A 72,089-nucleotide genomic window follows, 5' to 3' on the forward strand; every position below is an offset into this window, starting at 1 on the left:
CCTTAGGAAGCTTCTAATCACGGTAGAAGGCAAAGGGAAAGCAGGCACATCACATGGTAAAAGCAGGAGCAAGGATGGGCAGGGAAGGTGCTGCACACTTATACACAAACAGATCCTGTGTGAACTCAGAACTAGAGTTCACTTATCACCAAGGGGATGGCCTAAGCCATTCATGAGGAATCAGCCCTCACGATCAAAACACCTCCCACCAGGCACCACCTCCCATATTGGGGATTACATTTAAACATAAGATTTGGGTGGGGACAAACATACAAACTATATCATTCTGCCTCTGGTCCCCAAAATCTTATGTCCATCTCAATTGCAAAATACAATCATGCCTTCTCAACAGTCCCCCAAAGTCTTAACTCATTCCAGCATCAACTCAATCAAAATTCCCAAGTCCAAGTTCCCAAGTAATATATGGAGATGAGTTTCTTCCACAAATGAATCTGTAAAATCAAGACAAATTATTTACTTTCAAGATACTGGGTAAACATTCCCATTTCAAAAGGGAGAATTTGGCCAAAAGAAAGGGTTTACAGGCCCTATGCAAATCCAAAACCCAGAAAGGCAGTCATTAAATTTTAAAGCTCCAAAATCATCTCCTTTGACTCCACGTCCCATGTCCAGGGCACACTGGTGCACAGGGAAGAATGCCAAGGCCTTGAGATAGACTCCATGCAAGGGGTAGACTCCATGTCCCATGTGCAGGGCACACTGGTGCAAGGGGTAGAATCCCAAGGCCTTGGTAGATTCCCAAGAATCCACCCTTGTGGCTTTTCCAAGCTGAAGTTGCAAACTACCGGTTATTCTACCATTCTAGCGTCTGGAGGATAGTGGTCCCCACCCCAAAACTCCACTAGGCAATGCACCAGTGGGATCTCTGTGTGGGGCCTCCAACCACACAGTTCCCTTCCACACTGCCCTAGTACAGGTTCTCTGTAACAGTGCTACTCCTGCAGCAGGCTTCTGTCTGGACACCAAGGCTTTCTTATACATCCTCTGAAATCTAGGCAGTGGCTGCCAAGCCTCATTTACTCTTGCACTTAGCATGTCCACAGGATTAACACCACATGGAAGTCACCAAGGCTTATGGATCACACCCTCTGGAGTTGCAGCCTGAGCTGTACCTGGAGTCCTTGGAGCCAAGGCTGTAGCCAGAGCAGCCAGGATATGAGGAGCAGCCTCCTGGGTGATACAGAACAGTGCTGCCATGGGCCTGGCCTCTGAAGCCATTCTTTCATCCTAGGCTTCTGGACCTGTAAAGAGAAGGGCTGCCTCAAAGATCTCTGAAATGCCTTTGAGGCCTTTTTCCCATTGTCTTCGCGATTTGCACTTGGCTCTTTTTTAGTTATGCAAATTTCTCTGTCAAGTAGTTTCTCTACAGCTCTCTTGTGTTCTTGCCCTGAAAACATGCTTTTCATTTCTACCACATAGCCAGGCTGCAAAGTTTCCAAACATTTATGTTCTGCTTCCCCTTTAATTATGAATTCCAACTTAAAATCATTTCTTTGCTCCTATGTCTGAACGTAGGCGCTTAGAAGCAGCCACGTTATTTTTAAATGCTTTGATGCTTAGAAATTTCTTCCACCGGATACCCTAAATCTTCACTCTTTAGTTCAAACTTCCATAGATCCCTAGGGCATAGGCACAATGTAGCCAAGTTCTTTGTTAAGGCATAACATGGGTGACCTTTGCTCCAGTTCCCAGTAAGTTCCTCATTTCCATCTGACACCTCATCAACATGGACCTTACTGTCCACATATTATTTTGAATGACAAAAACCTTTGCACCAACCTAATACTATCAGCATTTTGGTCACAACCATTTAACCAATTTCTAAGAAGTTCCAAACTTTCACTCATCTTCCTATCTTCTTATGAACCTTCCAGACTCTTTTAACCTCTGCATGTTACCCAGTTCCAAAGTCATTTCCACATTATGAGCTATCTTTATAGCAATGCCCCACTCCTCAGTACAAATTTTCTGTGTTAGTCAATTATTGCACCACTGTAAAGACATACCTGAGAATGGGTAATTTATAAGAAAAGATATTTAACTGGCTTACAGTTCTGAGGGCTGTATTGGAAGCATAGCAGCATGTGCTTCTGGCGAGGTCTCAGGAAGCTACGAATCATGGCAGCAGGCAAAACGGGAACAGGCACATCACATGGCAAAAGTAGGAGCAGAAGCTGTTCATTATTGCTGTTAACACTGAGTTACATGACTTTGTGACCACAGTAAAACTCCAGAAATGTTAGCTATCCATTCAGTAAAAGAGCCAAAATTTAATAAGCATTTATTACGTGTCCAATATGACTCTAAACATATTACAGACATACTCATTTAATTCTCATGACACCCTATAGGGTAAGTAAAATTATTATCTCCATTTTATATGTGAGAAAACTAAGGCACAAAAAGGTAAGTTATAAAAGTCATATAACTAATAAGTGGAAGAGCCAGCAATAGACCCAGTACAGTCTGGCTTCAGATGCAATAGTCTCTATACTACCCTTCTTCCATTTTAACAGATAAGGAGTATTGAGTATATCTAACCTCATGAAGCTGTTGTCAGAATTAAGTCAATACCTGTAGTTACATTGCATTATTCACTCTAATTCTTCAGCCTTCCCTGTCTTCTTTACCACATGACTTCAGTTTCTTTCTCTACAGGAGTAAATTTTTTCCCTACCCCTTGACTTAAATGGGCCATATGATCTGCTTTGGCTAATAGAATTGGGAAAAAGTAATGGTGCCTGTTGGTGTGCTTACTCTCTGCCATCACCCTGGGAGAAACATGCCCAGTGAAGAGCAGCCCCCTGCTCCCAGGAGGAGGATGACGGAAACATGAAACAGAGCTGCCCAGGTGAACGCAGCCTGGATTAGCTAATTCCAGCCAATGCTCAGATAAATGAGGTGAATAAATGCCTATTTTTTTATGTCTCTGAGAGTCTGTCATTGTATATTGCACAGCAGTATTAGAATACAATACCTATAAAATTATGTAGACCCATGGCTGGAGTATGGACACTTTCTATAGGCATTAGATATAATTATACTCTGCAGTCTCTTTGTCTTCATAGTTCTGTTTTATACAAATGATTCCAAAAGGACACATAGTTCATAATTTTGCTTTTTAATTTTGAGAAAAGAGCACATAGGTACTGTGTAGCATTTTTTACTAGACTATAAACTCCTTGAGGGCAGGAAATCTGAATTTTTAATCTTTTTATTCTCAGTTCCTCACACAATGCCCAAGTTAAGGGCTCAATAAATGTCTGAAGAAAAGACTTTTTTTTTTTCTCAAGTCAATCTTTTCCAGAGTCAAGCTACTATTTCGTGGAAAGATAGGACAGCACTTTGGAACCTCTCTAGCCACATACTGCATCATATCCATAGTCTCTACAGGATAATCTTTCATGCTAAGCCTATTACAATTAATGTATTTTATTTCTTTAATAATAAATTTCCAAATAAAATCAGCTTTGGGGTTCTAATCTGTTACTAAAATAGTAACTTGTTGCAAAGAACTAAAAAGCATCACTGGATGAGTCCATCATGCTGCCACCAGTTACAAGGAAACAGACATGCCTCCTAGTCTGCTCACCAAGTTAAGTACCTCAAAATACACCACCCTGCCAATCTTTACTCTTTTCAAACACTAATAAAATTATACACTATATCTACTAGCTCTATCTACTATGACTGTATCAAGTACAAATTTACAAATAATTGCTGGAAGCAGCATACCCCCTGCTTCACCACCTGTATTTAGAGCTACCAGAGGAATTACTCTGCCCAGGCCCTTTGAGGTTCCTGGAGGCCCCATCCTGTCTAGACCCTGACTATCCTAGCACTTCCAAGGATCTTTGTTTGCATGTCAAGCTTCCAGTTCCCAAAGCCACACTAATTTCTACCAGTTTGGGTCTGCTCTGGGTCTCTGATTCTCTATAACTAGTGAATACCACTAAATACCTGCAATTTAGTAGGGAAAAAGAGCAAAACTTCCTATTTCCTTTCCTTTAGCATGTCTTTTTCTTCTTTTCTCTATTTTTATTTTCCTCCAGGAAACTAAATTTTAAAAATTGCCTTCCACTGTTCATGGAAGCCACTAGCAAACACTGCAGTACTCTTTCTGGTGATGATTCTCAGTTCAAATATTTAATTATCCCCTTTCACCCCATACACACACACTACAGGCCAATGAATCTCTACAACTATGTGGTGTTACAGAAGTGATGTGAGCTGCCCTGGCAGAGGGACAAGAAGGAAAGTGAATACTGTTTCAGGTACCTTTATTTCCTTCCCTAAACATGTTAAAAGTGTTATATATAAGACTTTAAAAACTATATGAGTTACTTATTTCACATGTTCATTGCTGATTTTTGTTGCCTTCTCTTAAGTTAAAGTTTTGTCTTATGAGATGAATCATACAAAGAATGAAGTTTTAAGAGTTTCTTCTATGAATAAACCCTGTAAAACCACCAAGAAATTAGTGTTACTCAAAACTCTTCCAAATATCAGTATTTTCATCACCCTACTCGATTGTTTAATAAAAAGGTCATATTCAAGAGAGATATAATTGGCATAATATATTTAAAATAAGAACAAAATATAAAAGGTCTGGTTTCTTTCTGCATCACTGATTTTTACTGTTTACCCTCAACTTTATGGTATGTTCAGTTCTATATAATTACTTACATAATATGCATTTGTAAAGTGCTTGAACATTTTGAAAGTAAATATCAATAAACTGTCAATGGGAATGTTTTAAAGATGCTAAAAAATTATTTTCACCTAGGCAAACCATATAAACATCCAGTTTTCTTTAAAAATTTCAATAGGCATCCATAATTAGGCATATTTCCTGATTTCCATCCTAAAGGAGACTATTTTTTTTTTTTTTTTTTTTTTTTTTTTTTTTGAGCTGGAATCTCACTCTGTCACCAGACTGGAGTGCAGTGGTGCAATCCCAGCTCACTGCAACCTCCGCTTCCCAGGTTCAAGTGATTCTCCTGCCTCAGCCTCACGAGTAGCTAGGACTACAGGCACATGCCACCACGCCCAGCTAATTTGTGGATTTTTAGTAGAGACCGGGTTTCACCATGTTGGCCAGGATGGCCTCGATCTCTTGATTTCATGATCTGCTCACCTCAGCCTCCCAAAGTGCTGGGATTACGGGAGTGAGCCACTGCACCTGGCCCAGACTGCCTTTTCAGTGAGAAGAATTTGTAGGGTTGAACTACCTGATGTCAAATAAGAATTACAGCAGGAGTTAGTTATATAAAAATAGTTTCCTGCAAATACTAACATAAGAAATATCAAATACCTTGTATATTTATAGTATTAAATTTATTTTGCTTTTACAGTAAATTATTCTTAGGGTATAAAGTTTACTTCTAAGGAGATAAAAAGCAATTGATGCTTCTTCAAAATAAAAAAGTTGACTCCAGCCATGTTTTTATTTGTTGAGAAATATGCTATATCTACACAATAGGATACAGACTAACAGTTATTTACCTGTCCATTGCGTACTTGTCACCTAGGAGTCATCAGCAAGTTGCATCCATTAAACAAAGAAAAGTCATTCAACCAGCCATTGGGAGACAGCATGGTAAGCAGAATTCTAAGAAGGCTCCTAGGATTCCTGCATCATGGTATAACATACTCTATACAATGCCCTCCTCTTGAGGGTGTGTGGCACTATTTCCCTATTGATTTTCTGTATAGATGATCTCTCCATTGTTAAAAGTGGAGTATTGAAGTCTCCAATATTATTGTATTATAGTCTATCTTATCCTTCAGATCGATTCATATTTGTTTTATATATTTAAGAGCTCCAATATTGGATGCATATATATTTTAAATTGTTATATCCTCTTGATAAATTGACCCCTTTATCATAACATAATGTACTTCTTTGTCTCTTTTTACACTTTTTGACTTACAGTCTATTTCGTTTTATATAACCATAGCCATGCTTGCTCTCTTTTGGTTACCAATTTCCTGGAATATTTTTTTCCAAACTTTCATTCTCAATCGATATGTGCTCTTAAGGCTAAAATGAGTCTCTTTGTCCATTTAATCACTCTTTCTTTTGGAGAATTTCATTTATTTACGTCAAATGTAAGTACTGATAGGTAAGGACTTGCTACTGGCATTTTGTTAATTTTCTACTGACTGTTTTGTAGTTCTTTTGTTCTTCTCTTCCAATTTTGCTGCCTTTATAATTTGTTATATTTTTGTAATACTGTGCTTTGATTCTTCTTTATCTTTTTTGTGTCTGCTAGACTTTTTTGCAGTTTTCATGAGGCACACATAAAACATCTTATAATGTCCTAATTTAAGCTGATAATACCTTAACTTCAATTGTGTACTTCTCCTCACCACCATATTTTATGCTATTGATGGAATACTTTATATTTATTTACATTGTATATCTTTTTACCAATTATTTATAGCTATAGTTGTTTTTAATACATTTGTTTTTGAACTTTTATACCAAAGAGTGATTTACAGAGCACCTTTACAGTATTAGAGTATTTTGAATTTGACTACGCATTTGCTTTTATCAGTGAGTTTTATATTTTAATATGCCTTCATATTGATACTTGTCATCCTTTTGTTTCAATTGTAAGAGCTCCTTTCACATTTCTTGTAAAGCCAGTCTCATGATGACCAGCTGCCTCATCCTTTTCCTGTTTTCAAATTTCTTTATCTCTCCTTCATTTCTTAAAGACAGCTCTTCAGTGTGTAGTATTCTTGATTGACAATTTTTTCCTTTAGCATTTTGAATGTGTCATTCCATTCCCTCCTGGCTTGCAAGGTTTCTGTTAAGAAGTCTACTGAGAAGTAGTCCTTTATATTTGACCATTTCTTCTCTCTTGCTGCTTTGAAGATTCGCTCTTTGTCTTTGATTTTTGATAATTTGATTATAATGTGTCTCAGAGTTTCCTTTTTAAATTGATATTGCTTAAGGCCTTTTGAGCTTCCTGAATCCATTTGCCCATATTTCTCCCAAGAATATGTCCATATTCCTTCCAAGGTGCGTTGATGGGTGCGGCTTCCTTCAGGTTTCTAGGGGGGCTCCTGACGGGTCACTGGATGGATCCCTGGGCTGTCTATACTGCTCCAGTTTGTGCCTGAGACAGGCTGTAACTGAATTCCTAGACTCACACAAAGAGACTTTTGTTGTGAGTGGGTGCAGAATTCTTGATTTTGCTGGAGGGAAGATGAGCAGGTGACCTCCTATTCCACCATCTGCCCAAAGTCATCTCTTGTTGATTCTTAAATTTGTGCTTTCTCCAAACTCTTTTTCTAAAATTCAGTTCATGTTTCTATCTGTCTAACACCCCCATACCTTAATACTCTATCATTTCCCTTTTTCTCCTCTTGTATTATCTCTGTGAACTGCCTCCTTCACCACAACCAAACCCCATATCAAGATAGGAATGTAGGAGCCATCCTAGACTCATTAGTCATCAGAGAAGTGCAAACTAAAACTATCAAGATGTAAAAACATTCACTCCAATGTTTAATCATACCACTGTTAAGAGAACGTCGGGCAACTGGGACCACTATACACTGCCAGAAAGGAAATAAAATGGTGAAACCAATTTGGAAAATTATTTGGCAGTTTCTTACAAAGCTAAACACACACTTATTGTATTGCCTAATAGTTCTGCTTCTGGATATTTATACAGATAAAATGAAAACATAGATACACAAAAAGACTTGTACTAGAATACTCAAGCAGCTTTATTCATAATAAAGTCTGAGTTAGAAATAATTCTAACCCACATCTCCATCAACAAAATAGACTTTAAAAAATAGACCTGTTCTATTCCCACAATAAAATACTTCTCAGCAATAAAAATGAAAAAAGTATGGATACACAAAACAACATGGATGAATCTCAAAAACATGCTGAACAAAGAAAGCCAGATACGAAACACTGTAGATGATAATGATTCCACTTATATAAAGTTCAAGAATAGACAAAAATTATTTATCATAATAAAAATCTGAAAAGCATTTGCCTCTTGAGACTGGGAAATGTATTGAACAGAGGGACACTTTCTGAGTTGATGGAAATATTCTACCTCTTGATAAGGGAGTGGGTTAGATGAGTGTATGCATTTATCAAAACTCACAGAATTATTCACTTGAGATATACACATTTCACTGTAAATGTATTTTACCTCCAAAAAGTAGTATTTAAAATTGCTGACAGAAGTTATTTTCTTTGTTCTTACAAAATATACAACATTAGGGAAAAAGAAATAAACTACTCTTGATACTTTACTCAGGTGATATTTCCCATCTAGGAGATCATCACACTGAGAACTCACAAATTCTATTTAAATGTTTTGAATCAAGCACTTTACTCTCACTTCTTTAGGACAGTAATATTTACCAACCCAGAGTCATTTTTCTTCATGTCACTGAAAGCTTCTATTTTTAACTTTGAGTTTCTAAGTTCACCAGGGTCCATTAGGGACAGATTGAAGAAGCAAAAAAGGAATAAAGAACCAGATATAGGAAAGAAAATAAAAAGCACTGACAGTCTATTTTTTTTTTCCTTGGAACTAATACTGCTTTCAATAGCACCAGATGTCAAACAATCTACCAGCCATCAAACATGTAGTCCTGAACCCTTAGAAGTAAAAAATACCAAACATAGGATTGACTAATTGCAGTGGCAGCACCTCAAGACATAAATACCCCTCAGTAGAACCTGAAACAAGGCTGGTTCCTCATGTATCCCCTCTAGATAGACAAGGATTCAGCTGCAATGAAATGATGGTCAGAGTTAATGGACAGTTGTCAGTGCTGGAAATTGTTGAGTTTGAGTTTGCAGTTGACTGAATCTGGGCATAACTGCAAGCCAATTTGTATGAAAGCCAAGCACAAACAAAAAATACCTGGTAATTAGTGATGGCCAATTCAACTTGGATCATACCCCAAACCTTGTCACCACTTGTTATTCATTTAAAAAAAACCATTAAGACTGTAAGGTATGTTTTATTACTGCCTATATTTTTTCATTCCATGCACCACCACTTCACTCTATTCATTACACTCTCCTCTAAAGCACTGCATATCATTACTAAAAAGAAACTTATTTTCTTGCTCCATATAACTGCTACCAGAAGCTTCTATGTTTTTAATTCCTGGGCAAAAACATTTGCCCCTCACCTTAACAAGTGCTTACTTATATAATAAATGATGAAAGGAAGTAGCACATATTTTGAATCCAATGATACAATCTAATTCTGGGACACCACAGAAGAAACAATCTTGAGTTTAGCCCAGAATGCGTGACACCATTATTTGGAAGGCCCTCAAAGCACCGTGGAAATGTGGATCTTCATATTTATAACTTATGTTATAAATATCATATTGACTAAAATCATTAACATTTATCCAGGAAAACATGAATTTGGAGATAAATAAGGACTTGAAATTGTCTCTTGTAAGTTCAGGTCAGGATTTTTTTACAAAGAGTTTGCCACAAACATTTAAAAAATCTTTTCACTTTTCAGAGCTTTTTGAACTTTGGTTACAAAAACCCTATGCTAGGTATTTGTTTTTGGCTTTTATTCAGATTGGCTTGCACTATTAACTCCTCATTAACTCTGATCATTATTTTCTTGCAGTAGAATCCTGATATAACTGGAGGCAGCAAATAAAACTAGCCTTGTTTCAGATTCTTCTAAAAGCTGTGATTTTCATTTTTGTAATCTGATGAAATAACAGGAAACACACTAAAACCCATCATAGAGGTGAACAAGAGACTCCTTACCCAGAGATTTCCAAATATATTTAGGCTACAATATACTTTAGCATGACAAAGAGCTCCAGGGACTCTTACCCTTGTCTATTTGCTAATACTCTCTCAGCAATTCTTCCTTCTACCAAAAAAAAGGAAAGAAGAAAGAAAGGAAAGTGTTACCTAAATGAAAAAAATAAAAGACTGTTATCCTGAGAAGCCAGAGTGGCTATACTTAACTTCTCATGCATTCATTCATCAACATTTTGTTGAGTATCTTATAGATGCAAGAAACTTCTATCCCTAGGAATATTACTATAAGCAAAACAGACAAATACCCTCTGCTCACAATGCTTACCTTATGGGGAGACAGAACAGTGGAGATGAATGAATGGAAAATAAACAGCAAGTAGATAATTACAGAGAGTGATAAGCATGAAGACCATTAAAAAGTTAGTGATAGAATAGAGATTAACAAAGTGGAGGTACACTTTGGATAAGCTGCACAAAGAAAAACAACAGTGTATTAAGACAGACAACAGTGTGCCAAGGATGAAAAATAAACAACAGTGATGAAAGAAGATGGATGAAAGAGAAACGGCAGTGTACTAAGCCAAGAGCCAAGCTTTCCAAAGAGGGAATTGTAAGTGCAAAGACAAGTATGAAAGAGTTTGATAAATGTAAAGGCCAGAAAGGATGGTCATGCACCTAAACAGTAGTGAGTTAGGGGGACAGCACTATAAGATATAACCAACAAAGGTAGGTAGGAGTCAGATCATGGCCTTGTAGACAATGTATTTTACTCTAGGTAAAATAGGAACTCAGTAAAATGTTTTAAATAGGAGAGTTCCATGAATCTACATACATTTTTAATCACTGATTTTTGTATGGCTATTGGAGGTTATAAAGAATAAAAGGAAGAAAACATGTTAGAAGACTGTTACAGCAGCTTTAGTGAAAGATGATGGTGTTTTAGAGGTGAGTGGGATGGTCTGGGACTGATGCAGGGTGAAGTGGACAGAGAAGTAGCAGGACTTGCTCATAGATAGATGTAGGTGGTAACGAAAAGAGAAGAATTGATAGGATTCAGGTTTTAGGATGAGCCATTCAGTGGGACAATCTTGTCTGGAGACAAATTTCTGTGAGCCATGGGCATAGATAGCTTGCAGAGCCCTAGGATAGAATGAGATGAGATAGGAAGAGATAATAAAAAGAAAAGAACCTAGGACAATGCCTACAGGCTCTACAATGTTAAGTGTTCTAGTTGACAAAAAGAAGCTGGCAAAAAGGCTAAGAAAAAAAGTACAAGTGAGATAGGAGAAAATATGGAAGTGTTGTCACAAAAGTCAAGAGAAAAAAAACACCACCCCAAGAATGGAATGGGAAGTTAAGAAATGGTCCAGTGTCCACTAGATCTGACAAAGTAGTAAGTTATTACTTCAGTTAATAATTTAATTATACTCTAACATCACATAAATACTAGCACTAGACCCAGAATTTCCATATTTCCATATCTCTCTGTGTGTGTATGTGTGTGTGTCAGTCAGAATCTAAGTCTTCAGAGCCAGAGCACTGGCAATGTAAATGTACTCAATGCCAATTTCTATGTGAACAGGAGGAAAAAGGACATCTGACCCAATTTACCAGCCAACATCACACATCCTTACTAGGGAAAGACACAGTGACTCAACCAGGCTCTGACCTAGGACTTAAAGCAGATCAAGGTTGGAATCTACAGAATGGAAAGCAAGAGAAGGAAACCTTCAGACTATAGAGACAAACCAAGCATGAAACAAGCCACGCATGACAACTGGCTGGGAGAAGAGAAAGAAAGGGGCACCAAATCAGGACAAGAGAAGGCAGTGATCAAGTCAAATAGCTGAACCAGAAAGACTGGATGGAGTGAAGACATAAGAAATGTCTTAGGTTCAGATCAGTCACCTTTTAAAACAGCAAAATCTTTGCCTACCCTCAGGGTTGAGTGTATGTCCATAGAAACACCACTGCTAAGGTGCTGCCATTCTGATGTCCCCTATCCCCTTGCTGGGTCCAAACTCACCAAAACTCTAGCCTTTCCTCCTTTTTCTCCTTCCCTGGTGCTCAATTCAAGGAAGTTGAAAAGCCTAGGCGAGACAGCTGGACATTTGTCCACCAAGGTGCTCCCTGCATGTACAGTGCCTGGTGCTGTCCTCAGATCACTCTCTAGGTGGAAGCATTTTCAGCATGAAAACCTTAACCAAAATCATGGCCTGAGACAGCCAACCATACTTCTATCAGAAAATGATGGAAAGCCACTCAGTAGATTTTTCTTTTTTTTTTTTTTGGTCTAAACCAACTCTGGGACTGACAGAAAAGTTTGACATTATAAATACAACTTAATCAAAAAGATTATTTCAAGTTCCCAAGTTTTCACATACACAAATCATATATTGGTTCCTCTAGGAGAATTTATTGCCCTAGACTAGAAGAAATTTCAATACAGCAGAACCCAGCTCTTCAGCATAATTTGGTATTATCTACGCATCAGCCCACTCACAGGCAGTCTCACCTTGGGTCTCCAGAGCACACAGCCAGCATAAGGTGGTGCCAATAAGTTAGAACCTTGTTTATACTCAGCAAATATAAGTTTTCAAAGATGTGTAGTTGATTATGTAAGTTCTGTAGTATAGTAGTCTGCCCTTATCTGCTGGGGGTATGTCTCAGTACCCTTAGTGGATGCCTGAAACCATGGACATTACCAAACCCTATATATACTATGGTTTTTTTTAACCTGTACATACATGCTTATAATAAAGAACTTATAAATTAGGCACAGTAAGAGATTATCAATAACTAATAATAAAATGGAACAATTATAACTATATACTATTCATACATAGATTTATTTTTACCAAAGATCTTAGCAACCTCAGCAATTGATTTCTTTTTCTTTCCTTATTAAGTTGAGAACATTCATCTTTTCATTTAAAGGAAGCACTTCACAGCTTTTCACTAGCAGCTGTGAATTACCAGCATCACTCTCTGGGCTTTGAGGCCATTATTAAGTAAAATCAGGGTAACTTAAACACAAGCACTGTGATATTGTGACAGCTAATATGATCGATCACCTAGAAGGCTACTAAGTGACTATTGGCTGGAAGCATAGACAGCATTGATCTGCTAGACAAAGCTAATTCACGTCCCAGGCAGGACAGAGCAGGGTGGCACATGATTTCATCATGCTCCTCAGAATGGCATATAATTCCATTCACAATACAGTTACATATTCTGAATTTCTGGTATTCTTCATTTGATATTTTTGACTATAGTTGACCATGGGTAATTGAAACCACAGATAAGGTTTAGTTCAGATACATGCAAATCATAGTGAAACAAATGTTTAATAGAAAATTTATTGGGATAGAGAGTTGTTTGTATATTAACATCCTGCTGTGGTCACACACATGTTTCACATATACAAGTATATTTCTTTCCAAAATGTTTTTTTTTCTGTCTTTTCTTTTACATTATGTGCATAGAGTCCTGGTTTCCCCAAAAGACAATCAAGACAAAAAGAAAAGAAAGACCAAGCAAATTAAATGACATTTCTTCTCAGAACCTCCTTCTTTCTGCTTGTCAGTATCTCCTGATTTCCAGGTGGACTCTCTCATGCTCATTTCCCATGAGCACCTAAGTCTCTGAAGATTAGTTTTTATCCCAGATCACCTCATGGGGGAAGAAGAAAAAAAAAAAACAGAGGATGATTCTGGAAAGTTTTATAAGCTGTGTAACTGGCTCAATTTAAATAAAATGTGTATACATATTCCCATTCAAGTTTTCTTGGTGAACGCTCTGTTACATTAGGAGTTATTAAAACTTCCATGGCTTCAAAGCTGATTTTGCTCTAAGGTGCAGTAACCCTGTTCAAAGTGAGGACAAAACCATTAAGAACAGGCAACCCAGGATGGGCTTCAGAAAGCTTATTTCAATTCGGCTGAACACTGCAAGGACTCTGTGCAGTATGAGAAGATAATTTATGATAAAATGTAGACTAAAAGGCATGCTGTTATGAGGTACCAGATGGACTCTGTGTTAACTCTTCAGAGAGCAGTACACACAGCTTGGCAAAGTGAAAATGCTACAGAAGAAGTAAAAGAGCTACAGAAAATTGTAAGTGCTGTGTTCCTGGAAGACAGAGACAAAGTGAATCTGGACGTCTTAGTAAGAAAGAGAGAGATGAATAAGGAGAGTCAAGAGAGCTGACCTTTTTGGGGCAGTCTGTCAGGAAAGTAAAAAGGCCATCATGAGAAGTGAAGTTACAGAATAAAACTAGACACCATGTTTGGGAAAATAAGCCCCAAACAACCTACATTTTTTTCTCTAGAAAGGCTTTTGAAAAAATTACATGTCATGACTTGAAAGAGAATCAGCTGTATTTTTAGGAACCTACAATGTGAATCTTTAAAATTTGTAAGTATCTGCTATAAACAAAAGCCATAAAGGACACTCACAAATGTCTGCAGCATAGAAGAGCCAACAGATAGTGTCAAATTTTAACATTTGGCTTATATTTTATGTGTTAATTGGATATAGTATTTGTACATACTCAAAAGGATGCATAAATAATATATTTAATAGAGAAGTAATACTTTTAATTATAATTCAGAATTAAATTATGTTAAAGCAGTAGAAACAATAACATTAGCTACCATTTACCAAGTGCCTTTTTCAGATATAGCCCTGTATCAGGCATTATGCCAAATGATTTCTACATTATATCATTTCACCTTAAAACTTCCCTGAGAAATGGATATTGTTAGTCCTATTTTAAGTATTAGGGAAATCAGACACAGAAATTTAAAGAACTTTCTCAAACTCACACAGCTGTCTAAATCTAAAGACTACATTTAACCATTACTTTATACTACTTCCCAACTGTCAAATATTTTAGGCACAATCAAGTTGCTTAAAATGTCAAATTGACGTATTCTTTTAATGCAGGATTTTCTATTATATGGGGCTAGTGTGATATTCTAACATAAAGATATATACTCATGCATGCACTGTATTCTTTCACATTTAGTTCAACTGACTTAGTTTATTGGACACATACCATTTTGAAGGAACTGTGCTGGCATCTGCAGTGTATATAATGAAAATTAGCAAAAAGCCTCAGTTCTAAAAGAAGAAGAAGAAGAACAATAGTATCAGGATGCTGTGTTGGAATTCTATCTCCATTAACTTAGGATAAGACACCAAAGATTAAGAATGAGAAATAGGTGCCAAAGTGCCCACAGCTCAAATGCTAGGTTACTGATGACAGTAATGGACTGTCCATTCTCAGTAAAGAGAATGGAGCCCTGTTTGTAGCCATCACTTAATAACTGACTCAGGCAAGCAGTTGATGCTAAGACAGTTAGATGAATGGTGGTTGGGAAACAGGATTTTCACACCATCTAAAGTATAACCACCAGATTGCCTATTAATTACAAAAGGAACGATAACTACACTGTAGAGAGGTCTAGTAGATGCCACCTTACCAAGTGATGTTGTAGAGCTTCCCCAATATTGAAGAAAATTGACATTATATACCCTCTAGTGTGATGCCACAGAAGGGAAACACAGTTATCTATGTAGGACTCTTGACAAAAAAGTTTACTTGGAACTTAACATAAGAAAATAATAAGTCAGATCCAGATAATTGGACTTCAAAACTATTAATGTCTTAGAGGAAAAAAGAAGAGCAGGAAGCGGGCAAGAAGGGAAACTGTCCTAGAAAGAGAGTAAAGAAGAACAAAGTGATCAGACAACTAAATCTGATGAGTGATTATTTTTATTACTTTCTGAATTTTATTTTAAAAGTATAGCAATGAAGAATATTATCGAATGTTTAGAAATATAAATGTAGGCTGTGTATTATGTAATTGTATTATATCCCTGTTAAATTTCTTGAGTGAAAACAATCAAGGGCATCCTATGAGAAGAGCATCCTCATAGATAGAAGATATATGTGAGGTATTTAGGACAAAGTGTCATGATGCCTGCAGACTATTCTCAAGCAGTGCAACAAGATAAAAATGGAGATAGATGATGTATTATGTAATAAAGATTATATAATATATAGCAATAGATATTTATATGTATAATATGTCACAAATTATTAATGATACTTTGTATATATAAGTGAATAACTATTGAAAATATATTAGTATACATGTAAATTGTATAATATATACTACATAATATATACAAAATAGTTCACTAAAACTATAGAGTATATAGTATATACTATATAGTATACTACACAGAGTAAGATTATCAATTATACAAATTAACCTATAACTAATATAATAGAGCTTATATGTAAGTTAAATATATCATATCTAATTATATATAGCTTAACAGAATATATAGTTAAATATATTCTATATTATATACAATATGAGATTTTGAGATATTTTTATATAGATTATATAAAGACTCCATAGAGATATTATATTAAGATACATATTAAAAGATTTCTACAAGTAGAAATATATAGAGTTTTTAAGTATATATAAGGGTGTGTGTGTGTGTGTGTGTGTGTGTGTGTGTGTATTTTAAAGAAATACAGTGATATACCATTGGGCTGTTCTTTCTACTTCAAAAGGAGATTCTCTCCTACTCACCTTCATCCAAATGAAGGAGTTTAAAGAGTTCCACTGAGATAGGTTGACACATGTTCCTAGGTGTGTAATTCTCCTCTGGGAGACTTTAAAGGGGGTTGTAGATGGAGCAGCATTGAGAACGTACTGACCTAACCACCAATGGCGCAAACATTCGTAGTTCTCTTGGAACAAATTTAGACCTCATGAAGGACCTTAAAGAGGATCAAAAAAGCCCTAACAGAGAGGGTGGACCTACCAGGATCTCAAAATCTCAGATGGATGATTGTTCTAATGTGGGACTAGAGAAGACATTGCTTGAATCAAAATAAACATACAATGTCTCTGTCCTCATAAGGCTTACAGTCTAGATGGGGAGATGGGCGTTGCCGTGTTCGTTTTCTGCTACTTTAACAGAATACTATAAATTGGGACATTTATAAAGAAATGTGAAAGAAGTTTATAAAGAAGCTTCTTTATAAATTGTAAATGAAATAAACTATAAATAAAATGTCATTTATAAAGAAAAAACCTTTACTTGGCTTATAGTTTTGGAGGTCGAGAAGCCCAAAAAGTAGCACTGGTGTCTGGTAAGGATCATTTCATGGCAGAAGGTAGAAGTGGGCACACAAGACAGAGAGGCACCAGAGACTGAACTCACTTTTTAACAATCCACTCTCATGATAACTATTCCACACGTGAGGTAACATTAATCCATTCTTGAAGGCCCCACCCTCATGATTCAATCATCTCTTATTAGGCCCCACCTCCCAACACTGGTGCATTGGGGATTAAATTTCAACTAATGAACTTTGGAGGGGACACATTTAAAAGGGTATGTTAATTACCAACCTATACCTTTTATAAGCTCAAAAGCATGTACCAGTCTTGGAAGATATATAGAGTGGTCTTCTGGAAGTGGGATGTTCTTGTAGAGACCAGGTTTGATGTTACTGAAGAGCAAAGGATGATAAACTGAAAAAAAATAACACATTGAAATAACATTTTATTCCTGCAACCCTGACTTCTGATGAAAACAGGATGGTAAGTAGCGTAAACAAGGGATAGAAAGCAGGTTCTAAGCGGCCAGCAAATGCAACTTAGATACCCTTTAATCTACAAGGCTCTGCTGTGACCCACAATTGGAAATTAAACTGGTCTTTGATTATTGTGTTAACATATTGTTTCAGAGAGTAATTGAAGCTTTAGACTTAGTAATTTCTGGTGCAATGATTCCAGATCTGATAAATATATACTATATGGCATGTCAAAGAGAAATAGTACCAGGCAGAGTTAAAACAGGCAAGGAAAATTGTATTCAAGATTATTACAATAGGGGAGAGAGATTGAACTCAACTCCACGGAAATAGGAAAGAGAAGTTTTAAGCTATACGGTGAGTTCGTGGAAAAGCACTGAAGGATGTTAAAGGCAGGGTGACTCAGCATGATTAGGTCATCTGTGTTTGTCTGTTGGAGCTCCTTGAATTTAGTCTCCTACCTTCCCACAGAGACTGAGAAATGGGAACATCATCTTTCCTGATGGTCACATTTCAAAGGAATGGGTCCCAGGTTCATGAGAAAGACGTTCCTGGGTTGTAGAAGATTTACATCTCAAATTGGGCAGGGACAAATTTTACAACAGCAGATTTTTTAAAGTAAACACTGTAAGGAAAGAGAGGCCAGAGACCTAGAGTCAGAAAGAAACCTGTGTAAAGTTCAGTGAAGGTGAGGGGAATGGTGAGGCTGTCTTGGTCACTCATGTGGTGCAGAAGCTCACTGGTGATGGCTGTAGAAGACTCCTGAACAAGTCTGTCCCTGAAGAGTTTGAAAAGCAAATTTAAGAAAAAAATGGTTTTTTCAGATTTATTTCTCCAGGCACATTCATGACATGGCTAGTAGCCAGGGACTAAAAGCCCCCATTCAGCACTTCCACTGACTGAGGCAAAGCTTTTAAACTCTCACTTGGCTCAGTTAAAATGGAGATTGAGCACTGTTGGTTCATACTTTACAAAAAATGTCATCAAGATTAATAGGTAATATTTATAAAACCTTCCCAGATATTTTTGATGTGGAAGAAATAGCATTTAAGAACAAATATGTTTCCTATAAATTCCAGATGAAAATATTATCAGCATGCTTGCAAAGAGTCAAAGTAAATTAAATCTGAATTAAAAAAAGAACCTCAACTAGTATTTTATGAAGACAATATTTGTACAAGAGCTTCATTATATAGAATTTCTTTGTGGTTGTAAATGAAGGATTGTCATAAGCTAAGTAGTGTATAAATAACAACAGAAGAGCAGCATTGAATCTAGAGTATTCACATCAGTTCTGTGAAATGGAATTGGCTTTATTTCTGAGGTCTGGTTACAAATTTCCTATAATTTTAATTTTAATGAAGTATACTAGGTTATTTTTCTGGTTTTAAAAAATAATATGTGGTGAATTATAGACAATTTAAAGTTACAGAAATATAGGAGAAAATAAAATATCCAATTGTCTTGCCACCCTGGAAAATAACCACCCATGGAAGTATTTACTTATAAGCTTTTTGTTCTGAAAATATTTCTCCCAGAGTTCTAATCACATGGCATGATTTTATACTGGTATACTATAAAATGGTATACATTCACTTTTATATAAAATTTGAAAATAGGAATTTTCAGGGACCTCACTTGACAAATAAGGACTGGTTATATTTTTATTAGTTCCATGTAGCTGTTTTTCTCTGGGTGAGCATTCCATTTTTGCTACCATGTATAATATTCCTTCCCATCCCTACCTTCCATCTACCTCCTCTACCTTTCTCATCCTTCATCTTTCATTTCTTTAAATTTCCCTTCTTTCTGTCACTTGTGTCAAGTGAGACTAGAGGGTTTAAATTTAATAAAGTCCCTTTGTTAAGGGACAGCCTATTTTTAGTCCATGTGCTACTGCATGTAGCACATTTTACTGACTCTTTTAAAGTATTGTTATCTCAAGGACACTTACTGGGCTTAGATGAACTGTGATATGATGAGGAGTTTGGTCATAAGATAAAAATCTGTCACAGGCTTATTTACCACTTTTTACTAATTAAATAGCACGACCCAGGTCATTCAGTCTGTATTTGAAGATGGAGAAAGTCATTATTCAAGGTCTTTGACAATCAAAATGGCCTTTCTGTTGTTCTGAACAACTTTTGTGGGAAGAAGAAACACAGTAGTTTGTTTAGTAATTCTGTCTACACTGTATCATACTGATAGCCCTTATGGTGCCTCCAGGAGAGCTAGCAAACCGCATCTTTCCTAGGTAAATGAATTACAATGAGACACAGCCTTGGGGCCACAAGGCATGGAATTCTGATGAAGAAAAGTCACCTCTTTGTCTTTCTCCAGGCAGAAACAGCTCTCTGCTAGGGTGTGCCTTGTGAGAGAACCAAGGACCAAATTTCAGTCCCCTCTTAATATTTTAGTCACATTTGTGGTGGCATAACCACTCAACTCTAGACAGCAACCCTAGTGTTCATGATGCCTATAAAAATATGCAGACACTTCTTTATATATTTGTATTTATATAAACTTATCTATGCATATATTTATGTATATATACTGCTGATAGTTACAACCAAATTATTTTAGGTGATCTTCAAAGAAAGCAAGAGATTACACCTTAACTGTGAAATCAGTCACATGATTTAACACTTAAAGTGTAAAAACATGTTCAGAATCCAAAGAGGAATGACTTAGTAAAATTATAGGCCTCAGATTTGAATCCAGATTACAGGGTGATCTGATAACTCCTAATCTGATCATATATCTTAATTTTGTATCAAATAAGTAAGAACTCAAGTGAGCTTGATATTCTTATATTTAAGTTATTTAATTTTTGAGTAAGCATTATGTTCAGTGGTCTTTAAGAAGATTATGTGGATAACATATCTTCCCTCCTCTATCTTTGCATACCTATTGACACTTCCTTTTGCCTTTACATATAAAAGACAATCACTATAAGTTAAATCATCCCCTTCTCTCCCCCAAATTTAACTTTTTTCCAAATATTCCATTTTATTCGTTATTATGCATGTCACATTGCAGAAGAGCAGTCTAAGGTCCACCAGATTTTTTGTTACTTTGTAGAAAATAATAATCTAACTCAATAAAAGTTTAATTTTTTTCTTAATCTTTCCTAAAAACTTTTAGTAGTATAGGTTTAGAGATGTATCTCTTTCCTTAGATTTTTTATATCAATTATGGGAAGTCTTTTAAGTTTGCATCCTCAGATATTTTATTTGGTTCAGTAAAGTTTTTTTATTATGTTCTTAAATATTGCTTTATTCTAATTCAGAAACACGTTTACTTTTTAGAATACATCTTTGTGCTCTGTTATTCTGCTATCATGATCTCTATCATCATTATCTCTTTATACTTTTCCTTTATGTGCTCGGATAACTTCACTTTTGTTTCATACTGATTGTATTTCCGACAATGCCATTCTACTATGCGTAGGTTTTAATTCTGCTGTTGCATTATTTCTTTGTAACACTTCTTCCTTTGCTAACCATCTCATTTTTTACCTCACTTTGTTCCATTTTTACAAACATTTCTCCTTTCCTTCAAATATACTATTGAAGCAGAACATTTTTATTGTTGTTTTTCTAGTTCCATTGTGAATTCTGAAAATCAGTCCTTTTTGGTGGCATGTTACTCTTTGAAATAATTAAAATGATATTCCCATTCTCTTATTCTGCAGATCTGTTGTTGTGGTTGCTGTCACTTGTTGTTGCTCTTTTCATAGACTCAAGTTGTTTATTTGTTTGGAATTTTATCACTATGTAATTACCTGTATACTTTTTAAAAACTCTACACAAACTTCACATTTGCCAGCAGACAGGATAGACAATGCCTGTGCTCAATATCCATTTAGGTGCTTGTGGAACATCCTTTCTCTGATTTAAAGTCAGAAGACAAATTTATAAGCCCAGGCTGTTTTCGATTTTCTGTGTTTAGCACGCATTCATCTATATATTCTAACATGCTAAGTATAATTTTCTCCATGCCAATTTTTTCGATCTCTAAAACCTTGAAATTATGAAGTATATGAAAACTCAAATCCTCAGCGTACAGTGTTACCAAGATTTTTATTATTTCAGCCCCTACCTACAGCACCACATCTGAGGTGGTTACAGCTGCCATGATGCTTAAGGAGTTACCAGTCTCCCCTACTTCCCACCCTGTTTATTTGCTGAAATTAATTTCCAAATGGATGTCAGAAGTTTGGAGTCATGGAACGGAGAAGAATGCCCTGGCTGCCTTAAAAAGCAGCATCTCCTCCATTGCCAGCCATTTGCTCACCTTTTTGCTTGATCCGAGCCTGGTCTAAGGATCTAGAAACTAATATTGAGAAAGAGAAAGGACATTTCTGGCTTCAATTAGGTAAGTGGGTTGTTCGCTTTATTAGGCAAAGCCCAGGCATCCATCAGTTGTTTTTCTCTATCCAGTTTTATTGCCCTTATAGTTAGTGGAAATGGAGTGAAGCAATCAATTGCCTGTCAGCTTTCATTTTTTGGATGGTTGTGAGTGTTGATCTTTTCTAAAAATTGGCATTTTATTCCTCTGCTTGTTCGTAATCACCAGTCTTATCATTGCTATAGCTAAGCCTGCATCAAAAGCCTCAGTTAAGTGTCCTTGCTGTTTCCAAGCCTTGCTGATGTTGTCTGAGATTTTTCTAAGGTCAAATGATAATCTACTAACCAGAATCTCCCACAACAGAAAGCTAGGATTGTCAGCAGTTTCATAAATAAATGAATCACCAGAGCTTATTTCTAACCCTTTTTAAACCTGGATTTCACTTAAATATTACCATACAAAGCTACAAGAAATGTAGACAATTAGTGTGGAAGGATACTGTGTACAGGCATATGGCCTCATGAACACACATACACACTCTCATGCATGAACGCGCACATCTTGTCATGTATGAACACAAGCCAGTCCTTACACATGAGTTTGTGCGTGGTCTCACAAATGAGCAGATCGATAGCCTCATGCACAAACACACAGGAATAAAAATGGCTCAGTACAATTCTACCACAACTGAGAAAACAACATAAATCACATCAAAGGTAAGTACAAGGTCTAAAATATAACTGAGGAAAAACAAAGAAATGACAAGAAATGGATATGTGTGGTGCGGAAAGTGATGAACCCATCACTTTTACACATATTGCTTGTTACCCTCATAATAATCTGACAAGGAAGGTACCAGGAATCAAATGAATTCAATTATCTATTCATGAAATGTATCAGTAACCTACTATGTGCTAGGCACTGACACTGAGGCTCAGAAACGCAATTACTAGTAAACTATTTGGTGATCTTGGTGAGTGCCAAATTCAAGTCTAACAACACTGCCCGTGTGTTCTCCACTACCCCCACACTAAAGTGCAGGATAGATTTATTGTTATTTTTTCCTAGAACACTATCTTTGCAGAAACTTTTGTATAGCTAATTCAAATAGAAATATAATATTACTTTATATAGTAAAACTCTGAGTTAGTTCATGAAGCAAATTTTCCATATAGTTTTTCTATGTCAGAAATTTTGAGTAAAATGTATGTTTAAAACACTAGCTTGATAAAATGGTAATAGTGGCAAAGTTTCTGAATGTATCTGAATCCCACCACTAGGCATAATAACGGACAGAACAGCTAGAATAATAAGACCAAAAGCCCAAAAACTACTTCCAGATAAAATGTAACTGCAAGGCATCCTCCAAACCTAAAAACACAAACTGGGAGCTACAAGCTACCAAAACAACAAAGTCCATGTGGCCTCAGCAACTGTAAAAGAAGAAACAGAGAAAAACAAGAGGATTTCAGATGGCCATGAGGCCCAGAAAACCAACAGTGCTAACCAGAATGCTCAAGAGGCCATGCTGAGTACAGCAGCCAAAAATGGGTGGGAAGTTTATGGGCTCCAATTTGCAGGGTAATGAAATAGAACCACAATAAGGTCAAATTGTGGTGGAGCAGTGTGGGCCTTTCAGACTCTGGAAACTAATCAACTAAAACTTCCTTTCGGGGCAAAGGTTCGCACTGAGGAGAAACTGCTGGAAGTGGAATCCAAGTTAAGTAAGAGAGGGAAACAGAGACCAGATCCAGGTGAAAGTGGGCCTCCACATTTTGGAAAGTACAGGGGATATATGTATTTATTTTATTTATTTATTTTTTTTTAAGTCTCACTCTGTCACCCAGGCTGGAGTGCAGTGGCATGATCTCTGCTCACTGCAACCTCTGCCTCCCAGGTTCAAGTGATTCTCCCACCTCAGCCTCCTGAGTAGCTGGGATTACAGGTGCATGCAACCACACTCAGCTAATTTTCGTATTTTTAGTAGAGACACGGTTTCACCATGTTGGTCAGGCTGATCTCGATCTCCTGACCTTGTTATCTGCCCACCTCGGCCTCCCAAAGTGCTGGGATTATAGGCATGAGCCACTGCACCCAGCCCAGGGCCATATTTTTAACACTGAAAATAACAGAAGAAGGAATCCCAAAGCTGTCAGGTGAGGAAAGTGATTCTGACCCATCTCTCCTTATAAGAATAGAGAAAAAATAATCATGCTGAAACATGGATAACAGAAAAGGATTATAATAAAACAGTATTCAAAATCTATGTTTCAGAAAAATAGAATAAGATACACAAAAAGATCCTATAAACAAATAAATAAACCTCAGAAAATTTGACTGAAAATATGAAAATTATAATCTAATACTTAAAAATAAACTATAATAAATTAGGAAAACAATGAAATAATGACACAAATATGATGCAGAAAAACTTAGAATTTATGTTATTAGAGAAAAGAAAGACTTGAAAAGATAGCTGGGAAAATGCAGAAAAGATACAGAAATAAAGGGAAAATATTTCCAGATATAAAGAATGAACTAGAAGAAACACAAGAATGAACTTGAGATTTCATTTTATATATATGAAGGAAAACAGCAAAATGCAGTAAACAAATACTAAAAATTTTAATTCTACAAACTTGGAAGTAAACAAAAACCTAACTTGAACAAAAATTATTGCTTGAAACTGCAACCAGAACAAACAACACAGAGACATGTAATATGAAACTTAAAGAAAAATAAAACAAAATACACTGGGCAGCCAGGCAAAAAGACCTAGTCACTAATAAGGGCGACAGCTATTTTTTCCCAGCAACATTTCATGATGGAAGACAATATAGCAAAGTATTTGAGAAACATCAGGAAGAAAATGAGAGCTAATGATTTTATATGTAGCACAAATGACATCAAGTATAAAAGCCATAATAAAACATTACGAAAATTTCAGAATTCAGAGAATATTGTGCCTGTAAACCCTTCTTCAGGCATTTAACAAGAATGGAATTCTGACAACCAAAATGACTAGAATGACAATGATGTTAGGACCAGTGGTGAACATTGGATAAATATTTACCTGAAAAACTAAAGCAAAATGGCAATTATAACAGAGAAATTATAATATGTCATGGCTATATGTTCTTACAGTTATCATCAAAGGTGGGCCAGGCACATTGGCTTAAGCCTGTAATCCCAACATTTTGGAAGGCCAAGGTGGGAGGACTGCATGAGGCCAGGAGTTTGAAACCAGGGCAACATAAGCAAAACCCTGTCTCTTCTAAAAATAAAAATAGGGCCTGGCGCAGTGGCTCACGCCTATAATCCCAGAACTTTGGGAGGCCGAGGTGGGCAGATCACAAGGTCAGAAAATCAAGACCATCCTGGCTAACATGGTGAAACCCCTTCTCTACTAAAAATCAAAAAATTAGCCAGGCGTGGTGGTGGGCACCTGTAGTCCCAGCTACTCAGGAGGCTGAAGCAGGAGAATGGCGTGAACCCGGGAGGCAGAGCTTGCAGTGAGCCAAGATCGCGCCACTGCACTCCAACCTGGGCGACAGAGCGAGACTCCATCTCAAAAAGAAAATAAATAAAATAAAAATAAAAATAATTTACCTGGGCATGGTGGCACACACTTGTGGTCCCAGCTACCTGGGATGCCAAGGTGAGAGAATTACTTGAGCCCAGGAGTTTGAGTTTACAGTGAGCTATGATCACGCCACTGAACTCCAGTCTGGATGATAGACAGAGGCCCTGTCTCTAAAAAAATAATCAAAGTGAAGAATGAAGTATATGAAATTAATGATTAATCAAAATTAATTATCAAAATTAATGATTGTCTTATGTTTATTAACCAAAAAATTAATGCTTTACATTAAATGTTAGGAAAGAACGGGGAAGGAGGAAATAAGCTATTTGCTACTTTTAATGTTGCTTGCGATAGGACACTAAAAGACAACGTTCAGAAAGAAAGGGATTACGGTTATTGTATAAGAATATTAGTATAAAGTAAAAATTAGAACTTTCCTAAATACCAAATAAAATACTTATGGAGAGATCAATTAAAAACTTTTTAAAGTGGTTATCTGTATAGTAGATAAGGCATGGGGCCAAGAGGACAAGACTTTTCTGAATATACCTTGTTTATTATATTTGACATTGGAACAATTAAAATATTGTAAATAACTTTAATATTTTTAAAAGTTATAAAAGGTTAAAGCAACACAAAACAAATGAATCCTATGTATTGAGTTTGTAGCATAACTTACCCTATGTATTGAGTTTGTAGCATAACTTACCCTATGTATTATTTGTTTTCATATTGCTATGAAGAAATATCTGAGAATGGGTAATTTATAAAGGAAAAGTTTTAATTGACTCACAGTTCTGCATGGCTGATGAAGCTACAAGAAACTTACAATCATGGTGGAAGAGGAAGCAAACACCTCCTTCTTCAAATGGCAGCAGGAGAGAGACGTGCAGAGCGAAGGGGGCAAAAACCCTTTATAAAACCATGAGATCTCATGAGAACTCACTAGCACAACAACAGCATGGGGGAACTGCCCCCATAAATCGAATCATCTCCCACGAGGTCCCTCCCCCAACACTTTGGGATTACAATTCAGATTAAACTTCAAGATGAGATTTGGGTGGGGACACAGAGCCGGATCATATCACCCTGTGAAAACTATTTTAATTGACTTTGAAACACCACAGCTCTACTATATATGCTAGGTGAGATGTAAACTAAGTACACACATAACTGCAAATTTTTTTAAACTTTAGTCATCATATTTTTGATGGCAGTGTTTATGTTTTATTCTGTGTCCATTGTGTGTATATCATGAAACAAAGCAAATGAATCATTATACTGGTTTCCTTGTGAACTGAGATTTTCAGCATAAGACAAAGGAAACACATGTCAGATCAATGGAGTTAAGTAAAAAAATCTTATAGTATTAAAAGTGAGTAGAATATGTCAATATGAACTTATGATATAATTTACTAACCAATAAAAGCTCGGTTCACTGAAAAACCCTGATACAATGACCAACCTAATAGCAATAAGTGGCCTTTCACAATAAGCAAATAACTCCTACCACCTAGATTGTTACTTTTAATACTATTTCCAAGAATTCTAGAGCAATGACTGATTCCAGATCTTTGACATAAAATGAGCCTGGCACTTCTTGCCGTATAGAAAATTAGAAAGCTACTGAATAATATTTCGGATGGGTTAAAGGGTCATAAAAGCCAACTTAAAGAGGCTCCCGCTGGCCAAAGATGGGACTCTTGAATATCAATAAGTTTAATTGTATCTATGGATGAACACATTAAATATATTTAAAATGTGATAGATAACAACTAAAAAATTCACTTATCATATTTAAAGTATACTGGGAACCTGTTATTTTGAAAATTGCAAATAAAGAGAAAAATAAGGCAAACTGTATCTGTATACAAACTGTATATACCTCAGGATATCTAAATAGTTGATGAAGAGAGGTATTTCTTTATAGAAGTATCTCAGCTAATAAATTAAGTAGGAGTGATAGAATTTTAATGTTTCAACATCATAATTATGTAATATAGTCAATAATAAAAAAAAAGTCATCCAGGTATTTCACATTTCTTGACAGATAAACAACATATTACTTGAAATATTCTTGTCAAAAAATTAAATCTGATCAATTCTCTAGATCTTACTGTCAATTTATAGGCAATAGGACAATGGAACGTGTTAACTGATATAAGATGCTATTAGCAAAATCCAGACTATGGAAAACTGTGCAAGATAAATGAGCCAATTGGTTCAGCAAAGAGACTATTAAAAAAAAATTAAAGATGGAGAGGATACCTATATGGCAAAAGAGACATCAAAGTTTTATCAACCAACTATAATGTATAAGCCTTATATGAATACTGATTTAAACTAATAATCTTTTTTAAAATACTGACATAGAGAGTTTGAACACTTATTGGGTATCCAATGCTCTTGGAAAATTATTGTTAACTTTTAGGTATAATAAGAAGCCTCTGGTACTATGTCTTAAATAATCCTTATAAAGGTACCTATTAAAGTATATATAGATAAAATCATAAAATATTAAAAAAATCTAAGTAGGGACAAAGGAGAGTGAGTAGGGTAGACATAAAACAAACAGGATTCAGCATGACTTGATAAATGATGAAATTGAGTGATGGATACATAGAGATTTATCATCTTATCCTTTATAGTTTTTACATACATATATATATACACACACACACACACATCTCTCTCTCTGAGATTTTGCATAAGTTTTTTTCAGTTAGAAAAGAAAATAATCAAAAATACCTAGTTTTGGAGGGGAGTATGAATCTCCATACTAAACTAAAATGAATGTTTTTTCAAGTGGTATTTCAGTATTTGAGTAAAAATATTATGAAGCTTTAAAATGTTTGAAAAGAACAGCCTTAGGTTTAATTATAGAAAATTTAAAATGGAAATTCTTAGATCTGTCACTGGTCATTAACCTATTTTGTTTTGTTTGGGGATTTTTTTTCTGGTCATTTAAAATGAAACACTTTCTTTAAAACATGCATAGAAAAATATAGCTAAATAGAAAGCTCATGGCTTATAATGTTAACAAACATCTTTTATCTAGAGAAGCAAATTTCTTAAGTATTACATATTTTCTCTTCAAAAGCATGAACAGCCTCAAATAAGACACATCATTGGGATGAAAATTGATTTTTTTACATATAATTTGCTTTTGCCCCCACCCCCATGTTACATTATAGGGTTTCTTTTTTTATTTCAAAAAATAAACATAAAACCATTAAAGAATGAATTTTTAAACAAGACACGATATCAACATCTCTGAATTGGAATTGAAATACATCAGATATATGGTAACAAATTAAATTAATTTAAAAGCAAGAAAAATAATCATAAACTCAGAAGGCTCTGTATTTTATACATTCCTGGAAGACTTAACCCACAATTACTAAAAATTGAATAAATGCTCATTTATGAGCTTATTACACTGTCTTGAGGAGTCATTAACTTAGCTCGGTACAGCAATGTGTTATGATATGACTGAAGCTGTGATCACAGTGCTTGATGGAAATAAAAGTATCATTATGCTCTCCAGGAGTTATTTATTGCTAATGTAAACAAGATTAAGAATACACACGCAATAGAGAAGACAGTAAATGATAAGCAACTATCTAATTTAACTATAACATTTTCCTGAGAGAATGCTGACTCAGAATTCAAGAAACAGCTCATTAAAAAAAAGCAAAAGTTTTCAGCCATTTCACATATAACCAAATATGAGGGGGAAAGATTAGTCGTAAATATGGACTGATTATATGGATACTCTCCAGTCTCCTCTCTAACCCAGTGACTACATAGCTCAGAGAATCCAAGTCATACTGTCTTGTCAAGTTTCTCTTGTGACGGAAGCTTTTAGAAGACCTAAAATTGTTGAATGTTGATTCTATAATCATTTAATACAGCATGGGTGCTCCCTTGGTAGAATATAAAAACTAGAAACATATCACTTTAGACCCAATCTCAAATTTACCTTTTAGGGAAGACTGTCTGTGTAGTAGGTATTGTGACGTGCCACCCAGATCCCACTTCAGGAATAGGGTCTTGTTCTCTCAGCTTCTGTGATTGCTCCTTTGACAGCCAGCTCTCTTAGGGAGTTGCCTTGGCTGGAGACAGCCACCTCACCCGAGCCCATGCCCAATTCCTGGGACAGACCTCATCCAATGATTGATCAACATGGAGACATAACAGCCTGGGGCTACATTGCCCTAACTCAGGACAACTCTGAAAGACCCATCCCACTTCAGACCTCCCTTTGGGCTGGCTGAGACCTCCGATGAGGCCTCATGATAGCCCAACTTCTCCCTCTGACCAATCTTGCTTTCTTTCCATCCCTCCCCATATCAAATATGGCCCCAAGAGAATTTCCTAATAAACTTCCTGTACCCCAATCTCTGAATCACAGTCTGCTTCTCAGGAATCTGTGATGGTTGGCATCAAAAACTTGAGGGGGGAGAGGACAAAATGTAGATAAGACAACAACATTCTATAAGACGAAGTGATTACTGAGTTGAGATACGTCCAAGGTATCATTTACACAGCATTGCAGCTTTGAAGGCCAAGGATGTGGGTGACTAGATAAATTTTATTCAGAATGGAAGTCGAGAAAGTAAATCAGTTTCATAGTTGAGTAGCCCCACCATGCTATACAGTTTATTTGTCACTGGTCATACAAAGGTAAAGACAGAACTACTGTTCTCAAAGAGGTATAGTTCAACCTGATGTATAACTATGTATTAAGATCAATATACTATGATACTCTTTAGATTGGGAAACTTTCAAGGAAGTTTGGTTACTCAACACAAAATATTGAATTTGCAAAATACCACTGGCTAATCCAATTGTGCTGGCAGAAGATTAAAGGTATTTTTTTTTTCTATTTTGTAGGTCCCCACTTGGATTACTGTAATTATTGAAAATAGCAGCTGATATGTACCAATATACAACTGAAGACTTGCTATGACCCAGGAACTCTGGGAAGCATGTTATGTAATTGCATCTGCCTTCCTTGCTGGACTCTAAGCTCCTTGAGGATAAAGATGTATCCATTGTGTCCACTTCTACATTCCCAAAGCCTAGCAGAGGACCAAGAACTAAGTGCTCAAAAACATGTGTTGAATAAATTAAGAATATCACAAGGAATCCTCCGAAAAATCCAGAGATAAGTGCCATCATCATCCTTATTTTATAGATGACAAACTTGAAATTTGAATCAAGAACACACAGCCTGCAAGTGACAAACAACAATCCAAACCAACAATCAGATTCCCAAACTTGAAAACTCATCTACTCTGCCTCACTGATTGGTTTGTTTGCCCAGTTTCACCATGAAAGAGTAGGGAAGATGGGGAGTGAGGAGAGAGACACAAGGAAAAATATCCCTTGCTTGAGACACCCTGTTCTTTCTTACTAACTTGCCACACATTCTTTAAGGCTTATTTCCAGCCCCACATTCTCCAAAAAAAATTTTTTTGGACCATACAGATCTTTTTGTTTCATCTGAATACCAGCAGTTCTTAATATGCACTGAAAAGAATTTAAAAGGCACCCCAGCTCTCCTGCATAGTTCATTCTTGTTAGGTGTATGGAGTCTCTGAACTTCCCAAAAGCATGATAAGGTCCTAGGGGCAAGTTACCCAATTATTTTCCCCATTTGCAGAACAGCACACAGCACAAAACTGAACACATGGTTTAGGTTCTCTGTAACTATGCAGAAGCTGATCTAGGTCAGATCAGCTAGAGTGACTAGTCAATGATATATATAATACCAGTATCAAACCAGGAATATCCTTCCTCTTCTCATTTGTAAAATTCTTTCAAATATCACCCATTAAAACTATGGACTTCTTCACCCTTTTTGTGTTCATTTATCTGAAGTGCTAGACAAGGCAGGAGAATGCCCTGGCCAAAGAAAATTAGAGGAAGAAAAGGTTATGAGATTTTTGCTTCCTCCCATGCACACTTTGCTTAATTCAGGGAGCATTTGGTTTTTATTCCATGAGAGACCAAGGACGCCCACTTCAAAAACGACACAATGATTATGGCCAGCAAAATTCCTACAAAAGAGAACATAAAGAAGCTTCAGAGACATTTAATTGATCTACAGTAAGAATGGGCCAGGATTTTTACACTCTGGAAGTAGTAGGTAGAACTGTAGTTAAAATTATTTATTTCATTACAAGAATAGTACAAGGCTGTCTTTATGCCAGAGCAATTATCCAGTTAATTGCCCTAGAATGAGTACAACCCAGTTTCCAGATACATAACACACATTTTGCCAAATGTGACTTGACTTATGCCAGCAGCCTGCAACAGTTTTAATCTCAAAAGTTGCCAGGGAAGTTAAAGGACACCCACGGGAGCCTGGGGCAGGCCCAAGACTGCACAGCAGGAAGCACATGGAAGGGGAAGGAAGAAAAGGAATGACTATCAGCTGCTGGGACCAAGGAGTCCAGGAAAGTAGAACAAGGAAGAGATGTGAGCAGAGGAAAACAAGCAGAAGAAAGGAAAAAATAAATAAATGTGGTGAACAACAATGGCCTTCCTGTTGGCATTAACGGAATAAAGTATGTTTTGGGCATCATAGATGTTACTGCTCCTTTTTGAGATTTAAATGAAATACAGTATATAATGAGCTAGACAAAATGCCAGACATATAGTAATAATGTTAGGATGTTAGGTCTTCTTTAATCCCTCAAAGGGGTGTTTGTTTGTGGGGCTTTTTTTGTTTTTGTTTTTTTGTTTGTTTGTTTTTTGTTTATTTTTTGAGACAGAGTGTGGCTCTTATCGCCTAGGATGGAGTGCAATGGCGCAATCTCAGCTCACTGCAACCTCCACCTCCCAGGTTCAAGCAATTATCTTGCCTCAGCCTCCCAAGTAGCTGGGATTACAGGTGCCCACCACCACACCCAGCTAATTTTTGTATTTTTAATAGAGACAGGTTTTCACCATGTTGGGCAGGCTGATCTCCAACTCCTGACCTCAGGTGATCCTCCTGCCTTGGCCTCCCAAAGGTGTGTTTTTTATAAGTACACAATTTAGCCAATTAAGCAAACAATCCTGACAATGTTTCTTTAATTACTGGGAAAGCCTTGACTTAGTCTGTTTCCAGGAAAAGGCTTGTACTAGTAGATATATAAAATACTCCATCTGCTTTCATAGTTCATCCTGGCACTTCATGTATGGGAATCAGTTTTTAGTCCTGTACCAAATGAATTTGGAACTCAAGGTTAGCCATGCAAAGTCCCTTGATTTATGTGAGATTATACATCCCTCATTCCAACTAGACTCTTGTTTACCTTATAGCCATTTTCTGCCTCTAATTTGCAAAAGTACATACAAAACAAATGGAAAAATAAGTTCTCAAACTTCATCAAAATATTAAATAAATTTCCAAATTTCACTGGAATTGCAAGGTTTCAGCCCTTTCACCTGAATCCTTTTTATCAGAGTTATTACTAAGGAGTTCAATGGACTTCATTGAGTTCCTATCTATGCTATTTCTCCAGTCTGAGATAAATATATCAACGAGTGCTTAAATGGCCCAAAAGTGAGCAGCAGGAGGAAAGGGAAAAAAATCAGAAAGCCCCAAGCTTTATCAGCTATATAAGCAATCACTAAATAATTGAAAATTAAAATAAGACAGTTACTGATAAACATATGCTGGTGTTAACCAGGAGTTAAAATGGCACCAAAATGTGCCCATCTTGTGACTTTAAGCATAGAAGTAACAAACTCAACTCACTCATCGTACAAACAGAGGAACCGTTGGTGAAGGGACATTCTGCTGTACCGCCACAGGTCCTTAGTGACTGAACCAGTACTAGCGATGGTCTCCTAACTTGCAGGGTTGAATTCTCCTTTCCATTACACCACAGCTCTCTCAGAAGTCTTGAGGCAGAAGAATAGGGTCTGGAGGCAGGGAATTGAAAGCCAGTTTGTGCTAATTTCCTAAAGCTAGATCATTAAAAGGAAAACACCTGTGTCTGGGGACAGGCAGCCGAAGGCTAATTTGTGCTAATGTCCTAAAGCTGGATCAAAAAACACCTGGGTCCGGGGGCAGGGAACCTAAGGCCAATTTGTGCTAACTTCCTAAAGGTGAATCAAAAAAGAAAAAAAAACCCATCTCCCTACAGCCCAGTAACAAAGGATCAAAGGCGACTCCCCTACAACCCTCCCTGCCCACTATGCCTCAGAAGGAAAGGGAAAGTGCCTCGGATGTGGGAGGGGAGGAAGAAGCATGGATCAGTCCTTCATGTGCATAGGGCCGCAATCTGCTCCAGCCTGTAACTAGCCATGAGCTAAATCCTTCACTCACAGGACCGGCCAATTGAGACATCAAAAGGGGGTACTTAAATGCCGGAAAACCTTGTAACCAGGGCCCTTGAGCCACTGGCTGGGCCTGCTCCCACCGGGTGGAGTGTTCTCTTTCTTCAATACATCTTTACATTCCCTGTTTCATTCCTTTATTTCCGTCCTTTGTTACTTTGTGTGTTTTGTTCAGTTCTTTGTTCAACATGCCAAGAAACTGCACATCTCACACTAAGGCCTGCCTTCCGGTAACAGTCTGAAGTAATTGAAGTCCTAATCAATTCATTTTATTATTGATTTTTAAGAATGTAAATATCTAACACAGCCTCTGGAACTTCAATGGCAGTCAATACACATTAGGTCTCTGGCGACCCTTTTCCATTCATGCCAGTGGCATGTATGATGTGTGAGAGAAGAAACTGTCCCTGGAATTGTTCTGTATCTTGAAGAAGCTCCCTGTGTCTACCCTAGAAAGCAGGAGCAAGGCTTGCCTCTGTATTATTTCACCAAGGCAGAGAACCATTCACTGGTATGGAGTTGTGTTCACTTTGCACTCAGAGAGAGAGAGAGACAATTAAGAAAAGGGATTTGCATGAGGAATGTCAATGATCAGCTTCTCTACCTTTTTCTCTCTTTTTCCAGCGCTTGTTTAATGCCATATGTAGGCAAATTACAAATAAACAAAACCAAGAAGGAAAATGTAAGCTGTGGGCTGATGACATCGCTTAGCAAAAAATGAGTCTCTTGTACAGTCAGCTGCACTCCAGACTTCAATTTAATTCACTTTCCACCAGCAACAAGAGCAAGAATAATTTGCTTCAATGTAGGGAGATCAGAGAAGAGAAGCTTCACTGCATTTTGAGACTGAGAATGACTGAGTGAGATGGCAGGGGTGGCAGCCGCTGCTCATCGCAAGATGGAGAAAGGCTGGAAAATGAAGTGGGAGTTGAAAGTGGTTGTTGTGAGCCAGGCTCCGACTGTGGGGACTCGTCTTGCTGTGAGAATACACATGGAAACCAGCCCTCCACAGAGCCAAACATAGACATGTCTATAATCTCTGGACACTAAGAAATAAGCTTCTTACAGGCAGAATCTGAAAAGATGTCTGCCAAGAGTGGGGATGCAGGGACTAGAAAACAAAAGCCAAGCCCAGCTTTCACTGGAGCATGTCTGCACAAACATTCTGCTGACGGACGATAGACACACAAATTGTGAACACACCTAAAAATGTATGAGTGTGAAAAGTGGCTACATACAATTCTTATTTATCTCTTATTTATTATCTATTATTTACTTGTTATTTATTTATTATTTATGGAAATCCTACTTAGTCAGGCATCAGGCTAAGTGCCTTATTACATTATGTAATTCATTCTCCATAGTAACCCTTTGATGTAGAAACTATCATTTTCACCATTTTTCATATGGGGAAACTGAGTCCTAGAAAAGTTCTTAATTGACAAGTTACCATTTTTAAAGAGAAAAGAATGTTACCCCAGAAGAAAACATTTTATCTCTGTTCATGTGAATGAAATATACACATATATTTATATTTATATCAGAAGTGAGTAAAACTGTTTATGAAAAATAAAGTTAGGCTTTACAAACAGTTTGGCAGGATTCATTTAGATGTTTTCAGTAAAGTTTATGTGCTATATCCATTTCTGTACCTAGAAAAGGAACAAAATGTTTTTGTTATTTTCCTTCCATTGCTTAAAACAAAACAACAAACGAAAAACACAGCTGAACCTAGGTTGTTCATCTGCTAGGACCTAATATGAGCTTGAAAAAAAAAAATTCAGAATAATCAACTTCTACCACCACATCATTTGTGCCATCTGCAATGTTAGGATTATCCCTGGAAACTTCAAGAAAAAAAAGTATGCTCCTCCCTCAGGTACCATTTGCAGAAGTCATTCATCTATCGATTCCTGATGTTGCTGGTTTTAGCAAGATAAGACTCCTAATCCATCCACTGAATGTTACTCTGCCAGAGATGAAATAGCTTTAATGCCAACAAAGATTACTGTGATGTTAGACTGGAGAAGATTGTGTTGTTGGAACTACAGCATCCCCAGGAATGCTTGCCATCTTGTGTAAATGCTATATTGAAGCCAAACATTGACTCTGCCTCTCATTCTATTCAGAAATCTAAGGGCAGAGCAATCATATTTGTGTGCTTAACTCTGGTAAAAGGACTTCGTTCCCATTATAAACTATGGTAATTTTCTTTCAACTAGTCTTTCCCTCATATAAATAATATATTCAGTTGTTCCTAAGATGCTATCAATTGTAAAATGCGTGATCCATCCGCTTTTTTCAATATAGCTTTGCAGAAGAAGAAATGCTATATTAAATATACAAGTCAATGTAAGAAGCACACTAGTGTCAGAAAACATGCATTGTAGAATTGAGGTGTATTGTGTATATATCTGCATCGATTTACATACATATGTATCATATAATATCACATATATAAACCTACATTTATATATACATAAATATATGAATACATATAATATAAAAAAGCAGCAGGAAAAGGAACATCATGGAAATCTTATATTTATGCCAATGTAAACACACATTCCAGTTAATTTTTACTCATTTGACATCACATAGAGACCACGGCATCTGGAGAATTGAAGTGTAACCTGTACACTGCTTTAAGTAGGAAGAAGATGGAAAGCCATCTGCTCACAACACTAATTACTGTTACTAATTATTAAAAGAATATTATTTTGTTTGTTTCTTTTAACAAAAAAAAGTGAGCAACACTGGGATCAGATTTTTTTTTCCTTGTATATCATGTACTGAGACCTCAGAACAAACAATGCTAGGGCAGACCCAGAATGTTTTAGGTAAGTCAAGACACAGGAAGGAGCTCCCCTCAATGTCTCAGCAGAAAATATCTAGTGTAGAAAGCAAGGCACCAACAGAGTGGGCACACCCAGCCAGGCAGGAAGTGGAAGCATACACCCTTTAGCATACAGCAGAAGGAGCTGGGACCTAATCACACCAGGGAAATGTTTGCAGTGACCTTCCTCACATTGCATTCCATGTGTCCTCTTTGCCAGTTGTTCTGAAGTGTATCCTCGGGCCTCCTCAAAGTTATAAGATGTTGCATGAGTCTGTCTTCATACTCTTATAAAGAACTGTTTGAGACTAGGTAATTCATAAAGAAAAGAGCTTTAAGTGTTTCACAGTTCAGCATTGCTAGGGAAGCCTCCGGAAACTTACAATAATGGTAGATAGCGAAGAGGAAGCAAGGCACCTTCTTTACAAGGCAGCAAGAATGAGAAGTGCTGAGTGAAGGGGAAAGAGCCCCTCATGAAACCATCAGATCTCATGAGAACTCACTCACTCTCATGAGAACAGCATGGGAGAAACCACTGCCTATGATTCAATTACCTTTACCTGGTCTCTCTTGACACGTGGGAATTATCAGGATTATAAGGATTACAATTCAAGGTGAGATTTGAGTGGGAACACAAAGCCTAACCATATCAGATGTCAAATATAATTTATGCAATATACAAAGATAAGTAAGACACCCATTATTGCCAAAAGAAGTTTACATTATGTCTGTGTGGATAAATCAAAATGATCCATGAAAAGGAAAACTAGAGTCTAAGGCAGTTCACCTTAGGAAAGTATTACAATCTGTGGGAAAGATCAGGCATCTCTTCTTGGGATGAAACTTGAAGATCATGAAATAATATGGAAGGAGAGCATTAGAGGCAAAAAGAGCAGCCTAAACGTTATACCATAGGAAGAGAACCACACAGAGCATGTCCTGGGAATGGTGCTTAGAAACATGCACACAAACAGTGGGACATAAAGTGGAACAGTAGAGCTATTCATAAGTGACTTTCAACACACCTTGGTGGTCAAGAACACAGACCATATTTTAGTAGTTAGTAAGTCAAGACTATCCTTACTACCAACTTCTTGATGGCAATTAACTGTCCCAAAGAATCAAAGTATTGAACCAAGTGAAGATCAGAAAATATTTACTAGGCCAGGCATGGTGGCTCACGCCTGTAAGCCCAACACTTTGGAAGGCCAAGGCAGGCAGATCACTTTAGCTCGGGAGTTTGAGACCAGCCTGGGCAACATGGCAAAACCCCACCTCTAAAAAATAAATACAAAAAAATTAGCCGGATGTAGTGGCATGTGCCTGTGATCCTCCCTACTTGGGAGGCTGAGGCAGGAGAATCACTTAAGACCGGGAGGCGGAGGTTGCAGCAAGCCAAGGTTGTGCCATTGCACTTCAGCTTGGGTAACAGGAGTGAAGCCCTATCTCAAAAAAAAAAAAAAAAAAAAAAAAGAAGAAGGAAAAGAAAAAGAAAAGAATTTGTATTTATTTACTAGAGAGCTACCTTTCTTTTGAAGATTTCTGGCCAGAATCAGCAGTCTTACTTGATCTTATTATTGAACCTTTCCTCTCTAAAAAAAAACAGCATCTGATGCCGTAGGCAAAAATTGCTATACTTGGCACTCACACAATCAGGACAACCTCTAGGAGAAAAACTGTAGGGAATTAGGAAAAGCCACTTCCTTTATAGTAAAAAAGGAGAAAAGTACCCTTTTAAAAATTTTTAAAGGAAAAGTACCCTTTTAAATTTTTTAAAGAAAAATTATCAAATTCAGTAATGGAATTTATCTAATAGCTAAACAGGTAAAATATGAAGAAAACTGGAGACTTAAGTCAGAGGTTCTTTAATTGAGCCTAATTGAGACTGATTTCTTCTTTTTCTTTTTCTTTTTCTTTACTAATCCCGTCTCTCCTTTTAAATGAATTTAGTCAATGGCGCATAAACACAAAGAGGAGTATTATTCATTCATTTAATGAATTGCTATGTATAATCACCTTCTGCAGAAAGTCCTTTAAGTTAGATTTATGTTCCAATGGGGTGCTTATAGTTGTCAAGGCCCCTTATATAGAAAAGTAGGTTGATCTTTGGAGTGAAGAGGGCAGTCATGTGGGAGTCAGAGAAATCTGGGTCTTAAATCCCAACAATGACACTCATTGTACTTTAGCAGGTAACTTTATTTCTCTAAGCCTTAGGCCCCTCATCTGTAAAACAGAAATAATACAATCTCTTTCATAGCGTCATTTGAGGAATAAATGAGGATGTTGATAAGTGTACTCTAGAGCACCTAAAACATTGCTTGGCTTGTAAAAGGAGGCACTTGCTGAAAAACAACTCATAATACAGTGTCAGGAGACAATTTTCCATGGGTGTCGTGCATTTCTGAATGTCTTCCACACAGAGGCACTAATTGCCCTTCTGTTATGACTACCTTGCAAGGATGTTTATATAGTGAACAGCTTGGAAGATAGAGATGGTGTCTTCCTGCAGAGCAAAGGGCAGGTTTGCCTATCATCCAGTATCATAAACAGAATGTCTCCCTCTGGGACAAAGTTTGAGCAGATTATCTTGATACCATCATAAAAGATTTGCACTCCCTAAGCTCAACATACCTCTCCTGACACACAGCCTATCAGTGTGCAGGCATCACCAGGTCATTCTTGCATCATCCTGTGGGAACTGGGTGTAGGAAGTGGCAAAATAAAATGATGATATTCTGGCTACTGCTATTCCTGTGAGCATTACTATAAGATGTATCATATAACCTTGCCTTTTATATCTGATCTAGGAGTCTTGCACATTTTGCCAGCTTGTGTGAAACTGTCTTGCAGGAAGGATGAAATCTAAGACTATAAAGAGTTTTTAACACAAAAGACTCAAAACCTAATCTAGCTCCAAAATATTTCCCCATAGATTCACCCTGTGGACAGTAATTACTACCACTGTAGCCAATATTTTGATTTAGAAAAGTTCCCATAAATTTGTAAATATATTAGCTCTAAGAGCTACCGCAGTGAGTCATTAATGCTTAATTGCTAATTGGCTCATTGTTTAGTTTGTGAAACACTTAGCAAATTCCAGATGTAATAGAAAATAGGAGGGTAAATTCGAATAGGCATTCTAGAACTGATAGGCCAGATTTCAACCTGGAAAATAGCACTTCTTTCTGATGCACTTCTGGGGAGCAGAAGAAGGGAAATGGAGGAAGAGATACATTTCTACTTTTCCTCAAGCTTCATTGTATCCCATAGAAATAAAACATAAAATCCATTTTAAATGTTAAATAGAGAATCATATAAAAATGGTAGTTTTTTTTCGGTACTTTCATTCGTAAGTTTTACTTGGCATTTGTTAAATGTGTCATAGTAATTTGTATTATCCCTTTCTCCCCTACAATGGTGTGCAAACTCTACAAGCAGGAAATATACTGATTTTGCATCCTTCCTACCCAACCCTTGGTGACCCATACTCCCAGCTTCTTCCCTTCCGAGGTCTACCCCAGAACTCTGCAAATACATTAAAGGTACTCAGCAAATACTGTGTGAGTTGTATTCTCCTCTGTTCAAAGAAAATACGCAAAGTTATGAATTTATACTATGGCGGTCAAACAACTCGAGGAAATCAGAATCTCATAAGCAGCATGAAAAATGAGCCAAAGAATTCCAGGCTATGTGGAACATTTAAAAATCTTACGTGTAGTATTCACAATGTTAAATGAATTTATTCAATAAACATTTTATTAATGGCTATTTAGCACTTTTTAACTACCTTGCATTCATCACTTTCTAAACCAGTCTCTGTGAGAAAAACATGACTGTTTCATTTCAATTATTGCTTTATTTAGATAGCAATTATTTAGTTTGTTTTTTTGGCTTAACCATGTGATAGATTAAGAAGAAGAATTTTTTTTAAAAAACCATGCTAATTCTCTTATTACAGAGGAATTTTAGAGTCAACAAGCACGCAACATCCAAACTTACAAATAGTCAGATTAGATAGTGGTTGTTCAAATAAATAAGATAATGTGTACAATGCTTTTAGCATGTGGAAGGGACTCTATAACTAGCAGCAATTATGATTTTGCCAAAAAAGCCAATCCCCAAGGCCTCTTTATATTGAGAATTTCAACTCATATTGAAAAAAAATCCATTTTTAAAAATTAAATACTCAAAACCTTTTCATTAACCTATCAAATATTTAAAGTAGACTGTACTTAATAGTTGAAGGCATTTAAAACATAAAACAAAGATTTCATAAAAACAAAGATTTCACGAATTAAACACAGTGATGATTTGGGGGAAATATTGATATCTATGCCCAGGCAATCATACAGAATTAAGTGTGTTTGTCTGGAAAATATGGATGAATTAAAATATGACCTACCCCCAAGTTATACTACCTGAAAATTTCAGATAAGAAGATGAAGATGCTGACTTCCTGTCCCTCGGGTAGGCCCCCTACTCTGCTTTGGGTGTTTTGGTCCTACGAGTGTAACATTTTATTTTTACCAAAACTAATCTTTCAAGGCCCCCCAATTCTTTCCAAGCATTATATGTACATCTCCAACTTCACCCTGTGCAATTATACTAACCCAGTAAGCAAAGCTACACACTACGAAGCTTGTTTGCTTTTAATTGCATTAAATACTGAAACCAGCCATCCTACCAAGAAAAGAAAAAATTATTTTCCTGCATAAGCATTTTTTAAAAACCTTCAGATATCAAAATTAAAGGTAAATGCCTGTTCAGTCCATTAGTACTGCTTAATTGCTTTTCCATAATGAGTGACAGAAGATTGTTGCTCACCTGAGACTAATATGAATGGCAACTGATAGATTCATCAGTTGGACTAAAGCAGGTGATGCCCACCCCAACATCATAAAATCCGAAAGACAAGACAGAGAGAGAAAGCTAACACTTATAATATCTTTTCAATTCACAGAGTTTGTCTCATTTAGCAAAAGAAAAATCAAGATCATAGGTTATAAAGTTACCCAGTCTCTCCCTATTCTTTGCCACATATAACTACCTCTTCAGTCAATATCCCGTCTGTCCATCCATCCATTCATCCATCTAGAGAAAGTCTGTTCACCCAGGCTGAGCTGTCCATCTGTCCTCTGCATTCTGCCCCCTTTATTTCTCTTGTACCTATTAATCCCATCAATTATATTTCATATTTTCTGCACTTTCAAATCCTTCATCCCTGCCAGCTGCCTTCTTTAAACCTACAAGTATGTTAAAAATTCCTTCACATAAGCTTCTTTCTCCCTTCAAGTTAAGATAGGTCCTACAGCAACTATACCACCCTCTCTTCCTTACCCACTTTCAAGTCCAAACATCATAAATGGCATACAAATCTATACTTCTCCAACTTCATCTCCCTCTAGAATTTATTACAATTTGATTTATCCCACCCCAGATTCTGAAATTTCTTTGAAATGATTTTTTATTTATCAAACTCAATGTACAATGGTCTATTTTGAGCCCAGAAACTTAATGGACTTATTAAAGCATTTTAACATGTTAACTCCTTTCTCCTTAAAAATGTGTCTATTTTGGCTTCTATCCTTGCTTTTGTCCTTTCTGACTGCTTCTTCGAGCTCCTGTCATCATGCCTTTAATACTGGCCTTTCTCAGCAAACCATTCTTCACCCAATTTCTCTTTTTATTCAAATCATCCATTATGGGTATTTAATGTTACCACCCACAACCTACTCCTTCAGCTTCCTCTCTCCATCCACGATATCACCATCTTTCCAATGAGTTAAATTTGAGATCTCAGCGGCACCTTCAACTTCTCCATTGACATCAACCTTTCACATCCAATATGACACAAAACATAGTGACTTTTGAAGTCAGAAAGACCTGAGTCTGGATTACAGTCTGCCTTCAAGGAATTTAGAATTCTGCGTCTTGTGTGAAGGCACGCAAACATACATGGAATTAACACATATATTAATGGGTGGGTACTCACAAATTAAAATGGGAGCCCAGGGAAAATTACGCTTCAATCTGCCTGAGAAAGGAGGCATCAGGGATATTTACCATGGAAATGTCTAATTTGGATTGAAATTTAAAGACTGCTAAGGAGTCAGATAAGTGGAAGAAAGAATGAGACAGCTGAGAGAAAAGCAGAAGTAAAGTCTGAAGTCTAGGAGGGGAATGCTGCCATTAGGGGAGGGAGGCAGAAGAGACTGGAACCGCTGGCAGAGATCATACAGTGATGAGCCTAATATATCAAGGGTGATGGCATTGCTGTGGTTGCTGGGAAGCCACAGAGATTTCTGAGGCAAAAGACGGTCCCATTTGTATGCCCAAAAATCCTTCATGGCTGCAAATAGTTTGGATTGGAGACAATAAAGACCTGAGTAAGAGAGTTAAATAGTAATATTGACTTATTCAAATACTATTAATTTATTCAGTTATATTAATGGATATCACTGGCGATAAGCTCAGGGTAGGGATGAAAAAAACTTAAAGTAGAAACAGGGTCTTCTCATGGCTTTGATTTATGTAAATACTGAAGATTCTATGATTTCAACACTTTGAATAAGCATATAATTCACTGCCTCTGTCTTTCTGTTGCTTAGAAGAAGGCTGCAAAAGTAAAATGTGGAAGGAAAGCAGGAGGGAGGGAGGAAATAAAGAGGGAAGAGAAAATAATAGGAGGAAATAACATGAACAAAAAGTGCAGTGGACAAATACAGGATGCAAAACAAGGGAAAAAATGGAGATGGGGGAAGGTATTCTTTTTAAATAACTGAAAAAATTTAAAAAAAAAATGTTTCCCCTCAAGGTTTTGGGGAAAATACAGGCTTAATGCCATTCATGAGTTCAATACAGTTGCTTTCGTCAGTCTATGTGTTATTGGCATAGATACTATAAATATGTTTTCATTTTACAGGATAAGACAATAAATTCATGGGTCTGGCAGTCACGATGATTTGTCCCTCAGGTTAGTTTTGGTCTTTTTTGATCATGCCACAATTGCTGAATTAACCTACAGTTAAAAGGTTTTTAGGAAAAAATGTTCATTGTGGAAAAAATTTTCTACCTTCCAAAAAATATTCAAATTATCAGTGAGAGTAGAAGCTTTCTATGAAAAGCATAAGTGCCATATTAAGTATTAATGTGTTAGATGGACCACATGTGAAGGCACTGCATTAATAGCATCACTTAAGCTGAATACTTTATTCCACTACTTTAACCTTGATACTAACAGACTTAATATGTTCAGCTTTTGTTTTCAATTATCTGTTATGTCCTGCAATGGGTTTATTGGAGACACCGTGAAAACCATTACGACCCCTCAAAGACGTAAGGCAATTTTCTTCTCACCAGGATATTTTGAACAAATTACTCTCAGTTTTAACATGAATAAGTCTATGAATTTTAGTTCCTCAGATCTGAAATAATGGAATTCAGTATAATTCCAATTACAATTATCATATCATGTCAATAAATTGAGATAAAATCCTACAGAGGTGAAAGCTTTCTGTCTTTGTATGGTTTTACTTTCTCCCTTTTGCTTTTTTTTCCTTTTTTGGCCCCAAGCCTAGGGAGCACTTTGAAGTGTAATTATTTTGTAGGGTACTTGAAATAGTTCTACCCTTTGAAAAAAGAGTGTGGTAGCATATCATCTGTGTTAGCATTACAAGGCATTGCTACAGCTTGCAATAATTAAAGGCTGTTACCGTTAAGAATTTTATGATTAGTCCTATTACGGCTCATTGAGTTTAAGTTTTGAAATTTTGTACTGAGTCCAAGATTAAAATGTTTCTTAGTCATAGAATGCATTTTAAAGATTAATTTGGACATCTCTCAAAGTCCTTTTGCTTGTTTTCTCCATCCTGGGATACCATAATGTCTTTTCACGGCATGGTTAATGGTAATGCCAAAGGTTTAAGCCCAGTATAAGCAAATCAGCTTCTCTATTCTCACGTGAACTCCTCCCACCCGAAGATGTTCCCTGGAAAGGAATCTCTTCATAAAGTAAGCTTTAGACTCAACTCAGCTACCAAAGCAGGGCCATAAGTATAGTGACTCCAATACTAGAAGGCCAGTTCTAGAAGACACTGCTTCTAGAAGTCTTTTGGCTGAGAGGTATTCAAGCTAAGTTGTGCTGTTACTCTGAGAAAATATAAAAAGATGTATTCAAAGAGAGTGGGCAGGATAAAAGAGACTAGGCTCTTTTTATTTCGTATGATTCTTTTTCTTTCTTTACTGCTTGTTTTAAATTAGATTTTTGTATTTTTGTATGTACTAAAAATGAGTTATGGGAATTATAGAGCTATAGATAAGAAAACTGGGGCTTAGAAAAATAAAGTAGCTTAACCATGGCCACAAGGCCAGTGACAGGCCAAATGGGTATGACACAGGCCTATGACTCTGCATCCCCTGATGTCAAAGTCACTCAATCAGGCAGAAAATCCCATCTTTCCCTCCTGGCTGACTCCCTGCTTCCAGACTCACGCCCTCCAGGATCTTTTCTACACAGCAGAGAGCTCTTTCTAAAGCCCACCTCTGAAAATCTTACGTCCCTGATTGTAACCTGAGACTCCCAAATTAAGAATATAGATTAACCACTTTGTTTATTTTCTCTCCTTGCAGATCTAATTAAAACTCAGTAGTGAAATGAAATACCATAAACCAACAAAGACAGTGAGAAAGGGACCTTCGGCAGATGAGAAATACCCACAAGTTCCTGAAAGATGGAAACAGGGCACAGAGGTGGTAACTGATAATAGCCTAAAGCGTTAGCCAAATTACCTTATAAGACCCCAGCTCACAGACCACTTAAGGATTGGGACATCCTAAAGATATGAGAATGCTAAAGTAGAAAATAGCAAGAAGAGTAGAATGCTCTTTAAAGAAGGAAATATTCTTACAGTCAGGATTTGGTTGCATAACGAATATGTACATATTCTTCATGTTGTAAACATAATTGACATCACCAAAGATGATTTTATCATAGGAAAGGCAGAGCATGATGGAAGAGATCTACATTCTTCCTATTGTTAAAAAAAAAAAAAAAAAAAAAGTGAAGGCCACAGTTTAGACATAATTCAAGGTCAACAGCCCAATAACCACACCACCAAAACTGAAGTCATCCTAATTTCCCCCAAATGCTAGCTCTAATCGTAAATGAAACACAAAACAGAAGCTTTATGTCCTTGTCAGCATGATTCAGTGAAATTAAATCAATCAACTATAGAAAAAATCAGCTTAAACAGCTCTGCTTGCCTTAAAAAGAATGTTAAAGCATACCAACCAATCACAAAAAAGGTCAAGATACTTCCTCCTTTATGCTCCATAAACTGAGCTGGAACTGCTGGAAGGCCATCTTCCTACCCCTTGGATTGAAGTCTCCCTCATCATGATCTGTACTTTTTCTTTTTGTATAACAATAAACTTTAAAAATTCTTCTAATTTGATCTGATTTTCTTTTTGACACTATCATAGCAGGAAGTTAACCGATTTCAAAATTTACAAGTCAAGAAATGGCGGTAAAAGCATATTATTTAGAGACGTGGAGGTAACTATCAAAGAACAACTGGGACTGAAGGATAGCGAGAGAGTTAACTTTTATTATAACCCTTTAACATTATTGGATTTTTTTTTTCTCTTTTAAGATGGAGTTTCGCTCCTGTTGCCCAGGCTGGAGTGCAATGGCACCATATCAGCTCACGGCAACCTCCACGTCCCGAGTTCAAGCGATTCTCCTGCCTCAGCCTCCTGAGTAGCTGGGATTACAAGCATGTGCCACCACGCCCGGCTAATTTTGTGGTTTTTAGTAGAGACGGGGTTTCTCCATATTGGTCAGGCTGGTCTGGAACTCCCAACCTCAGGTGATCCACCCGCCTCAGCCTCCCAAAGTGCTGGGATTACAGGCGTAAGCCACTGCCCCCAGCCTTGTTATTGCATTTTCAAAACCAAGACATTGTTACGTCTAAAACAAAAATAAAAGCTAAGAAAAATTTTTGAAAAGCTCATGTTCTTCACAGGCACTGTAGCAAGATGCCTGAGAAATAAAGCAGGTCCTACATGGAAGACTCATTTGAGTTTCCTCCCATTCTTCCCAGATTTCACTCCTGTGTTCAACTATGCCAGAAACAGAAAACCAATGTTCTGGGACACAAAACTCAAAACTCTTGCTGCTATGACTGTTCTGTTGTTCTTTTCTTTTGTAGTTATGATAAAACGTGAGAGCATACTGTCACAGCCCCCAAAAAAACACTACCTGAAGGTAAACAAAATATTTCAGTATCAGTGGATGGACATTACATCTAAATTCATTTGCTGCAAACTTTTTTCTTTCCATCGAGATGTTAAAAGTCCAATAGGATGATCGAGAGAAGAGCTGTAACCACAGAAGATAAAGGACAGGTAGGAAAGGAGGATGGGGAATGAAAGTACAGCCAGTCTGGAAGGGAAGAGCCCAAAATCCTGTGCTTTAAGAAGAGAGTAGGGTGGAAGTGGAGAGACACGTGCAGCTCTGGGACCCTGAGAGAATGGGCACAATCATAAAGCTGGCACAGTTCTTGCCCCCTGAAAAGAAGAGAGAGATGGTTACATGAGGAGTATTCTATTTCTTCCTTTTTTTCTTCAGCTTTATACTTGAAATTTGCTAGGAGGGAATCCAGTTTCTTAACACAGGGTCTAACTCCCTCACATACAGGAGGCTCATAGAGTAGCCATTCAAGTTCCTAGGCTTCAGAGTCAGTAGAACTGAGTTTAGACCATTCCTTCACTTACTGTCTTCTGAAAATTTTAGGTGACCTTGGGAGATACTCTCTGTGACTATCATGGGCAAATATTTTTCTCAAAACCTCATTTTTATCTTCTATGAAATGAGGAGATAGTAATAATATCTACCTCATACAACTGCCCCACTATCTTGTCAATCAGATCCAGATACACTAATTGAATTCTTGTATCAAAAATATTATCAGAGAGCTTAATTTCTGTGGAGCTGAACCTAGATTGGGTTATAAAATTAGTTTGTTTTGAAAGCTGTGTTAACACTTTCAGGTCTGTAAAATGTTTGCTTGTATCTAGCAAAGAATAGCACAGTGGTCATCATGTCAAAATTATTTTTAGAGCAGGGAGCAGAAGCTCACGCTTATAATCCCAGCACTTTAGGAGGCTGAGGAGGGAGGATTGTTTAAGCCCAGGAGTTCAAGACCTACCCGGGCAACACAGGGAGGCCTTGTCTCTACAAAAATTAAAAAAAAAAAAACAAAAAAAAAAAACAGCCAGGCATGGTGGCATGTGCCTGTGGTCTCAGCTACTCAGGAGGCTGAGGTGGGAGGATTGCCGGGAGGTCAAGGCTGCAGTGAGTTGTAATTGCACCACTGCACTTCACTTGGACCACAGAGCAAGACCCTGTCTCAAAACAAACAAACAAAAAACCTTCTTTTTAGAAGGTCTATGAAATTTAAAATCCATACTAACAGTCAGTATTAGCCTGAACTTACATGCAACCCCGATCAGAAAAGAAAGAAGAGAAACACGGAGAGAGAAAGATTGAGAGAGACAGAAAGACACAAAGCTAATCTATTAAAGCAGTGACTACTATCAAACCAGTTCTATTGCTGATCACCAGGGAAGGTTGAGCAGCTGGCCCTGCTTAGCCTCTGTAGTGAATTAAATCCATCTGGTAGAGCTCTAACTAGATTGATGAGATTTAATTTTAGACTCTTTCTATCCCACTACCACCCCTGTAATTCATACTGATCGAATTCCCAATCGAAAAGTTATGAATTTATAGCAGCTGACATTCAGAATTCAAATACTGTAAAAAGTTATTTATTCTGGCTTCAAGACAAAAGACTTAGGCTTAGAATGTCATAATTATATTTCAAATGTGATTTTTAGATATACAGAAAAGTAGTCATTCTTAGAGTGGTTAATACACCAAACCAGGCTACACTCCATGACATTTTATGTAAATTGTGACAAGAAAACAAGAGAGATGGATGACACTCTAAAACACTGCTGAAACTGTGTCAATAAAAAACATATCAAAGAAATTATATTTTCTGCCAAACATATGAAGATAGTAGCACGCCACTAATTAGACCATATAAACTTGAAGAATTCTTCCAGATATAAAAGGCTCTTATCTGTATATAATGGCATTTTTAACTGAGGGTCCCAGTAGGTTTCTCTGGTCATTAATCCAGAGTGGAGCTAGAATAAGCCTCAGCAAATGAGTCTTCTGCAACACCCTTATGTTCAATCAGATCTGAAACTTTTAGAATTATATGTTATATCGGGATGATGGTATTATCTTTGCACAGACCAGTTGCCTAAAAATCTTATAAATGGAGTTTAAATATTTAATGTTAAAAGCCCAGGGATAAATGGAATCCTTAAGCATCCTAGAAGATCTGGTCTGCAAAATAAAATGTTGAGCTTTTGTATAGACTAGGGTCATGGAGGATAAAATACGTGAAAAAGAAAAGAACACAATATACATTAAGATCTAAAAAATCAGTGCAATTATTCTCTTTATAGGTAGAGAAACAAAAAAGTATAGTCAGGTCTTCAAGGGAGTCATATATACAATGAGTTCACTCAGCATAAATGGTCAAGAAAATAATAATTTTCATGCTGTCTGTATTTAGAAAATGGGTTAGCTATATTCCAGTATTAAAAATCAAGCAGGCCGGGCGCGGTGGCTCATGTTTGTAATCCCAGCAGTTGGGAGGCCAAGGCAGGCAGATCACAAGGTCAGGAGCTTGAGACCATCCTGGCCAACATGGTGAAACCCTGTCTCTACTAAAAATACAAAACTTAGCTGGGCATGGTGGCATATGCCTGTAATCCCAGCTACTTGGGAGGCTGAGACGGGAGAATTGCTTGAACCCAGGAGGCTGAAGTTGCAGTGAGCTGAGATCGTGCCACTGCACTGCAACCTGGTGACATAGCAAGACTCCATCTAAAAAAATATAAAATAAAATAACACCTAAACAAAGAAGCCAAAGAAACACACATTAGCAGCCAAAGACAAGCCTGTCAAATTCAAGAAGAAATTTGGTATTTAAGTATGGGGATAAGTATGACTAAGGTATGAGCTAAAATCATGGTTGGTAGTCTAGGTCTGTTGTTAGCAACAAATTTAGTTTCATGTTATTTGTGGGAATGCTGGGCATTAAAAATGTGCTTCTGATTGCTCCATGGCTTTTCAAACTGCATGAAGACAAATTCAACTTTTCTTGAGATCACGATGAGTCCCATGCTGTATAGCTCATGGTCCCTCTCTTTGGAGCCCTTAAAAGTCACTTCCAAAAATCATTTTTCTTTTAAATATTTACAAATCTCCATGTTAAAGAAATCAACTCCCATATGTTTTCCTTCATACACAAATTTATTAGAGACTAGAAATTTCTTTCAAAATTTGATTTAAACTCTCAATCTTCTTTAAAATCCAGGTTAGATAACCAACTTCCTTAAAATTTAGTGGCAGGGATAGTAACAATCAACTTTGCTCTCTTTGTTCCCAAATCAGCCCTCGTTTATCAGCAAAGAGGTTGTCCTCTGTGGGTCTTTGTCAACTGCACTCTCCCCCCAGCAGAAACGGGTCTTTCCCTCTAGCTCCATCATCAATTGCTCACCCTTATTTTCTGGCACACCCACATCCCTCTACATGCAGTATCCATCACTCTCCTGCTTGAAGCTCAGACTGATACTCTGTCCTTCCCCAGCTCTTCCCTGCCAAGCAGGGACACTGCATCACCCCCCACTCTCTCTTCCACTGGCTTCCAGGTAGGTTCAGCCAGTGGGAGACACTGGAGAATGACTGGAGTGTGGGAGAGGGGAGAGGCCAGGGCATTGCTCCCTCTGCCTCAGGGAAGGATGGAAAGCCCGCCACAGCAGCTGCATCTTCTCTGTGGTCACACAATTAGTCAGATGGCTCCTCCCTCCCTGCATGGCTAAGCACATTTCAGACAGCCCTCACCATGGGTGTGGCTCCATTAAACTGCTGCAATTGTGGGTTCCGTCACATCACCTCCTTCCTGTGTCTCTCCATTCGTAGTAGTGGCAGTGCTTCCTATTGTTGCTAAACTGTAGGTTGCCTTACCATTTCATGTTTGGCTTTCCAGCTCTTCTAACACCCATGTAAATACTTTCGTCATTGAATCCCCTCTGTTAGAAATACTTAGAATGGTTTCTGGTTTCCTGACTGTGTCCTGTCTGACATGTGAAGTTGTGTTTCCCTTCTTGGCTGTGTAGCTCCTAGAAGCCAGTGGCTTTACGAATGTCTTTGATCCGCCATTCTGTCTCCGGTATGATCTCCCTATAATCTGTTTTCACAGAGATACCAGTATTATTTTTCTAAGGTAAAGATATTATCAATTAATAATTTTTTAAGAAATCTTCACTGGTTCCCTATTGACCATGATATTTTTCAAAATACGTTTTCCTGTTTCTCAACCTGTTCTACAATGAATTACAAGCTGACAAAATATATTTTTAAAAAGAGAAAAAATATGACTATAAATTAATCATCACTATAGAAAAAGTAAATACATGGATTACACGAGACGGAAAGTTGGGATGCAGACATACTGTTATGAAATTTGGCTCCACTTTGCAGCCATAAAAGGGAGACAATCAATTACATAACTCTCTTTCAGAGGGCCAGCACAGTGTTCTTGGCACTTCCCTGATGGAAATTGCTCATCTTATCAGTAGTAAGGGGAATTCAAGCAAATAGGACTTAAAAATTTCATGTAAAGAAAGGGTTCAAAGTTATTTTAAAATCACAGTTCATGAGGGTAGTTGAATTGCTTACTATTCAAACAATATTTCATAGTTTCTATCGGTCTCTAAAATTTTAACTAATGTGAACAGAGAAAAGTTGACTCGGTATAGTTAGTAATGTTAAGAACAGTTGCATGTTGTTTAAAGACAGAATAAACAGATAAGACTCACTGACATTACTTGATTAAAAATGGGGCAGTTGACTATGACTCCCTCTTGAATATGTGGTCTTTCTATATCATCACTAAAGTGGACAAAGGACTGCCTTCAGGCAAGACCAAGATATTCCCCCAAAATTACACAAAAAGAGTCCTGGCCAGGTGCAGCGGCTCACATCTATAATCCCAGGGCTTTGGGAGGCTGAGGCAGAAGGATCACTTGAGGCCAAAAGCTGGAGACCAGACTGAGCAACATAGCGAGACCTCGTCTCTACAAAAATCAAAAAGTTAACCAGGCATGACGGCATGTGCCTGCAATCCTAGCTACTTGGCAGGCTTAGGTTGGAGGGTCACTCGAACCCAGGAGTTCAAGGCTGCAGTAATCTATGATCACACTACTCCACTCCAGCCTGGGTGACAGAGTAAGATCCAGTCTCTAAAAATAAACAATAAATAAATAATTTAAAAAGAGACTTAGGTCTGTTCCAGCCATGAAGAAATAATTGTTCAAATTCTCAAAACACTGTTCTACAGTAAGTAGCCCACAAGATTATCCAAGTAGGATTAATAAATCTTCTGCTAACACCATAGAAAATAAGTCTCACATTTTCTTCAATAAATATCTACTTGAGTAAAAAAATTTCCTGTTGAAATTCTAGGAAGAATTAACAAGAAAACATACTTCTTAACAAGCAAACCAAATGATTTGCTATATTTAGGGTTTTATTTATTTTTAATATAAATTGATTAAATTGTAGAGACTTCTGCCAAATATAATGTACCCAGCTTTAGGATAATGGATTTTAAGCCATTCCTCCTAAAAACTGTGTTATTGTAAAATCCATTGTGTTTAATCTAATTCTGGCTTGAAAACTAAAACATAAAAGCATAAAGGAATTTTTTAAATGCCCAACTTTAATGAGTGTGTTCAGAAAAGAACACTTTCATATCCAACTGGTAGACATGACATTAACAAAACCTCTCTGCTGGGATATTTATCAATGGATATCAGAAGTCTTAATATATGTATGCACCGTTTGACTGAATAAGATCAATTCTAGGAATTTATTCTAGGGAAATACTTATGGAATTGTACAACATTTCTACACAGATGTTCATCACAGCATTGCTTCCAGAACTAACATTTTGGAAATGAGCCAAAATAAAGTTATTAAATAAATGATCATATATTCCCACAATAGACTGTAATGTAGCTTTTAAAGTTACATAGTGAAATAATTGAATCATATTGAAACTAGCTCTCAGTACATTACAGAAAGACACTTTTGATAAAGAGACTTCCAGTAAAAAATGGCAATGGCAAACTGAACACTACATTTGAATTCACTCTTTGTTGAAAGTCTAATATGATAGTAAAGGGGTTTTTTCAAGGAATGAACCCACAAAGTCAAAGGCAAGACGAAAGGAAACAGGAACAACATTAGCTTAAATGTCAGAAAGCAGATGGACATGTAGCCATTGACTTAGAAGATCCAAGAAAAGCTGAGCTCTAAGTCAGCAATGGGAAGAACCAATAAGCAACATGCTTTCCATTCTATTCCAGAACTTGTAAAAGCCTCAGAAATTAATGGCATCAGGTACTTAAGAAAATGGTTGTAAAGGAGACATAAAACCCATAAAGTTGGAAAGCAGTTAGGGAAAAATGTTTAATAACAAAGCAGAAAAGGAAAGCAATCAGAGATAAAGCACAAAGCTTTATAAAGATGCAAATTTTTTCTAAATTTTTTTCTTCCTTTCATTTTTCTTCTAAAAAAAGCTAAAAATATGTACTTTTAAAGAAGTAGTAGAAGTCATTAGATACCTAGAGACTATTTCAGATCCATGCAGCCCGCAACTACTCTTCTCCTACCCAGGAGAGGACTGGGGACTTATCCTCTGCAGAGTAAACAACATCTCTGGCACAGTTGAGGGTAAGGGAACTATATTGAAAAGATTAAGTGAAGATTTATATAGTGAACACAGAAATTCAGCCTAAAATTTATAAGAAAATAAAAGGAAGCCCAAATACCCAAAATGATCTTTAAGAAGAACAAAGTTGGGGGAGTCACACTTTCTGATTTCAAAACTTATTACAAAGCTATAGTAATCAACACACACATGCACACATATACATTTGTGTATATATAATTGAGAATCAATGTATCTACTGTCAATCAATTTTCAACAAGGGTACCAAGATCATCTACTGGAGAAAGAATAGTCTTTGGGAAAATAGTGCTGGGCTAAATGAAACTCTACATTTGAAAGAATGAATTTGGACTCTTACCTTATACCACATGCAAAAATTAATTCAAAATGGATTAAAGACCTAGATATAAGTGCCAAAGCTATAAAACCTTTAGAAAAGTTAACACAGGCATAAATTTTCTTAACTTGAATAACGCAACATTTTCTTAAATATGACACCAAAAACATAAGCAACCAAGGGAAAAAATAAATAAATTGAACTGCCTCAAAATAAAAACTTTTGTATTTCAAGGGACACAACCAAGAAAGTGAAAATTTAGTCTACTGAAAATATTTGAAAATCATGTATCTGTTAAGGGACTTGTATCTAGAACACAAAAAGAACTCTTACAACTCAGTAATAAAAAGATAAATAACCCAGTTAAAAAATGGGCAAAGGATCTGAATAGACATTTCTTCAAAGATGACATATAAATGGCCAAAGAGGAATGTGAAAAGTGGTATTCAACATCAATTGTCATTAGGGAAATGCAAATCAAAGCCATAATGAGACACAACTGCCCATCAACTGGGATGCTTACATAAATTTTTAAAAAGCATGATGGTGGGGGACCAACAAGTGTCTATGAGGATGTGGGGAAATTAGAACCCTCATACATTACTGGTGGGAATGTAAAATGTCACAGCCACCATGGAAAACAGGATTTTCTTGTGGCACTACACGTGCAATTACTACATGACCTAGTAATTGCACTCTTGGGCATTTCTCCCAGAAAAATGACAATTATGTTCATACAAAAACCTAGACCTGGGTCTTCAAAGCAGCTTCATTCATGAAAGCCCAGAACTGAAAGCATCCCAAATGTTCCTCAATAAGGAAATGGTTAAGCAAACTGCGGTATATACATACCGTGATATCTCACTAAGCAATCAAAAAGAATCAACTATTGATACATGCAGCAATAACTTGGATGAATCTCTAAGTAATTACGCTGAATAAAACAAACTTATCCCAAAGGTTACATATTATATGACTCCATATTTATATAATGGTTTTGAAACGACAAAATTTTAGAAATGGAGAACAAAATTTTAGAAATGGAGGTTGCCAAGGGTGAGGAAGAAGTGGGTGTGGTTATAAAAGGTGTTTATATAATCATCATAATATAAATATTAAATTGATATAATGAAAATTAAAATATACCTAGCTCAAAAGGATGGAGGAATGGAAAGTGTGGATATTTAGTAGGGGGAGAACAGAGTGAAAGAAAACTAAATCCCCAGATTTGAGGGGGATTAGATATTTCTGTGACATTGGCCTCCATTTTCAGAAAATGTTGAGCAAGCATCTATACCTTGTCAGGCAACATGGTAGGCTCTGGGGACATTAAGAAAAATTAGATTGGCCTCTGCCCGTAGAAGCACATAACTACTCTTCAAATGAAAAATATTTAAATACCTTCAGTAAAATGTTGAATCAATCTTTGCTCATGATTACAAATGGTCCCTTCTTGTAGGAAGTGCAGCTACAAATGTTCCAAGGGATAAAGAAGAAGATACAGCTGGGGAACAGATAGCTGTGGTTTTTTGATGTCCCTGTAGACTTCACAACGAGGAGGTTTCCAAGTTATTTCAGGAGGGATGTACTTCCGCTTTTAAAAAGAGAAAGTTTTTCTCCTAGAGACAGAGAAATAACACTGTCATAAAACACTGAGAACATATCACTTCTTGTTCACCATAGAAGCACTGAAACAAAGTTTTTCTGATTATATAGGTTAAACTAAAATGACCTATTCTTCTATTCCAAATGGGAAATAATAAATGACTGTTAACCAAGGTCTCAGCCAATAACCTCCTTTCAAATCAAAAGTTAATATATAATGGATCTTAGTCTCCTCAGCATATTAATAATGACTATATTACCAACATTATAATTAACATTGTTATATTAATATTAATTAACAATGATAAGGACATGTACCATAAAATTTTTTTAATCCTGTTCTTTTCTAGATTAATTTCCTTCTTTCTCTTAGGGTCTAAATCAACTCCTCATGAATCACACCCTGCCCCACTGTCATATCAGCAATTTTAACTTAAACAGAAAATTATATTAATTGCTTTGGATCAGATCACACATTACATTCTCCCATTTATATACTCTCCTTTGACTTCTCTGACAGTGATGCTCTCAATGAATCCTTTTCATATATAATAATAGGGCTTCCTCAGCTGAGGGCATAATGTCTCCTAGATCTGCCTGACTGACAGATGAAAGTTTGGCATGTTCTTAAGAGGAAATAGACACATTAATTAGCACAGTTACTCACAAGTGCTTTGGAAACTATGCCCTAAAGTTGATGACTATACTAAACGTTGATAGGAGATTCTTAGTCTTAGAGTAAGGAGACTCTTTGAGTCATGGCACTTCTTAGTAGAAATGGGGAAGTCATGTAAAAGCCCTAAATCCTTCAACCCAAGAATCTCAAATCACAGATTTTTAAGCTTTTATTTCCCACTCTGGACCCGAGAGCTGTTAAACCAGCAGGGTATTGCAAAGGCAATTTAGTGGAGAAAGGATCGTTTTTTTTTTTTTCAAGAAATGGTGCTGGAACAAATGTAAATTCACATACAAAGAAAAATATACATTAGTCCATACCTCATGCCATACAAAAATTAACTAAAAAATAGACCATACACCAAAATGCAATACCTAAAACTATAAACTTCCAGAAGAAAACGAAGAAAAAATATTGCTACTTTAGGCACAGCTTTCTTAGATACAACATGAAAAGCATGATCCATAAAGAAATAAATCGATAAATTGGACTTAAAAATAACAACTTCTGTGCCTTAAAAATCATTGTTGAGAAAATAAAAATGCAAGCCACGGATAGGAAAAAATATTTTCAAAACATCTCCATCAAAGAACTCATAAATAGAATTTGTAAAGAACTCTGCCAACTCAATAATAACATGGGGAAAATTCTAGTTTAAATATAGGCAAAGGATTTCAACAGGTATTTCAATAAAGAAGGTATGTGGATGGCGGGGAAACACATGAAAAAAATACTAAACATCATAATTCATTAGAGAAATGTAAGTTAGAACCACAATAAGATACAATTGTACATACACTAGAGTGGCTAAAAGTAAAAAGATTGACCATAAGAAGTTTTAGTAAGAATGCAGAACAATTGGCTGCCTCATACACTGCTGATGGGAGTGTGTTATGCAATAGCCACTTTAGAAAACAGTCTAACAGTTTCCTAAAACTTAACCATACACCTACCATATAATTCAGCAATTCCCCTCCTAGGTATTTACCTAAAAGAAAAGAAAGCATAAGTCTCTACAAAGACTTGTACATGAATGTTCACAGCAGACTTATTTGTAAGAGCCAAAAACTGTTAACAACTCGAATGTCTATCAACAAGTGCCTGAATAAACAAACTATGGTATATATACACAATGGAATACAACTCAATAGTTGGTTTTTATTATTATTTTTAATGGACACATAATAATTGTACATATTTAGGGGGTACAGTGTGATATTTTGATATGTGTAATAATCAAATCAGGGTAATTAGCATATCATCACTGCAAATATTTATCATGTTTTGTGTTGGGAACATTCAAAATCTTCTAGCTATTTGAAAATATATAATAAATTGTTGTTAATTATTGTCACCCTACAGTTCTATAAAATACTATTCTATCTAGCTGTAATTTTGTATCCATTAATCAACCTCTCACTATCGCCTCCTCCACTCTATGATTCCCAGCCTTTAGTTAACACTCTTCTACTCTCTACTTCTCTGAGAACATTGGTAGTTTGCGCATATGGGTGAAATACTCAATACTTTATGTACTTGGCTTATTTCACTTAACATAAAATCCTCGGCTGGGCGCGGTGGCTCAGGCTTGTAATCCCAGCATTTTGGGAGGCCGAGGCAGCCAGATAACGAGGTCAGGAGTTCCATACCAGCCTGACCAACACAGTGAAACCCCATCTCTACTAAAAAAAAAAAAAAATTAGCCGGGCGTGGTGGCAGGTGCCTGTAATCCCAGCTACTGGGGAGGCTGAGGGAGGAGAATCACCTGAACCCGGGAGGCGGAGGTTGCAGTGAGCACAGATCGCACTACTGCACTCCAGCCTGGCCGACAGAGCAAGACTCTCAAAAAAAAAAAAGGAAAAATAGAAAACAAAATCCTCTAAGCTCATTCATGTTGCTGCAAAAGACAGAATTTCATTTGCTACAGCAGAATAGTACTACATTATGTATATATACCACATTTTCTTTATCCATTGATGAACACTTAGTTTGATTCCATATCTTGTCTATTGTGAATAGTGCTGCAGTAAACATGGGAGTGCAGATACCTCTTTGACGTACTGATTTTATCTCCTTTGCATATAAACCTAGTAGTGGACTTGAGGGATCATGTGGCAATTCTATGTTTTGTGTTTTGAGGAACCTCCATACTGTTTTCCATAATGGCTATACTAATTTAAATTTCCACCAACAGTGTAAAAGAGTTCCCCTTTTTCTGCATGCTGGCAGGATTTGTTATTTTTTGTCTTTTTGATAATAGGTGGTCTACCTGGGTGATATGATATCTCACTGTGGTTTCGATTTGCATTTATTTCCCTGACGATTAACAATGGCAGAACTTTTTCATGAACCTGTTGGCCATGCCTATGTCTTCTTTTGCAAAATGTCTATTCATCTCATTTGCCCATTTTTTAAAAACTGGATTATTTGATTTTTTAGTTGTTGTTTTGTTGTTGTTTGACTCCCCTGTATACTAGGGATATCAATCACTTGTTGGATGAATAGTTTGCAAATATTTTCTCTTATTCTACTGGCTGCCTTTTCATTCTGTTGATTGTTCCCTTTCCCGTGCAGAAGCTTTTTAGTTTGATGTAATCCTATTTGTTTAGTTTTGCTTTTGGTGCCTGTGCTTTTAATATTTTATCCATAAGATCTTTTACCCACAACAATATCCTGAAGGCTTTCTCCTGTGTGTTCTTCTTGTAGTTTTATAGTTTCAAGTATTCCATTTTAGTCTAATTCACTCTGAGTTGATTTTTTGTATATGGTGAGAGAAAGAGGTCTAGTTTCATTCTTTTGTGTATGTTTATTCAGTTTTCCCAGCACTATTTATTGAAGAGACTGTCTTTTCCCCAGTGAGTACCCTTGGGCGTCTTTGTTAAATATCAGTTCCCTATAAATATGTACATTTATTTCTGGGTTCTGTACTCTGTACCATTGGCCTGTGTGTCTGCTTTTATGCCAGTACCATGTTGTTTTGGTTCTATAGCTTTGTAGTATATTTTGAAGTCAGATAGTGTGATGTCTACAGCTTTGTCCTTTTTACTCTGGATTGCCTTGGCTATTCAGGCTCTTTTGTTATTGCATATGAATTTTGGATTTTTTATCCTTTTTTGTGAAGAACGTCATTTGTATTTTGATAGGAATTGCACTGAATCTATAGATCACTTTTGGTAGTACAGTCACTTTCACAATATTAAATTCTCTAATTCATGAACATTAGGTGTATTTCCATTTGTTTGTGACCGCTTCAATTTTTTTCATCACTGTTTTATAGTTTTTCTCATAGAAATATTTTACCTCCTTGGTAAATTTATTCCTAGGTAATTTTTTGTAGCAATTGTAAATGAGATTGTTTTCTTGATTTCTTTTTCAGCGAGTTCATTGTTGGTGCCTAGAAATGCTACTGATTTTTGTATGTTGATTTTGCATCCCACAACTTTACTGAATTTATCAATTCTATGACTTTTTTGATAGAGCTTTTAGGGTTTTCTCTATATCTGATTATGTTATCTAAAAAGTGGGACAATTTGACTTCTTCCTTTCCAAATTAGATGCCCTTTCTTTCTTTCTTTTGCCTAATTGCTCTGGCTAGGACTTCCAGTACTATGTTGAGTAAAAGCGGTGAGAATGACTACCTTGTCTTGTTTCAGTTCTTAAAGGTAAAACTCACCTTTTTGCCATTCAGTATGATATTTACTTTATTGTGTTAAGGTATGTTCTTTCTGTACTTACATTTTTGAGAGCCTTTATCATGAGAAGAAGTTAAATTTTATCAAATGTTTTTCCTGCATCTATTGAGATGATCACATAGACTTTGTCCTTCATTCTGTTGATGTAATTTATCCCATTTTTTGATTTGCTTATGTTGAACTACCCTTGTATCCCTGGACCAAATCCTACTTGAGTATAGTGGATCACTTTTTTTATTTTATTAATATTTTTTTGAGACAAGAGTCTCGCTCTGTTGCCCAGGGTGGAGTTCAGTGGTGCTCTCTCAGCTCACTGCAAACTCTGCTTCCAGGGTTCAAGTGATTCTCCTGCCTCAGCCTCCCCAGTAGCTGGGAATACAGGTATGTGCCACCACACCTGGCTAATTTTCGCCATGTTGGCCAGGCTGGTCTCAAACTCCTGACCTCATGTGATCTGCCCGCCTTGGCCTCCCAAAGTGCTGAGATTATAGGCATGAGCCACTGGGCCTGGCCATGAAGGACATTTTTAATGTACTACTGGATTTGATTTGCTAGTATTCTGTTGAGAATTTTTGTGTTCATCAGGGATATTGGCCTGTCGTTTTCTTTTGTGTGTGTGGTCTCTTCTCTAGTTTTGATAGCAGGGTATTGCTAGCCTCATATGACTTTAGAAGAATTCTCTCCTTTTTAATTTTCTGGTAAAGTTTGCAAAGCACTGATATTAGTTTCTTAAATGTTTGGTAGAATTCAGCAATGAAGCCATCAACTGTAAGGAGGCTTTTCATTACTGGGTGAATCTCATTATCAGTAATTGGTCTGTTCTATTTTTCATCTTCTTTTTATGGAACGTTTCAGGAAATGTGAACTAACATACAATGACAGAAATCAGATCAGTGGTTACCTGGAGATGGGTGATGGGGTAGTACAGGAGGTAATGAGTGGTTACATGGAGATCAGTGTTGGGGTTGTATAGGAGGGTCCGGTGGAGGGGGGGGGATTATAAAGGGGAACAAGGAAACTTTGGGGAGTAATGGATATGTTCACTACCTTTATCAAGGTGATTGTTTCACTGATTTACATATGTGTCAAAATTCATCAAATTGTAGAGCACATATGTACAGTTTATTATATGTCAATTATATCTCAATAAATCTGTTTAAATAAATTAAGTTCACCTTTTACTAATTATGACTGAGAGTACTTGGACTCTCTGGAATTTACTTTCTTTATTTGTGAATGACAATAATAATTGAGTCCCATGTATCCTTAAGGTTACTAGAGGGATCAACTGAGATGATTTTTAAATGATTTACAAATTGGAAAGAACCATCTGTACAAAATATACTATTTCTGTTGACATAATTATTATTAATTTCAAAAACCCTAGATGATCAACTAGCAAATCAGTGATTTCTGGTGGAAAAGAGGCATGTGGAAAAATGGAAAAGTCCTGAGAAGCAGAGAATTCAGTTTGGCATGCTTGAATTCTGAATAGAGTCAGTGACCCCACCAACCTTTGACTTATATTAGTGATTTTCTGTCCTCAACTGCCAACATTAGTCCTTGCCACCTTAGCTCATTTCGATTCAAACATAAACTGCACTTTTATTTATTTCATTTCTCTTGTCTTTCTCCCAGGAGAAGTGTATAGAAGGAGTGGCCAAGACAGTTATGACAAATAAGCAGTGAAACCCAAGTGGCCTCCATGGTCCTCCCTGCTACCCTGAGCCAAGTCAGTTTAGCTCAAGACCCCTGCTCTTTCAACAGTTCTCTGGCTGATAAAATTCAGAGCACTCATCAAGACTTTTGTAAATTCTCTCACAAAATCCATGCTCATGGGCTCCCCTGGCTTCGGGACTCTGGCAAATGGATGTAGTGTCTCTATTTATAACAACATCTCTTGAGACATTAAAGTCCCATCACTGGTTTCCACTAAAGGCGTAGATCTATAGGTCATGAGTTTAGTAGCTCTTACTGGAGAATTGAAGGTCAATCATAGCAATTACTTTACAGACCATAAAGCTTTTGTCATCTATCTGAACCTCATACTTCCTCCTTGCTGTACGGTTCTGGCAGCTTGAAAAACTTCTTTTCTAGGCAGAATGATTCTCCCTCAGAAGCCTCGAGACTCAGACATGCCCAGGTCCGTGGACCTTTCTCCCATCATAGGCATAGATCGAGGAATTTTTCTAATAAAGACAATTCCCTTCTAATTCTGTTACCAGCTATTAAGCAAATAACTATTTTTAAATCTCAATTGTTACTGTAGGATGTTAAGGCAATTCAGAGTTAGAAATTATATAATAATGTTCCCTAGAAAGATATTCAAAACCAGCCTTAAGCCAAATAGAAGGATTTGAAGTTCTTTGCCCTTTTACTTACAAAGCATAGCCCCTTTCCTTTTTCCAGATATATTTCCCTTCCCTTCTAATCTATGTGTATTTCTTAACTATCATTATTTTTCTCAGAAATGTTTAACTGAGTCTTTCATGTCTCAGGTAAGGAAGGGTAATAATTATTTAAGGTGTGACAGGTCGCATCTATATTTTTAAAGGATAATTATGTAGAATTGGCTGCAGAATGTTTGGCATTTTTTGGGCAAGGTACCACTCTTTCATGGGACCTGAGATGATGACTATAATTATATGAGCAATTCACCTCTTTATAGATGTAAAAAACACAATAAATTGCAAGTAGCAATTGATTAGAATCGTGTATAAGCCAGATTCACTCAATTATCACGTAAAAATATATCATCAGAAAAAGGGTCATTGATGTGTGTATCTTCTGTATTTAGATAATTGAAGTCATATGTCTCATGACTTAAAATCAAATTAAAATATAATACCTAAAGAAAAAGGCCACATTTTCCCCTAGGTACTAGCAGCCGAAGATAGGTTAGTTGAATTCAAGGTGAATGAAGTTGGTATTTATTTATAGAGATGAATGTGATTTCATATTTAAGGTTATATAATAGTTTTAGAGCTAGTATTATGGTCCATAGTCTGAGGTCTGGCATTAGCAGTGAGTTTGGTCTTACGTTACTTGTTATTTGAAGTGCACCTGTAATTTCTCAATGCCAGTGAGCTACATGAAGATTACATAATCTCTATTTTCCAAGTACAGAAACAAAAATTTCAGGTTTGGTTGTAGAACTTCTCTTGAATGTGAGCTCACACTCAACATCAGGCCACAGAACCAGAAATCAGAGGTCACTTCCTAAAGCCATTTTCTTTTGAATATTTGCAAATCTTGATTCAATTCATTAATACTTTCCATATCATAACTTCCATATACTTCTTCATGCATAAATTACAATTGCAGACTTTACAATTTCCTTCAAAGTCTAAATATTTGAGTTTTAGATTCTGCAAGACAAGCAAACTACCTAAAATTTAGTAACAGCTATAGTTATAATCAACTTTGCTCTCTTTGTTCCCGAATCAGCCCTCATTCATCATTAAAGAGGTTGTCCTCTGTGGGTCTTTATCAGCTGAACTCTCACTCCAGCAAAAATGGGTCTTTCCTTCTGGCTCCCTCATCAATTGATCATTCTCATTTTCTGGCACACCCACATCCCTTTACACGCAGTATCCATCACTTGCCTGCTTAAGGCTCAGACTTATACTCTGTCGTTCCCCAGCTCTGCCCTGCCAAGCAGAGACACTGCATTGCCCCCACTCCCTTGTTGACTGGCTTCCAGGTAGGCTCAGTCAGTGGGAGACACTGGAGAATGACTGGAGTGTGGGAGAGGGGAGAGGCCAAGGCATCGCTTTCTCCCTCACTCTGCCTCAGGGTAGGGCTGCAAGCTCACCACAGCAGCAGTATCTTCTCCATGGTCACACAATTAGTCAGATGGCTTCTCCCTCCCTGCATGGCTAAGCATCTTCCAGACGGCCCTTACCGTGGGTGAAGCTCCAGCTAAATTGTCCCAGTTTCTAGGCTCTGGTATCCCCATGAGTAAATGAGTATCGGAGTACATAGCCCTGAGATTTGAACAAATATAAGTCCCTCAAAAATGAATGTTTAAAGTTAATATCATCAGGTTTATCTTGTTAATAGCATATACCCTTGGTAGCGGGTGATGAGAATGGTACTTTACTCATGTGGTCTTTCTTCCCCAAACCTACAACCCCAGTCTAATCATGACAAAAACATCACATATGCCCAGTTTGGAGGATATTCTACAAAATACCTGAGCAGTACTTCTTCCAAATTAATGATCTAAATATTTTCACAATAGTATTTACTATTTTATTCCTTAAAAACAGTGAGACTGTAATGAAGACTTAATTATAGTGAAAATTGAAAGATGTATTGAAAATACTATACTTAGTATCTTAAAGTCTTGTTGATTTGGACCTCACTAATACATACAAACATTCATACCCATGTAACATACATAATTTATACCTATGTGTGTTTTGGGGTAGGACTACTTTGTTGCTGATTTCAAAAGCCAAATAAAATATCATGTGTAGTTCGATCCCAGCACAACATAAATAATATAACTTTCAAAAAATAAAAATAATATTTATTTTATATATATATATCTTTTATTCCACCCTATTATATATTTTCCCCAAACTTAATTATCCTCCAAACTACAACTAACAAACTATTCAAAAGACAAACTGCATGTGTTACTTCCATATCTTTGCTCCCCACTCATCTCAACATTTAGCAACTAAGATGGAAGCCACATTTTTTTATAATGTAATCTTAGAACTGGCATCCCGCCACTTTCACCATATGCTATTGGTCACACAGATCAACCTTGATACAACTAGGGATGGGGAGCTACAGGAAGTCAGGATCACTGGGGATCACCTGTGAGGTTGGCTACCTTGGAACAATAAGCTATTGATATTGGACTCTTTCTTCCTCCTCACTCATACATAGCACCCTGAATCCATGTGCAGTAACTGATAAGAATGGATATTTGTTCCATCACTGGAAAGAAAAGGGGATTTATTTATTTATTTATTTTTGATGAGGCAGGCGGAAGGGAGAGATGAGGAAACCAGAAGAAAAAATTTGGTTCTTTGGTTGATCTAGAGCCCTGGACTGAATGTGGGTCACTAGGATGGAAGAAGGACAAGCTAAAAACATTGCCCCTTTACGCAATTTCACACAATGGAAGAACCAGTTTTAAGAAAATCTTTGTGTAGTTCAGCCTAGAAGCTGAAAGAATTTCTAGCCCTTTTGTGAAATTCTGTACAAAAGAAGAAGTGCATTAAGGTCTAGAGGACAAAGAATAGAAGAAATTTGACATAAAACTAGCTCTCACCTGTGGAACAGGGCCACTCCAGTCTCTGAGCCTCTGGGATCAGAACATTTGGCATTCTGTGTGATTCCTCCTTCAGAGACTCCCAGAAAACACTCCCACAGTGATCCCCATTTAAGTTCCTGCTTGGGCAGAGAGGAAGAGAGAGGTATCTGTAACAAAGACATAAAGGTAAATGTGAATTAATTTTGTAGGCTCAGGTAGGTGAGATCAAGCTACCAATCTCTGTCTTGGGACTCTCGCTTACTTTTTAAAATTCCAGACCATATGTATACAGGTGACTTCTGAATATGTATCTTTAGTCTTAGTCTGTCTTCTAATCCTCAGAGCAGCATGTTCAAAAGCTGGACATTTGTGTCTACTTCCCAGTGGCCCCTCAAACACATGACAACAATCAATATTTGCTTCTCTTCCTAACATTTTTATTTCTATTAATAATACTTTTACTCTCCTAGTCAATTTTTAAATTTTTAACCTATTACTACTCAAACCTTTCTACCCAAACTCCCTAGGATCCATAAGGGTGATTCTGACTGTTAGGAACAGAAACTGTGTCCAAAATGGACTCAAACTATAGGAAATGGTTATCCTGCCTAACTGCAAATCCAGAGGCAGTATGGAAGCTAAGAGAGAAGAAGGAAGGAGGAGTTTCTAATCAACAGACCAATCCCATCAACTATGGCTTGGGTTATTTCAACCCCTGTGCTCTGTTGCTTCATCCTAAGTCTAGGTCTCTTTATGGTCACATCTCTTTACGATGCTTAAAGTGACAATTAGGACAACACTGCTAGTTCCAGCCAGAGGGAGAAATCATGTTCGCATTGGATTATAAATACTTCCCTTCCTGGGCCAGTTTTGCTTGCAAGACTGCCTATGAATTCTAAAGAGTTTTGAGGTAAAGGCTATGCAGTGGTTTACTTAAACTAATGAGAATCCATCCCAGGAGAAGACAGGTAGAGTCATATGCTCCCCAAGCTGTGTAAGAGACACTTGGATGCCTAAATACAGTCATGTTTCTATGAGAAAGAAGATGTGAATGGATCCCAGCTCAACCAGAGTGATCAACAGGATGACAGATATCATAGTCAGATTGACCTCACATTATCTCCCTAAAGTGCAAATCTGATATTGTCACTATGATTCTTTGTTGTCTTATAAACAACAGTTAAAATGATTTTATACTGAATATACATTTCCTTTATACTCTGGTCCTAACACAGCCTTAAAGCATGAATATTCCTTATACTCCAGCCAGACTAGGTCATTCACCATTCCTCTAATAATGCTGCACTCCATCTCATGTTCTTGACTTTGTGGACATTAATATTTCCATTGGGATTTTCACTAACCCTTGTTTCCATCAGCTAAGTTATTGCTTATACTGTCTATGGCAGTAGCTCTTAAAGGTAGCTAGATATTATAATCACCTGGGAGATTTTTAAAAATTACCTATGCCTGGGATCCATAGAGTTTCTGATTTAATAGATCTGGGGAAGGGCAAAGACACTATTTTTTGTTTGTTTTGTTGTGTTTTGAGTTTTCAAATTTTGGTTTTTGATTTAAACCTCTCAAGGTGATTCTCATGTTCAGCCAGGATTGAGGACTACTGCTCCAGAACAATGAATCATCCTCTCACACACACAGCTGAAGGTAAATCTCTTCTGCTCTTACGCCTCTGCAGCACTTGCATCACTCTCTCTTACTGGCTTCTGTTGTAGTTACATGTGTGCCGCACTCAACAATGTTCCCAGATTGCAGGTAAATTCTTTGGGCACAAGGTCCCTGCGATATTACCTACCACATAGTCTAGCATATAGTAGGTAATAAAAATCAATTCATGAAAAATAAGTACACAAACACAGAAATATTTAAAATAAAATAATACTTTTCAATAATAGAATAAAGATGTACACTTTGTACCATGCAATGTTTTGTCAGACTGTCAGAAATTCAAAATAGCTTGTCACCACCTCTGGGACCTCACTAAAGAATAATAATGATGAGAGGGACTTTGCTGATATATACAAATTAAGCCTCGCTTAACTGTTGTCCCACTCGATAGAATCCGTAGATCCAAAAGGACTTCTAACTTCAAACCATAAGAATCAATTCTCATCAGTATATCCATCTAAACACAGTTTTTTTAATCCAAAGATTCTTAAAGAAACACAAAGTATTAAATATTCACTCTGTGCTCAGTTCTTTGCAAATCCCTTTCAAACATTATCTCATTTAATTCTCAGAACAATCTGATGAGGGATATAATATCATCACTCAGTTTACAAATGAGGAAATTGAAAAGATAATAAAGGTGCATAGGGTTACACAGTTGGTAAATGGCAGACTTGGGATTCAAACCCAAGTCCGTCTGATTCCAAACCCAAACCCTACTTTCTCCACCAGAGAATGCTCCTGAATGTTCAAAATTCTTCATGTAAAACACAAGCTCTTCTGAATAACGTATCAGTCTTTTTTTTTTTCAAAATGACCTACAGTGACAAGCCAAATTAATTATCTCTAATACAAATGACTTCTTAAAACAGAGACTTGATATCCAATAATTTTTGAATTCAGGAAAATAATGCTAGAAGCCAATCTCCATAATAGAATCCCTTCCCTCTCCCAAAATGTAATTGTGACAGTGCACTGATAGACCCAGTGAGAAGGATGGGGACTTCAAGAATCTTCTACCAAAAGAGTAATATAGAAAAGAGCTGACAGATAAGAACTACCTATCACTCTTCATATTGGTAATCCTCTTTAGGATTAGTTTGCATCCATAAAGTTCTCAAGACTTCGAATTGGGAAAAGCTTATTGAACTTTCATTTAATATATATTTTAAATAAAAATAACTCAGGTTCAGGTGATAGCTCCATGCCACCAAAGAACGAACATTTTTTTTTACATAAAAGTCTTGTTATACGAGATTCATGAACTCCATTCTCTTTGATAACCGCCGGCATATTTAGATAATTGATCATGTGTGCTGCCCTTGGGTTCCTAGTGACTGTCAATTAAGTTTGTTCTTAATGTCGCTGCATGGAAATGGCTACAAGCAAAGAAAGATGACATTGCTGCTTTAGGGTGATAGGATTTGAAAAATATCATGACAAATGCTTCTGGCAACTCACAGCAGAATATTCAGATGTAAATTCCACTTTACATCAACAGTGTCATATTTATATTTGACAGCCCTGATTGCCTACTAGGGAGGTCCTTTTTAGAGATTAGGTTGAATAAAATGCTGGCTTTTAAATTAAAATATTAATCATTAGGAATGGCAGCAGTTACTTGATCACTTCATTGAAGTCTTGTGGAAGGTTTTGTTTTTTTAAGGAAAGTAAGTTTATTTGAAAGAAGCAGAATGATAGTGAAAGACATGTTGTCTTTTTGGATTTAAGGATACCTGAAGGTGGTAGCCACTTCATTATTTTGTTGAGTTGTTGCCTTATTAACGGGATGTATCTATCATGTCTCTTCCTGTTTCAAGTGACTGAATCCCCAAGTGAATGAGCCAAAGTAGACAATGGGAAATTTATTGGCTCATATAACCCATCTGCTGAAAAGGCAGAAGTGGACCTGACCTCTGGGGCTGAAACCAAGGACTCAAATCCCTTTATCTGAATGCTCGACCTCTTGCATTTTCTCGTCGGCTTCGTTTCCTCAGATCATATTCTCCACGTAGCAAGACATCACTCTGGGTTTACCTGGGTCCATACCCCCAGGACGTATGACTAGAGAAGAAAAAAGGCTCTCTTTTCACATCCTGAATTTGAAAAGTCCCCACATAGGAATTGGATTGTCCCAGGTTGGATGACCTGCCCATCGCTTAGATCAGTCACAAGAACAAGGACTAAAAAGTTATGTAGACCCTTCCCACCACCAGTAGCTAGGAAAAGAGTTTCTGTTGTCAGAACAGAGAGAGGTCTGGATAGACAAAACAAGAGCTATTCTGTAGAATAAAGATGATTGAAGCAGTGCAAAAAAAGAAAAAAGATCTTACCATATTGCCATATTGCTTATGATCATGCTGAACAAATGTATTGATATAGTAATAGGCCTTTTTTTCTTTGTTGGTCCTCATGTTAAATTGAGTCGAGTGATTTACAAGTTCATTCTTGCCTATCTTAAGTGAGGGGCACTACTTTTAGGTAAGCTAAAAGAATACAGGATCTTCAGTTTTTCCTTTTTGAACATAATGTGTATTCGAGATTACTGTTGTCCTAATTAGAATTATTTTCCAACCAACAAGGGAAAACTACCATCTTAACAACTTCATAATGGTTACTTTTCCATCCATGGGACGCCACATTAAAATTTTAAAGATATTCTTTGTACAGATTGCAGCCAGGTTGCATGCATTAAACTACTGCTCAGGCAAGTAACACGTGTTTGGGATAATTATGCTGTTTTCCCTTTTTATTTATGAAGTGTCACATTAAAGTTTAAACCAAGATTTATCATTGAGTGTGGCTATCTCATGCATAGCAAACAGCAGTTGTCTCTTCTGTCTGGTTGTTGAGTGTTAAATTCAGCTTTCAAAACCAGCTGTTTAGTATTTAAAGAGAAAGTAAACCAAATTAAACACCAAAGAGCTTGAAATGAATATAACATACTCAGGCAAACAGTCAGCTTGAGGCTTGCTATTTCATTGAACAGTTAATAGAAGAATTGCATAAATTATTCATGATAAAAAGTAGACTCTGCTTTCACTGTATTTCTACATCCTAACATTTCTAATGCTGATTTTTCTAATGCAAACTTTCTGGGTGGCTGGATTCTGCAATAATTCTTGAATCCACTGACATATCAGTTTGTAAAATTATGTGAAAATGAGGAGTAAAAAACAATTCAAAATTTAGATCCTTAAGAGGCCAAAATACTCCATTTCATCCTTCATTAAATCTGCCATATCACCTGTTTCTCTTGGTCAAAACATGTGATATGTGCAAAACTAAGCTGGCTCCTTAGAAAATCAAGCTAGAAAGAAAGAGGAGGTATCTGGAGTTGGGTCAGGTTTCAGGAAGGATGCTTTGGAAGTACAGGTAATCATGCAAGTTCATGATGCAAGGGAACACAGGGTACCGCACACAGGTTTGGCCTAGGAAGATGCTATCCAAATATGAATTTGAACTTACAGCTGCAACTCGCCTTCCAAGTTCCAGGCTCATTTATTGACCTGCTTGCTTCTTTCAACAAGTATGTACTGAGGACCAGCAATGTGCCAAGAGGACGTGAAGGTGAAGAAAACAGACCCACAGGATGCTGAGAGTCTAGCAGGAGCAAGGTAGATGAATCAAATCGTCACATAAATGTCAGAAGGGCTCTGAAGAAAAACAACAAAACAAAACAAAATGGAATAGTGAGGGAGCACTGAACAAAAGCACCTGGGCAGAGTGGCTGACAGGGAAAGCATCCCTGAGAAGGGATTTCAGCTGAGAACCAAAGGACGAGGAAGAATTCCCAAGGCCAAGTGGGAGGGAAAAGAAAGATCACTCTTGGGAGAGGAGGGAGAGAACAGAGCACTTTGTGGGAGTCCAGATGCCACCAGTGTGACTGTGGCATCCCCTGGAAAGAACAATGTTAAATGAGAATACGGAGAGAACTTCCAGGGTTGGACCACACTGGTTCTGTAAGATTTTAATCTTTGTTCTAAGAGCAAGGGGAAGATTTTCGAGCCTTTAAAGATGGGAATGGAGGCTAGAGAGGGATGGAGAATGGCAACACAATTAGATGTGCATTTTGACAAAGTGGCTTTGGTTGCCTCCTCAGTAGTTTTCATTTATTAGCAGATGCCCCCTACATCCTGTTGCCCAACCCAGAAGATGAAAATCGTCTCCACCCTCCACCTTTGGACTCTGTAGTTTTGGAGTCTACCTTCCAGAAAGTTGGAGTTAGTCCACTGTTTTTGCTTGGTACCCAGTCTTCCTTTGCTCATGACTTCATCCTTCTTGCCTGGATTACAAAAATGCCTCCACAGTGGCTTCCCTGCCTTCAGTTCAGCCTCTGCCTGACTCCCCTGTTAGTTCTTTAACATAAATCTGATCAAGTTGCTTCCCTGCTTAAAATTCTTTATTGAGTCTGGTTCCCCTTGCATTCAGCAAAGTTCAAATACCTTATTATGGTACGTGCATCTCCGTGGTGATCCTGCCTATGTTTACTCCGCTAAAATGTCAGTTCCCTAAAACCTCCATGCTAGTCCATGCCTCCACACATTTGCTTTTCTGTTTTCTCTGTTAGAAAGTGCTGCCGGCCCACGTTCCCTCCCCACCCGAAACAAACACACATCCTCATGTGGTTAACTCCCATGTGACCTTCACAACTCCACTGAAGTTCTCACAGTCATTTATTGAGCAAATATTAAGGGTGCTCCTTATATATGTGATGATTCTATTGTGAGCAGAGTTAACCAGCTCTTCCCTTCACATGGGCTTACAGTCTAGACCAGCATGGTACAAGAGAAATGTAATATGAAATATAAATTCCAGTTGCATATGTAATTTTAAATTTTTTTAGTAACTACATTTAAAAAACAAAAAGAAACAGGTCAAATTAATTTACATATATTTTGCTTAACCCTCTAGATCCAAAATGGCATTATTTCTACATGCATTCAGTATTCAAAATTATTAATGAGATGTTTTATATATTTTTTTGCACTATGTCTTTGAACTTACATTTTACAGTTACTGCACATTTCAATTCAGACCAACCACACTTCAAGTGCTCAAGTGGCTAGTGGCAACCAGACTGGGCAGCACAGCCCTAGACAAAGAAATACATAATTACAACCTGGGCTAAGTCCTCAGGAGGTCAAGGCCAGAGATTATAAAGGTAGGGGAAGTGAATATAAATTGGAGAGAGAGCAGAGCTCCTTTTGAAAAATAACACTCCAGCTGAAACCTCAAGAATGGCTGGCATTAAGTTGGTGGAGTAGGCACCTCCCCATTGCTTTTAGAAGAAAGACTAACATCCCACGGGGCCACTTGGTCCAACCCCGGAAGTTCTGTCCATAGCCTCATTTTGCGTTGTTCTTCCAGGAAATGCCCTAGTCACACTGGCCATGTCTGGGC

This window comes from Mandrillus leucophaeus, unplaced genomic scaffold, assembly GCF_000951045.1.
Source record: "Mandrillus leucophaeus isolate KB7577 unplaced genomic scaffold, Mleu.le_1.0 Scaffold588, whole genome shotgun sequence".
Lineage (NCBI taxonomy): Eukaryota > Metazoa > Chordata > Mammalia > Primates > Cercopithecidae > Mandrillus > Mandrillus leucophaeus.